The sequence below is a fragment of the Balaenoptera ricei genome, chromosome 7 (genome assembly GCF_028023285.1).
Source record: "Balaenoptera ricei isolate mBalRic1 chromosome 7, mBalRic1.hap2, whole genome shotgun sequence".
In the NCBI taxonomy this organism is placed as follows: domain Eukaryota; kingdom Metazoa; phylum Chordata; class Mammalia; order Artiodactyla; family Balaenopteridae; genus Balaenoptera; species Balaenoptera ricei.
This window is the reverse complement of record NC_082645.1, coordinates 59,544,031-59,614,298: the sequence shown is the minus strand read 5'-3', so window position 1 is coordinate 59,614,298 and position 70,268 is coordinate 59,544,031. Positions and strand designations below refer to the sequence as shown.

General features: G+C 40.2%; 1 protein-coding gene across 1 annotated transcript; it reads right to left on the bottom strand.

Moving 5' to 3' along the window:
- Nucleotides 1-35,696: 35,696 nt before the first annotated feature.
- GORASP2 (golgi reassembly stacking protein 2) lies at nucleotides 35,697-64,742 on the bottom strand. Its single transcript, XM_059928080.1, has 10 exons — nucleotides 64,538-64,742; nucleotides 52,084-52,164; nucleotides 50,299-50,502; nucleotides 49,505-49,591; nucleotides 48,593-48,723; nucleotides 45,492-45,624; nucleotides 43,670-43,793; nucleotides 39,486-39,572; nucleotides 38,362-38,472; nucleotides 35,697-36,754 (listed from the first exon to the last, which is right to left on the bottom strand). Exons 1-10 carry the CDS (start codon nucleotides 64,598-64,600, stop codon nucleotides 36,414-36,416), a joined length of 1,362 nt encoding a protein of 453 aa, XP_059784063.1. The 5' UTR covers nucleotides 64,601-64,742; the 3' UTR covers nucleotides 35,697-36,413.
- Nucleotides 64,743-70,268: the final 5,526 nt, after the last annotated feature.

The following is a 70,268-nucleotide window of genomic DNA, read 5'->3' as shown; positions in this document are numbered from 1 at the left end:
TATCGCACCACAGCTGGCTGGGAGGGAGTCCGGGAAAAAGTCTGCAGCTGCCGAAGAGGAAAGAGACTTTTTCTTGCCTCTTTGTTTCACGGCGCGCAAGGAGAGGGGATTCAGAGCGCCGCCTAAACGAACTCCAGAGATGGCCGTGAGCCGCGGCTATCAGCGCGGACCCCAGAGACGGGCGTGAGATGCTGGGGCTGCTGCTGCCGCCTCCAAAAAGCCTGTGTGTGAGCACAGGTCACTCTCCACACCGCCCCTCCCAGGAGCCTGTGCAGCCCGCCACTGCCAGGGTCCCGTGAACCAGGGACAACTTCCCCGGGAGAACGCACTGCGCGCCTCAGGCTGGTGCAACGTCACGCTGTCCTCTGACGCCGCAGGTTCGCCCCGCCTCCTCTGTACCCCTCCCTCCTCACGGCCTGAGTGAGCCACAGCCATCGAAGCAGCTGCTCCTTTAACCCCGTCCTGCCTGGGCGGGGAATAGACGCCCTCAGGCGACCTACACGCAGAGGTGGGTCCAAATCCAAAGCTGAACCCCGGAGGCTGTGCGAACAGAGAAGAGAAAAGGAAATCTCTCCCAGCAGCCTCAGAAGCAGCAGATTAAAACTCCACAAACAACTTGATGTGCCTGCATCTGTTGAATACCTGAATAGACAACAAATCATCCCAAATTCAGGACGTGGACTTTCAGAGCAGGATATATTAATTTTTCCCCTTTTCCTTTTTTTGTGAGTGTATATGTATATGCTTCTGGGTGAGATTTTGTCTGTATAGCTTTGCTTTATAATAGCTTTATTTTACTTCACTATATTATAGCCTCTTTCTTTCTTTCTTTCTATTTTTTCTCCCTTTTACTCTGAGCCGTGTGGACGAAAGGCTCTTGGTGCTCCAGCCAGGCATCAGGGCCATGCCTCTGAGGTGGGAGAGCCAACTTCAGGACACTGGTCCACAAGAGACCTCCCAGCTCCACGTAATACCAAACAGCGAAAATCTCTCAGAGATCTCCATCTCAACATCAAGACCCAGCTTCACTCAACGACCAGCAAGCTACAGTGCTGGACACCCTATGCCAAACAACTAGCAAGACAGGAACACAGCCCCATCCATTAGCAGAGAGGCTGCCTAAAATCATAATGAGGCCACAGACACCCCAAAATACACCACCAGACGTGGACGTGCCCACCAGAAAGACAAGATCCAGCCTCATCCACCAGAGCTCAGGCACTAGTTCCCTCCACCAGGAAGCCTACACAACCCACTGAACCAACCTTAGCCACTGGGGACAGATACCAAAAACAACGGGAACTACGAACCTGCAGCCTGTGAAAAGGAGACCCCAAACACAGTAAGATAAGCAAAATGAGACGACAGAAAAACACACAGCAGATGAAGGAGCAGGGTCAAAACACACCAGACTTAACAAATGAAGAGGAAATAGGTAGTCTACCTGAAAAAGAATTCAGAATAATGATAGTAAGGATGATCCAAAATCTTGGAAATAGAATACACAAAATGCAAGAAACATTTAACAAGGATGTAGAAGAACTAAAGAGGAACCAAGCAATGATGAAAAACAAAATAAATGAAATTAAAAATACTCTAATGGGATCAATAGCAGAATAACTGAGGCAGAAGAAAGGATAAGTGACCTGGAAGATAAAATGGTGGAAATAACTACTGCAGAGCAGGATAAAGAAAAAAGAATGAAAAGAACTGAGGACAGTCTCAGAGACCTCTGGGACAACATTAAACGCACCAACATTCGAATTATAGGGGTCCCAGAAGAAGAAGAGAAAAAGAAAGGGACTGAGAAAATATTTGAGGAGATTATAGTTGAAAACTTCCCTAATATGGGAAAGGAAATAGTTAATCAAGTCCTGGAAGCACAGAGAGTCCCATACAGGATAAACCCAAGGAGAAACACGCCAAGACACATATAAATCAAACTGTCAAAAATTAAATATAAGGAAAACATATTAAAGGCAGCAAGGGAAAAACAACAAATAACACACAAGGGAATCCCCATAAGGTTAACATCTGATCTTTCAGCAGAAACTCTGCAAGCCAGAAGGGAGTGGCAAGATATACTTAAAGTGATGAAGGAGAAAAACCTACAACCAAGATTACTCTACCCAGCAAGGATCTCATTCAGATTTGATGGAGAAATTAAAACCTTTACAGACAAGCAAAAGCTGAGAGAGTTCAGCACCACCAAACCAGCTTTACAGCAAATGCTAAAGGAACTTCTCTAGGCAAGAAACACAAGAGAAGGAAAACACCTACAATAACAAACCCAAAACATTTAAGAAAATGGGAATAGGAACATACATATCGATAATTACCTTGAATGTAAATGGACTAAATGCTCCCACCAAAAGACACAGGCTGGCTGAATGGATACAAAAACAAGACCCATATATATGCTGTCTACAAGAGACCCACTTCAGACCTAGAGACACATACAGACTGAAAGTGAGGGGATGGAAAAAGATATTCCATGCAAATGGAAATCAAAAGAAAGCTGGAGTAGCAATTCTCTTATCAGACAAAATAGACTTTAAAATAAAGAATATTACAAGAAACAAAGAAGGACACTATATAATGATCAAGGGATCGATCCAAGAGGAAGGTATAACAATTGTAAATATTTATGCACCCAACATAGGAGCACCTCAATATATAAGGCAAATACTAACAGCCATAAAAGGGGAAATCGACAGCAACACAATCATAGTAGGGGACTTTAACACCCCACTTTCACCAATGGACAGATCATCCAAAATGAAAATAAATAAGGAAACACAAGCTTTAAATGATACATTAAACAAGATGGACTTAATTGATATTTATAGGACATTCCACCCAAAAACAACAGAATACACATTTTTCTCAAGTGCTCATGGAACATTCTCCAGGATAGATCATATCTTGGGTCACAAATCAAGCCTTGGTAAATTTAAGAAAATTGAAATTGTATCAAGTATCTTTTCCGACCACAACGCTATGAGACTAGATATCAATTACAGGAAAAGATCTGTAAAAAATACAAACACATGGAGGCTACACAATACACTACTTAATAACGAAGTGATCACTGCAGAAATCAAAGGGGAAATCAAAAAATACCTAGAAACAAATGACAATGGAGACACAACGACCCAAAACCTATGGGATGCAGCAAAAGCAGTGCTAAGAGGGAAGTTTATAGCAATACAAGCCTACCTCAAGAAACAGGAAACATCTCGAATAAACAACCTAACCTTGCACCTAAAGCAATTAGAGAAAGAAGAACAAAAAAACCCCAAAGCCAGCAGAAGGAAAGAAATTATAAAGATCAGGTCAGAAATAAATGAAAAAGAAATGAAGGAAACAATAGCAAAAATCAATGAAACTAAAAGCTGGTTTTTTGAGAAGATAAACAAAATTGATAAACCATTAGCCAGACTCATCAAGAGAAAAAGGGAGAAGACTCAAATCAATAGAATTAGAAATGAAAAAGGAGAAGTAACCACTGACACTGCAGAAATACAAAAGATCATGAGAGATTACTACAAGCAACTCTATGCCAATAAAATGGACAACCTGGAAGAAATGGACAGATTCTTAGAAATGCACAACCTGCCGAGACTGAACCAGGAAGAAATAGAAAATATGAACAGACCAATCACAAGCACTGAAATTGAAACTGTGATTAAAAACCTTCCAACAAACAAAAGCCCAGGACCAGATGGCTTCACAGGTGAATTCTATCAAACATTTAGAGAAGAGCTAACACCTATCCTTCTCAAACTCTTCCAAAATATTGCAGAGGGAGGAACACTCCCAAACTCATTCTACGAGGCCACCATCACCCTGATACCAAAACCAGACAAAGATGTCACAAAGAAAGAAAACTACAGGCCAATATCACTGATGAACATAGATGCAAAAATCCTCAACAAAATACTAGCAAACAGAATCCAACAGCACATTAAAAGGATCATACACCATGATCAAGTAGGGTTTATCCCAGGAATGCAAGGATTCTTCAATATACGCAAATCAATCAATGTGATACACCATATTAACAAATTGAGGGAGAAAAACCATATGAACATCTCAATAGATGCAGAGAAAGCTTTTGACAAAATTCAACACCCATTTATGATAAAAGCCCTGCAGAAAGTAGGCATAGAGGGAAATTTCCTCAACATAATAAAGGCCATATATGACAAACCCACAGCCAACATTGTCCTCAATGGTGAAAAACTGAAACCATTTCCACTAAGATCAGGAACAAGACAAGGTTGCCCACTCTCACCACTATTATTCAACATAGTTTTGGAAGTGTTAACCACAGCAATCAGAGAAGAAAAAGAAATAAAAGGAATCCAAATCGGAAACGAAGAAGTAAAGCTGTCACTGTTTGCAGATGACATGATACTATACATAGAGAATCCTAAAGATGCTACCAGAAAACTCCTAGAGCTAATCAATGAATTTGGTAAAGTAGCAGGATACAAAATTAATGCACAGAAATCTCTTGCATTTCTATACACTAATGACGAAAAATCTGAAAGTGAAATTAAGAAAACACTCCCGTTTACCATTGCAACAAAAAGAATAAAATATCTAGGAATAAACCTACCTAAGGAGACAAAAGACCTGTATGCAGAAAATTATAAGACACTGATGAAAGAAATTAAAGATGATACAAATAGATGGAGAGAGATACCATGTTCTTGGATTGGAAGAATCAACATTGTGAAAATGACTCTACTACCCAAAGCAATCTACAGATTCAATGCAATCCCTATCAAACTACCACTGGCATTTTTCACAGAACTAGAACAAAAAATTTCACAATTTGTATGGAAACACAAAAGACCCCGAATAGCCAAAGCAATCTTGAGAACGAAAAATGGAGCTGGAGGAATCAGGCTCCCTGACTTCAGACTATATTACAAAGCTACAGTAATCAAGAAAGTTTGGTACTGGCACAAAAACAGAAACATAGATCAACGGAACAGGATAGAAAGCAGCCCAGAGATAAACCCACGCACATATGGTCACCTTATCTTTGATAAAGGAGGCAAGCATATACAGTGGAGAAAAGACAGCCTCTTCAATAAGTGGTGCTGGGAAAATTGGACTGGTACATGTAAAAGTATGAAATTAGAACACTCCCTGACACCATGCACAAAAATAAACTCAAAATGGATTAAAGACCTAAGTGTAAGGGCAGACACTATCAAACTCTTAGAGGAAAGCATAGGCAGAACACTCTATGACATAAATCACAGCAAGATTCTTTTTGACCCAGCCCCCAGAGAAATGGAAATAAGAACACAAATAAACAAATGGGACCTAATGAAACTTAAAAGCTTTTGCACAGCAAAGGAAACCATAAACAAGACCAAAAGACAACCCTCAGAATGGGAGAAAATATTTGCAAATGAAGCAACTGACAAAGGATTAATCTCCAAGATTTACAAGCAGCTCAATAACAAAAAAACGAACAACCCAATCCAAAAATGGGCAGAAGACCTAAATAGACATTTCTCCACAGAAGATATACAGATGGCCTACAGACACATGAAAGAATGCTCAACATCATTAATCATTAGAGAAATGCAAATCAAAACTACAATGAGATATCATCTCACACCGGTCAGAATGGCCATCATCAAAAAATCTAGAAACAATAAATGCTGGAGAGGGTGTGGAGGAAAGGGAACACTCTTGCACTGTTGGTGGGAATGTAAATTGATACAGCCACTATGGAGAACAGTATGGAGGTTCCTTAAAAAACTACAAATAGAACTACCATACGACCCAGCAATCCCACTACTGGGCATATACCCTGAGAAAACCATAGGTCAAAAAGAGTCATGTACCAAAATGTTCATTGCAGCTCTATTTACAATAGCCAGGACATGGAAGCAACCTAAGTGTCCATCGACAGATGAATGGATAAAGAAGATGTGGCACATATATACAATGGAATATTACTCAGCCATAAAAAGAAATGAAATGGAGGTATTTGTAATGAGGTGGATGGAGTTAGAGTCTGTCATACAGAGTGAAGTAAGCCAGAAAGAGAAAAACAAATTCAGTATGCTAACACATATATACGGAATCTAAGAAAAAAAAAAATAGTCCATGAAGAACCTAGTGACAAGGCGGAAATAAAGACACAGACCTTCTAGAGAATGGACTTGAGGATATGGGGAGGAGGTGAGGTGAGATGTGACAGGGTAAGAGAGTGTCATGGACATATATACACTACCAAATGTAAAATAGATAACTAGTGGGAAGCAGCCGCATAGCACAGGGAGATCAGCTGGGTGCTTTGTGCCACCTAGAGGGGTGGGATGGGGAGGGTGGGAGGGAGGGAGATGCAAGAGGGAAGAGAAATGGGAACATATTGTATATGTATAACTGATTCACTTTGTTATAAAGCAGAAGCTAACACACCATTGTAAGGCAATTATAGTTCAATAAAGATGTTTAAAAAAAAAAAAGATGAATCATCTGTCAGTAAAATATTGCCTTATACAAAACACTGCAGATATATGTATTATTAACACTAGACATCAAAAATGAAAAAATTCATATTTATTTACAGGTATAACAATTCATGCATTCATAATGAAGAAGCAGTAATATGATTGTTTTATGGTAGTCTTCTGTAATCCACAGGAATACATCACAGTATCCTAGCCTACACACTAATGAATGAATCACTGTGAAAATTTTATGGCACAAAGTATCAGTCATATTCATAATATAGTATTGGAAACACTGTTACACATTTTTTTTTAAATTTATCTGTGATGATAGGTTGATACGCAGTTTTCTCTAATTACAAGAGAGAGGCATACTGTATGGTAATATAATTCTTTGAAAGCAAAGTTATAAAACAGTAAGAAAACTAACACATTATTAGTTTCATATTAAATATCACTCACCTTATGTCTATGTAAAGATAGACTATCCACTTCAATACAAGTCTTGTGCACAATGTTCTATACATATATTTTTGTATATTTATTGAAAAAAAATCTATGTATAAGTGCCCCCACACAACTCAAACCCATGTTGTTCAAGAGTCAACTGTATATAGAACATTCTATCCAAAAGCAGCTAAATACACATTCTTCTCAAGTTGCACATGCAACATTCTCCAGGATAGATCATATGTTAGGCCACAAAACAAGTCTTAATAAATGTAAGATTGAAATCATATCAAGCAGCTTTTCCATCCACAATGGCTTGAAACTAGAAATCAATTACAAGAAGAAAACTGGAAAATTCACAAGTATGTGGAGATTAAACAACATACTGCTGAACAACCGACTCAAAGAATAACTCAAAATAAATTTTAAAATACCTTGAGACAAACGAAAATGGAAATGCAACATAGCAAAACTTAAGAGATGCATCAAAAGCTGTTCTAAGAGAGGTTCATAGTGATAAATGCCTACCTTAAGAAACAAGAAAAATTTCAAATCACAATCTTACTTTACACTTCAAGAAAAAGAAGAACAAACAAAACCCAAAGTTAGAAGAAAGGAAATTATGAACTCAGCAGAGAGAAAACAGGGGCTTAAAAAAACAATAGAAAACATGAAACTAACCCGGTTCTTTGAAAAGATAAACAAAAATTGACAAAACTTTAGCTAGACTAACCAACAAAAAAGAGGACTCAAAATCAGAAATGAAAAAGGAGATGTTACAACTGATACCAAAGAAATACAAAGGATCATAAGAGACTGCTATGAATAATTATACACCAACAAATTTGACAACCTAGAGAAAAGGATAAATTCCTAGTAACATACAACCTACCAAGACTGAATTATGAAGAAATAGAAAATCTGAACACACCAATTACTAATAAGGAGATTCAATCGGTAATCAAAAACCTCCCAACAAACAAAAGTCCAGGAACAGATGGCTTCACTGCTGAATTCTACCAAACATTAAACAATACACACCAATTCTTCTTAAACTCATCCAAAAAAAAGACAGGAAAGGAGAGAACACTTCCAAACTCATTTTACAAGGCTAACATTACCCTGACACCAAAACCAGACAAGGATGACACAAGAAAAGATAATTACAAGCAAATATCCCTAATGTACATAAATTTGAAAATCCTCAACAAAATATTAGCCAACCTAATTCAACAATGCATTAAAAAAAATCATGCACCATGACTGAATTGGTGGGATTTACTCCAGGAATGGAAGGAGTAAATCATCTGCAATGCAATATAATATGCTGCATTAACAAAATGAATAAAAATCTTATGATCAAAGGTATTTCTAAATGGGCTTAGGAGATTAGCATGCTTCATTTCCAGAAAGTTTCTGCAGTGATTCAGGAGCTGGAGACAAGATGACAGAGTAGAAATACTTGAGCTCACCTCCTCTCACAAAAACACTAGAATCACAACTAACTGCTAAAGAACCATCAACAAAAAAGACTTGAATCTACCAAAAAAAAGACATTCTACACCCAAAGACAAAGAAGAAACCACAACAAGGTGATAGGAGGGGTGTTGTCATGATCTAATCCAATTCCACACCTGCCAGGTGGGCAACCCACAAACTGGAAAGTAATTATATTGCAGAGGATCTCCCACAGGAATGAGAGTTCTGAGCCCCATATCAGGCTCCCCAGCCTGGGGGGTCTGGCATTGGGAGGAGCCCCCAGAGCGTTGGTTTTGAAGGCCAGTTGGGCTTGAGTGCCGGAGCTCCACAAGACTGGGGAAAACAGATACTCCACTCTTGGAGAGCGCACACAAGTTTTCATGTGCACTGGGACCCAGGGCAAAGCAGTCACTCCATAGGAGCTGGGGCCACACCTCCCTGTGGGTCTTGGAGGGTCTCCCGGGGAGGCAGGGGCTGGCTGTGGCTCACTGTAGGGGCAAGGACATTGGCAGACACCCCAGGGAATACCCATCAGCATAAGCTCTCCCAGAGGTTGCCATTTTGGCACCAACACCTGACCCTACCCAACAGCCTGCAGGATCCAGTGCTGGGAGGCCTCAGGCCAAACAACCAACAGGGGGGGGAACACAGCCCCACCCATCAGCAGACAGGCTGCCTAAAGTCACCCTGAGCCAAAATCCACCTATAAACACACTCCTTGACATGGTCCTGCCCACCAGAGGGATAAGACCCAGCTTTACCCACCAGTGGGCAGGCACCAGTCCCTTCCACCAGGAAGCCTACACAAGCCCCTAGACCAACCTCACACACCTGGGGGCAGACACCAGAACCAAGAAAAATTACAATCCTGCAGGCTGAGGAATGGAGACCACAAACACAGAAAGTTAGACAGAATGAGATATGTTCCAGATGAAGGAACAAGATAAAACCCCAGAAGAATAACTAAGTGAAGTGGAGACAGGCAATCTACCTGAAAAAGAATTCAGAGTAATGACAGTAAAGATGATCCAAGATCGTCAAAAAAGAATGGAGGCACAGACCTAGAGAACCCAAGAAATGTTTAATAAAGAGCTAGAAGTTTTAAGGAACAAACAGAGATAAACAATACAATAACTGAAATGAAAAATACACTAGAATGAATCAATAGCAGAATAAAGGGGACAGAACGAATAAGTGAGCTGGAAGACAGATTGGTGGAAATCACTGCTGGGGAACAGAATAAAGAAAAAAGGATGAAAAGAAATGAGGACAGTCTAAGAGACCTCTGGGACAACATTAAATACCCCAACATTCATATTATAGGAGTCCCAGAAGGAGAAGAGAAAGGGCCTGAGAAATTATTTGAAGAGATAATAGCCCAAAACATCCCTAACATGAGAAAGGAAACACACTTGAGTCCAGGAAGTGCAGAGAGTCCCATGCAGGATAAACCCAAGAAGGAACACACCAAGACACATAACAATCAAGCTGACAAAAAATAAGACAAAGAGAAAATATTAAAAGCAAGAAGGGAAAAGCAACAAATAACCTAGAAGGGAATCCACATAAGGTTACCTGCTGATTTTTCAGCAGAAACACTGCAGGCTAGAAGGGAGTGGCATGATATATGTAAAGTGATGAAAGGGGAAAACCTACAACCAAGAACACTCTACCACCAAGGCTCTCATTCAGATTCAATGGAGAAATAAAAGGCTTTACAGACAAGCAAAAGCTAAGAGAATTCAGCACCACCAAACCAGTTTCACAACAAATGCTATAGGAACTTCTCTAGATGGAAAAGAAAAAGACACAATTAGAAACAAGAAAATTGTGAATGGGAAAGCTCACCAGTAAAGGCAAACATACAGTAAAGGTAGGAATCTTCCACAAACAAATATGATATTAAAACCAGCAATTGTGAGAAGAGGAGAGTACAAATGCAGGATATTGGAAATGCATTTGAAATTAAGAGACCAGCAACTTAAAACAAACTTGTATATATACAGACTGCTATATCAAAACCTCATAGTAACCACAAACCAAAAATCTACAATAGATAGACATGCAAAAAAGAAAAAGCAATCCAAACACAATAGTAAAGATAGTCAACAAATCACAAGAGAAGAGAACAAAAGAGGAAGGGAAGAAAAAAGACCTACAAAAACAAATCCAAAACAATTAACAAGAAGGCAATAAGAACATACATAATTACCTTAAATGTAAATGGATTAAATGCTCCAACCAAAAGTCATAGACTGGCTGAATGGATACAAAAACAAGACCCATATATATGTTGTCTACAAGAGACCCACTTCAGATCTAGGGACACATACAGACTGAAAGTGAGGGGATGGAAAAAGATATTCCATGCAAATGGAAATCAAAAGAAAGCTGGAGTAGCAACACTCATATCAGACAAGATAGACTTTAAAATAAAGACTATTATAAGAGACAAGGAAGGACATTACATAATGATCAAGGGATCAATCCAAGAAGAAGATATAACAATTGTAAATACTTATGCATCTAACACAGGAGCACCTTAATACATAAGGCAAATGCTAACATAAAAGGGGAAACAGACAGTAGCACAATAATAATGGGGGGAATTCCCTGGTGGCACAGTGGTTGGGGGTCCGCCTGCCAATGCAGGGGACAGAGGTTCAAGCCCTGGTCAGGGAGGATCCCACATGCCACGGAGCAACTAAGTCCATGCACCACAGCTGCTGAGCCTGCACTCTAGAGACCACGAACCACAACTACTGAGCCCACGTGCCACAACTGCTGAAGCCTGTGTGCCTAGAGCCCGTGCTCCACTACAAGAGAAGCCAGCACAATGAGAAGCCTGCGCACCGCAAGGAGGAGTGGCTCCCGCTAGCTGCAACTAGAGAAAGCCCACGTGCAGCAACGAAGACTCAACGCAGCCAAAAATAAATGAATAATGAAATGGAGAGATGAAGCTATGTCTTAATAAATATTAAAAAAAAATAATAGTGGGGGATTTAACACCCCACTTACACCAATGGACAGATTATCCAGACAAAAAATAAATAAAGAAACACAAGCTTTAAATGGCACAACAGACCAAATAGATTTAATTGATATTTATAGGACACTCCTCATGAAAGCGGCAGAATACAGTTTCTTCTTAAGTGCTCACAAAACATTCTCCAGGATAGATCACATCTTGGGTCACAAATAAAGCCTTGGTAAATTTAAGAAAATTAAAATCATATCAAGCATCTTTTCTGACCACAATGCTATGAGATTAGAAATCAGTTACAGGAAAAAAAAACTGTAAAAAATACAAACACATGGGGCTTCCCTGGTGGCGCAGTGGTTGAGAATCTGCCTGCCAATGCAGGGGACACGTGTTCGAGCCCTGGTCTGGGAAGATCCCACATGCCGTGGAGCGACTGGGCCCGTGAGCCACAATTACTGAGCCTGCGCGTCTGGAGCCTGTGCTCCGCAACAAGAGAGGCCGCGATGGTGAGGCCCACGCACCGCGATGAAGAATGGCCCCCACTTGCCGCAACTGGAGAAAGCTCTCGCACAGAAACGAAGACCCAACACAGCCATAAATAAATAAATAAATAAATAAAATATTTAAAAAAAAATACAAACACATGGAAGCTAAACAATAGGCTACTAAATAACCAAGAGATCACTGAGGAAATCAAAAAATACCTAGAAACAAATGGCAATGAAAACAAGACGACCCAAAACCTATAGGATGCAGCAAAAGCAATTCTAAAAGGGAAGTTTATAGCAATACAATCCTACCTCAAGAAATAAGAAAAATCTCAAATAAACAATCTAACCTTACTAGAGAAAGAACAAAAAAAAAAACCCCAAAGTTAGTAGAAGGAAATAAATCATAAAGATCAGAGCAGAAATAAATGAAATAGAAACAAAGAGAACAGTAGCAAAGATCAATAAAACTAAAAGCTGGTTCTTTGAGAAGATAAACAAAATTGATAAACCTTTAGCCAGACTCATCAAGAAAAAGAGGGAGAGGACTCAAATCAATAAAATTAGAAATGAAAAAGGAGAAGTAACAACTGACATCACAGAAATACAGAGGATCATGAGCAACTACTACAAGCAACTATATGCCACTAAAATGGACAACCTGGAAGAAATGAACAAATTCTTAGAAAAGTACAACCTTCCAAGACTGAACCAGGAAGAAATAGAAAATATGAACAGACCAATCACAAGAAATGACATTGAAACTGATTAAAAATCTTCCAACAAACAAAAGTCCAGGACCAGATAGCTTCACAGGTGAATTCTAGCAAACATTTAGAAAAGAACTAACACCTATCCTTCTCAAACTCTTCCAAAAAAATTGCAGAGGATAGAACACTCCCAAACTCATTCTATGAGGCCACCATCACCCTGATACCAAAACCAGACAAAAATATCACAAAAAAAGAAAATTACAGGCCAATATCACTGATGAACATAGACGCAAAAATCCTCAACAAAATACTAGCAAACTGAATCCAACAGCACATTAAAAGGATCATACACCATGATCAAGTGGGGTTTATCCCAGGGATGCAAGGATGTTTCAATATCCGCAAGTCAATCAGTGTGATAGGCCACATTAACAAATTGAAGAGGGGAGTTTCCTGGTGGCCTAATGGTCAGGATTCTGGGCTTTCACTGCCATGAGCTGGGTTCAATCCCTGGTTAGGGAACTAAAATCCTGCAAGCTGTGTGGTGGCGTGGCCAAAAACAAAAACAAAACAAATTGAAGAATAAAAACCATATGATCGTCTCAGTAGATGTAGAAAAAGCTTTTGACAAGATTTAACACCCATTTATGATAAAAACTCTCCAGAAAGTGGGAATAGAGAGAACCTACCTCAACATAATAAAGGCCATATATGACAAAGCCATAGCTAACATCATACTCAATGGTGAAAAGCTGAAAGCATTTCCTCCAAGATCAGGAACAAGACAATGATGTCCACTCTCATCAGTTTTATTCAACATAGTCTTGGAAGTCCTAGCCACAGCAGTCAAAGAAAAAGAAATAAAAGGAATTCAAACTGGAAAAGAAGAAGTAAAACTGTCACTATTTGCAGATGACATGATACTATATATAGAAAATCCTAAAGATGCTACCAGAAAACTACAAGAGCTCATCATGAATTTGATAAGGTTGCAGGATATAAAATTAATACACAGAAATCAGTTGCATTCCTATACGCTAACAATGAAAGATCAGAAAGAGAAATTAGGCAAACAATCCATTTACCATTGAAGCAAAAAGAATAAAATACCTAGGAATAAACCTGTCTAAGGAGGCAAAAGACTTGTACTATGAAAACTATAAGACGCTGATGAAAGAATTTGAAGATGACCCAAACAGATGGAACGATATACCATGTTCTTAGATTGAAAGAATCAATATTGTCAAATGACTATATTACCCAAGGCAATCTACATATTCAATGCAATCTCTATTAAATTACCAATGGCATTTTTCACAGAAGTAGAACAACAAATTTTAAAATTTGTATGGAAACACAAAAGACCCCGAATAGCCAAAGCAATCTTGAGAAAGAAAAATGGAGCTGGAGGAATCAGGCTCCCTGACTTCAGACTATGCTACAACTCTACAGTAGTCAAAACAGTATGGTACTGGCACAAAAACAGAAATATAGATCAATGGGACAGGATAGAAAGGCCAGAAATAAACCCACACACCTATGGTCAGTTAATCTACAACAAAGGAGGCAAGAATATACAGTGGAGAAAAGACAGTCTCTTCAACAAGTGGTGCTCGGAAAACTGGACAGCTACATGTACAAGAATGAAACTAGAACATTCTCTAACACCATACCCCAAAATAAACTCAAAATGCATGAAAGACCTAAATATAAGACTAGGTACTATAAAACTCTTAGAGGAAAACACAGGCAGAACACTCTTTGACATAAATCACAGCAATATCTTTTTGGATCCACCTCCTAGAGTAATGAAAATAAAAACAAAAACAAACAAACTGGACCTAATTAAACTTAAAAGCTTTTGCACAACAAAGGAAACCATAAACAAAAAGACAACCCACAGAATGGGAGAAAATACTTGCAAATGAAGTGACTGACAAGGGATTAATCTCCAAAATATACAAACAGTTGATGCAGCTCACTATCAAAAAAGCAAACAACCCAGGCTTCCCTGATGGCACAGTGGTTAAGAATCTGCCTGCCAATTCAGGGAGACACGGGTTCAAGCCCTGGTCCAGAAAGATCCCACATGCCACGCAAATAAGTTCGTGTGCCACAACTACTGAGCCTGCACTCTAGAGCCTGCGAGCCACAACTAGTGAGCCCCCATGCCACAACTACTGAAGCCCATGTGTCTACAGCCTGTGCTCTGCAACAAGAGGAGCCACTGCAATGAGAAGCCCACACACTGCAACAAAGAGTAGCTCCACACTCACCACAACTAGAGAAAGCCCATGCGCAGCAATGAAGTCCTAACACAGCCAATAAATAAATAAATTTTAAAAATAAAAAATAAAATCAAAAAAACAACTCAATCAAAAAATGGGCAGAAGATCTATATAGACATTTCTCCAAAGAATACATATGGATGGCCAACAAACAAATGAAAAGATGCTCAACATCTCTAATTATTAGAGAAATGCAAATCAAAACTACAATGAAGTTATCACCTCACACTGGTCAGAATGGCCATTGTTAAAAAATCTACAAACAATAAATGCTGGAGAAGGTGTGGAGAAAAGGGGATCCTCCTACACTTTTGGTGGGAATGCAAATTGGTACAACCATTACAGAGAACAGTATGGAGGTTCCTTTAAAAACTAAATACAGAACTACCATATGATCCAGCAATCCCACTCCTGGGCATATATTTGGAGAAAACCATAATTCAAAAAGATACATACACCCCAATGTTCATTGCAGCACTATTTACAGTAGCCAAGACATGGAAGCAACCTAAATGTCCCTTGACAGCAGAAAGGATAAAGAAGATGTGGTACATATATACAATGGAATATTACTCAGCCATTAAAAATGATGAAATAACGTCATTTGCAGCAACGTGGATGGACCTTGAGATTATCATACTAAGTGAAGTAAGTCAGACAGAGAAAGACAAATATCATATGGTATCACTTATATGTGTCATCTTAAAAAAGATACAAACGAACTTAGTTACAAAACAGAAACAGACTCACAGACTTCAAAAACAAACTTATGGTTACCAAAGGGGAAAGGAAGGGGAGGGATAAATCAAGAGTTTGGGATTAACATATACACACTACTTTATATAAAATAGATAATTAATAAGGACCTACTGTATAGCATAAGAAACTCTACTCGATATTCTGTAATAACTTATAGGGGAAAAGAATCTGAAAAAGAATGGATATATGGATATATATAACTGAATTACTTTGCCATACACCTGAAACTAACACAATATTGTAAACCAACTATAATATAAAATAAAAATTAAATTAAAAAATCTTATGATCATCTCAATAGATACAGAAAAAGCATTTGACAAAATTTAATTTCCATTTATGATTAAAAAATCTCAACAAAGTGGCCTTGAAGGAACATATTTCAACATAATAAAGGCCATATATGACAAGCTTACAGCTAACATCATACTCAACAGTGAAAACCTGAAAGCTCTTCCTCCAAAATCAGGAACAAGAGAAGGATGCCCACTCTCAAAACTTTTATTCAATGTAATATTGGAAGGCTTAGACAGAGCATTTAGGCAAGAAAAATAAATAAAAGGCATCTAAATTGACAAGGAAGAAGTAAAAATGCCACTATTTGCAGATGACATGATATATAGAAACCCCAAAGTCTCCAGACACACACACAAAACTGTTAGAGCTAATCACAAATTAAATAAACTTGCAGGATTCTGAAACAATACACAAAAATCTATTGTGTTTCTATTCAGTAATAACAAACTATCACAAAGAGAAATTAAGAAAACAATCCAATTTACAACTGCATCAGAAAGAATAAAATACCTAGGAATAAATTTAAGCAGAGAGATGAAAGACATGTACACTGAAAACTCTAAGACACTGATGAAAGAAACTGAAGAAGGCACAAATAAATGGAACAATATTCCATGTTCATGGATTGGAAGATTTAATAGTGTTAAAATGTCCATACTAGTCAAAACAAGCTACAGATTCAATGCAATCCCTATCAAAATTCCAATGGCATTTTTTTCACAAAAATAGAGCAAAAAATCCTAAAATTCATATGGAAACACAAAAGACCCAAATAGCCAAAGCCATCTTGAGAAAGATGAACAAAGTTTAAGTCCTCATACTCTGTGACTTCAAACTATATTTCAAAGCTATAGTAATCAAAACAGTATGGTATTGGCATAAACACAAACATAGATCAATGGAACAGAATAGAGAGCCCAGATATAAACCCATGCATATATGGTCAATTAATTTATGACAAAGGAGCCAAGAATATACAATGGGGAAAGGGAGGTCTCTTCAATAAATGGTGTTGCGAAAACTAGACAGCCACATACACGAGAATGAAACTGGACCACTATCTTATGTCATATACAAAAAGTAACTCAAACTGGATGACAGTCTTGAACTTAAGGCTTAAAATCATAAAACTCCTAGAAGAACAGGTGGTAAGCTCCTTGACAAAGCTATTGGTGAGGACATTTTTGTATTTGACAACAAAAGCAAAGGCAACAAAAGTGAAAGTAAACAAGTGGGACTACATCAAATAAAAAAGCTTCTGCACAGCAAAGGAAACCATGAACAAAATGAAAAAACCTACCAAGTGGGAAAAATATTTGCAAATGTCATATATATAAGGGGTTAATATCCAAAATATATAAAGAACTCATAAAACTCAATGGCAAAAAACTAAACAATCCAGTTTAAAAAAATGGACAAAGGATCTGAGTAGACTTTTCTCCAAGGAAGACATTCAGATGGGCAACAGGTACATGAAAAGGTGCTCAACATCACTAATCATCAGGGAAATGCAAATAAAAACTGTAATATCACCTCATACCTGTAGAGTGGCTATTATCAAAAAGACAATAAATGTGTTGCTGAGATGCAGAGAAAAGGGAACCCTCATGCACTGTTGGTGGGACTGTAAATTGGTGCAGCCATTATGGAAAACAGTATGGAGTTTCCTCCAAAAGTTAAAAATTATTCTAGGGAAGATGGCGGAAGAGTAAGACGTGGAGATCACCTTCCTTCCCACAGATACATTAGAAATACATCTACACGTGGAACTGCTCCTACAGAACACCCATGGAACGCTGGCAGAAGACGTCAGACCTCCCAAAAGGCAAGAAACTCCCCACGTACTTGGGTAGGGCAAAAGAAAAAAGAAATAACAGAGACAAAAGAATAGGGACGGGACCTGCACCAGTGGGAGGGAGCTCTGAAGGAGGAAAGGTTTCCACACACTAGGAAGGCCCTTCATGGGCGGAGACTACGGATGGCAGAGGGGGGAAGCTTCAGAGCCACGGAGGAGAGCGCAGCCACAGGGGTGCGGAGGGCAAAGCGGAGAGACTCCCGCACAGAGGATCAGTGCCGAGCAGCACTCACCAGCCCGAGAGGCTTGTCTGCTCACCCGCCAGGGTGGGTGGGGGCTGGGAGCTGAGGCTCGGGCTTCGGTCGGATTGCAGGGAGAGGACTGGGGTTGGCGGTGTGAACACAGCCTGAAGGGGTTACTGCACCACAGCTAGCCGGGAGGGAGTCCGGGAAAAAGTCTGCAGCTGCCGAAGAGGCAAGAGACTTTTTCTTGCCTCTTTGTTTCACGGCGCACAAGGAGAGGGGATTCAGAGCGCAGCCTAAACGAGCTCCAGAGACAGGCGCGAGCCGCGACTATCAGCGCGGACCCCAGAGATGGGCATGAGACACTAAGGCTGCTGCTGCCGCCACCAAGAAGCCTGTGTGCGAGCACAGGTCACTCTCCACACCGCCCCTCCCGGGAGCCGGTGCAGCCCGCCATGGCCAGGCTCCCGTGATCCAGGGACAACTTCCCCAGGAGAACGCACAGCGCGCCTCGGGCTGGTGCAATGTCACGCTGGCCTCTGCCGCCGCAGGCTCACCTCGCATCTGTACCCCTCCCTCCCCACCCACCCCCCGCCTGAGTGAGCCAGAGCCCCCGAAGCAGCTGCTCCTTTAACCCCGTTCTGTCTGGGTGGGGAACAGACGCCCTCAGGCGACCTACACGCAGAGGCGGGTCCAAATCCAAAGCTGAACCCTGGGAGCTGTGCGAACAAAGAAGAGAAAAGGAAATCTCTCCCAGCAGCCTCAGAAGCAGCAGATTAAAACTCCACAAACAACTTGATGTACCTGCATCTGTTGAATACCTGAATAGACAACTAATCATCCCAAATTCAGGAGGTGGACTTTGGGAGCAGGATATATTAATTTTTCCCCTTTTCCTTTTTTTGTGAGTGTATATGTGTATGCTTCTGGGTGAGATTTTGTCTGTATAGCTTTGCTTTCACCATTTGTCCTAGGGTTCGGTCCGTCTGTTTTTGATTTTTTTTTTTTTTTTTACTTAAAAAAATTTTTTTTTCTTAATAAGTGTTTTCTTAATAATTTTTTCCTTATTTTCTATTTTTAAAAATTCAAAAAAATTTTTTCTTAATAAGTTTTTTAACATTTTTTTATTTTAAAAAATAAAAAATTTTTTTCTTAATAAATTTTTTAATTTTTTTCTTATTTTTTATTATAAAAAATTAATAAATTTATTTAAAAAAATTTAAAAAAATTATTTTCTTAATAAATTTTTTAATAATTTTTTTTCTTATTTTTTATTATAATAGCTTTATTTTATTTTATCCTCTTTCTTTCTTTCTTTCTATTTTTTCTCCCTTTTTTTCTGAGCCGTGTGGATGAAAGGCGCTTGGTGCTCTGGCCAGGCATCAGGGCTGTGCCTCTGAGGTGGGAGAGCCAACTTCAGGACACTGGTCCACAAGAGACCTCCCAGCTCCACGTAATACAAAACGGCGAAAATCTCTCAGAGATGTCCATCTCAACATCAAGACCCAGCTTCACTCAACGACCAGCAAGCTGCAGTGCTGGACACCCTATGCCAAACAACTAGCAAGACAGGAACACAGCCCCATCTATTAGCAGAGAGGCTGCCTAAAATCATAATAAGGCCACAGACACCCCAAAACACATCACGAGACGTGGACGTGCCCACCAGAAAGACAAGATCCAGCCTCATCCACCAGAACACAGGCACTAGTCCCCTACACCAGGAAGCCTACACAACCCACTGAACCAACCTTAGCCACTGGGGACAGATACCAAAAACAACGGGAACTACGAACCTGCAGCCTGTGAAAAGGAGACCCCAAACACAGTAAGATAAGCAAAATGAGAAGACAGAAAAACACACAGCAGATGAAGGAGCAGGGTCAAAACACACCATACCTAACAAATGAAGAGGAAATAGGCAGTCTACCTGAAAAAGAATTCAGAATAATGATAATAAGGATGATCCAAAATCTTGGAAATAGAATAGACAAAATGCAAGAAACATTTAACAAGGAAGTAGAAGAACTAAAGAGGAACCAAGCAACGATGAAAAACACAATAAATGAAATTAAAAATACTCTAGACGGGATCAATAGCAGAATAACAGAGGCAGAAGAACGGATAAGTGAGCTGGAAGATAAAATAGTGGAAATAACTACTGCAGAGCAGAATAAAGAAAAAAGAATGAAAAGAACTGAGGACAGTCTCAGAGAAGTCTGGGACAACATTAAACGCACCAACATTCGAATTACAGGGGTCCCAGGAGAGGAAAAGAAAAAGAAAGGGACTGAGAAAATATTTGAAGAGATTATAGTTGAAAACTTCCCCAATATGGGAAAGGAAATAGTTAATCAAGTCCTGGAAGCACAGAGAGTCCCATACAGGATAAATCCAAGGAGAAACACACCAAGACACATATTAATCAAACTATCAAAAATTAAATATAAAGAAAACATATTAAAAGCAGCAAGGGAAAAACAACAAATAACACAAAAGGGAATCCCCATAAGGTTAACAGCTGATCTTTCAGCAGAAACTCTGCAAGCCAGAAGGGAGCGGCAGGATATACTTAAAGTGATGAAGGAGAAAAACCTACAACCAAGATTACTCTACCCAGCAAGGATCTCATTCAGATTAGATGGAGAAATTAAAACCTTTACAGACAAGCAAAAGCTGAGAGAGTTCAGCACCACCAAACCAGCTTTACAACAAATGGTAAAGGAACTTCTCTAGGCAAGAAACACAAGAGAAGGAAAACACCTACAATAACAAACCCAAAACATTTAAGAAAAAGGGAATAGGAACATACATATCGATAATTACCTTGAATGTAAATGGACTAAATGCTCCCACCAAAAGATATAGACTGGCTGAATGGACACAGAAACAAGACCCATATATATGCTGTCTGCAAGAGACCCACTTCAGACCTAGAGACACATACAGACTGAAAGTGAGGGGATGGAAAAAGATATTCCATGCAAATGGAAATCAAAAGAAAGCTGGAGTAGCAATTCTCTTATCAGACAAAATAGACTTTAAAATAAAGAATATTACAAGAGACAAAGAAGGACACTATATAATGATCAAGGGATCGATCCAAGAGGAAGGTATAACAATTGTAAATATTTATGCACCCAACATAGGAGCACCTCAATACATAAGGCAAATACTAACAGCCATAAAAGGGGAAATCGACAGTAACACAATCATAGTAGGGGACTTTAACACCCCACTTTCACCAATGGACAGATCATCCAAAATGAAAATAAATAAGGAAACACAAGCTTTAAATGATACATTAAACAAGATGGACTTAATTGATATTTATAGGACATTCCACCCAAAAACAACAGAATACACATTTTTCTCAAGTGCTCATGGAACATTCTCCAGGATAGATCATATCTTGGGTCACAAATCAAGCCTTGGTAAATTTAAGAAAACTGAAATCGTATCAAGTATCTTTTCCGACCACAACGCTATGAGACTAGATATCAATTACAGGAAAAGATCTGTAAAACATACAAACACATGGAGGCTACACAATACACTACTTAATAACGAAGTGATCACTGCAGAAATCAAAGGGGAAATCAAAAAATACCTAGAAACAAATGACAATGGAGACACGACGACCCAAAACCTATGGGACGCAGCAAAAGCAGTTCTAAGAGGGAAGTTTATAGCAATACAAGCCTACCTCAAGAAACAGGAAACATCTCGAATAAACAACCTAACCTTGCACCTAAAGCAATTAGAGAAAGAAGAACAAAAAAAACCCCAAAGCTAGCAGAAGGAAAGAAATCATAAAGATCAGATCAGAAATAAATGAAAAAGAAATGAAGGAGACAATAGCAAGGATCAATAAAACTAAAAGCTGGTTCTTTGAGAAGATAAACAAAATTGATAAACCATTAGCCAGACTCATCAAGAGAAAAAGGGAGAAGACTCAAATCAATAGAATTAGAAATGAAAAAGGAGAAGTAACCACTGACACTGCAGAAATACAAACGATCATGAGAGATTACTACAAGCAACTCTATGCCAATAAAATGGACAACCTGGAAGAAATGGACAGATTCTTAGAAATGCACAAACTGCCGAGACCCAACCAGGAAGAAATAGAAAATATGAACAGACCAATCACAAGCACTAAAATTGAAACTATGATTAGAAATCTTCCAACAAACAAAAGCCCAGGACCAGATGGCTTCACAGGCGAATTCTATCAAACATTTAGAGAAGAGCTAACACCTATCCTTCTCAAACTCTTCCAAAATATTGCAGAGGGAGGAACACTCCCAAACTCATTCTACGAGGCCACCATCACCCTGATACCAAAACCAGACAAAGATGTCACAAAGAAAGAAAACTACAGGCCAATATCACTGATGAACATAGATGCAAAAATCCTCAACAAAATACTAGCAAACAGAATCCAACAGCACATTAAAAGGATCATACACCATGATCAAGTGGGGTTTATTCCAGGCATGCAAGGATTCTTCAATATACGCAAATCAATCAACGTGATACATCATATTAACAAATTGAAGGAGAAAAACCATATGATCATCTCAATAGATGCAGAGAAAGCTTTCGACAAAATTCAACACCCATTTATGATAAAAGCCCTGCAGAAAGTAGGCATAGAGGGAACTTTCCTCAACATAATAAAGGCCATATATGACAAACCCACAGCCAACATTGTCCTCAATGGTGAAAAACTGAAACCATTTCCACTAAGATCAGGAACAAGACAAGGTTGCCCACTCTCACCACTATTATTCAACATAGTTTTGGAAGTGTTAGCCACAGCAATCAGAGAAGAAAAAGAAATAAAAGGAATCCAAATCGGAAACGAAGAAGTAAAGCTGTCACTGTTTGCAGATGACATGATACTATACATAGAGAATCCTAAAGATGCTACCAGAAAACTCCTAGAGCTAATCAATGAATTTGGTAAAGTAGCAGGATACAAAATTAATGCACAGAAATCTCTTGCATTCCTATACACTAATGATGAAAAATCTGAAAGAGAAATTAAGAAAACACTCCCGTTTACCACTGCAACAAAAAGAATAAAATATCTATGAATAAACCTACCTAAGGAGACAAAAGACCTGTATGCAGAAAATTATAAGACACTGATGAAAGAAATGAAAGATGATACAAATAGATGGAGAGATATACCATGTTCTTGGATTGGAAGAATCAACATTGTGAAAATGACTCTACTACCCAAAGCAATCTACAGATTCAATGCAATCCCTATCAAACTACCACTGGCATTTTTCACAGAACTAGAACAAAAAATTTCACAATTTGTATGGAAACACAAAAGACCCCGAATAGCCAAAGCAATCTTGAGAACGAAAAATGGAGCTGGAGGAATCAGGCTCCCTGACTTCAGACTATATTACAAAGCTACAGTAATCAAGAAAGTTTGGTACTGGCACAAAAACAGAAACATAGATCAACGGAACAGGATAGAAAGCAGCCCAGAGATAAACCCACGCACATATGGTCACCTTATCTTTGATAAAGGAGGCAAGCATATACAGTGGAGAAAAGACAGCCTCTTCAATAAGTGGTGCTGGGAAAATTGGACAGGTACATGTAAAAGTATGAAATTAGAACACTCCCTGACACCATACACAAAAATAAACTCAAAATGGATTAAAGACCTAAGTGTGGGGCTTCCCTGGTGGCGCAGTGGTTGAGAATCTGCCTGCTAATGCAGGGGACACGGGTTCGAGCCCTGGTCTGGGAGGATCCCACATGCCACGGAGCAACTAGGCCCGTGAGCCACAACTACTGAGCCTGCGCGTCTGGAGCCTGTGCTCCGCAACAAGAGAGGCCGCGATAGTGAGAGGCCCGTGCACCGTGATGAAGAGTGGCCCCTGCTTGCCACAACTGGAGAAAGCCCTAGCACAGAAATGAAGACCCAACATAGCAATCAATCAATCAATCAATAAATAAATCTTTAAAAAAAAAAAAAAAAAAGACCTAAGTGTAAGGGCAGACACTATCAAACTCTTAGAGGAAAACATAGGCAGAACACTCTATGACATAAATCACAGCAAGATCCTTTTTGACCCAGCTCCTAGAGAAATGGAAATAAAAACACAAATAAACAAATGGGACCTAATGAAACTTAAAAGCTTTTGCACAGCAAAGGAAACCATAAACAAGACCAAAAGACAACCCTCAGAATGGGAGAAAATATTTGCAAATGAAGCAACTGACAAAGGATTAATCTCCAAGATTTACAAGCAGCTCATGCAGCTCAATATCAAAAAAACAAACAACCCAATCCAAAAATGGGCAGAAGACCTAAACAGACATTTCTCCACAGAAGATATACAGATGGCCTACAGACACATGAAAGAATGCTCAACATCATTAATCATTAGAGAAATGCAAATCAAAACTACAATGAGATATCATCTCACACCGGTCAGAATGGCCATCATCAAAAAATCTAGAAACAATAAATGCTGGAGAGGGTGTGGAGGAAAGGGAACACTCTTGCACTGTTGGTGGGAATGTAAATTGATACAGCCACTATGGAGAACAGTATGGAGGTTCCTTAAAAAACTACAAATAGAACTACCATACGACCCAGCAATCCCACTACTGGGCATATACCCTGAGAAAACCATAGGTCAAAAAGAGTCATGTACCAAAATGTTCATTGCAGCTCTATTTACAATAGCCAGGACATGGAAGCAACCTAAGTGTCCATCATTGGATGAATGGATAAAGAAGATGTGGCACATATATACAATGGAATATTACTCAGCCATAAAAAGAAACGAAATGGAGGTATTTGTAGTGAGGTGGATGGAGTTAGAGTCTGTCATACAGAGTGAAGTAAGTCAGAAAGAGAAAAACAAATACAGTATGCTAACACATATATATGGAATCTAAAGAAAAAAAAAAAAAGGTCATGAAGAACCTAGTGGCAAGACGGGAATAAAGACACAGACCTACTAGAGAATGGACTTGAGGATATGGGGAGGGGGAGGGGTAAGATGTGACAGGGTGAGAGAGTGGCATGGACATATATACACTACCAAATGTAAAATAGATAGCTAGTGGGAAGCAGCTGCAAAGCACAGGGAGATAAGCTCGGTGCTTTGTGACCACCTAGAGGGGTGGGATAGGGAGGGTGGGAGAGAGGGAGATGCAAGAGGGAAGAGATATGGGAACATATGTATATGTATAACTGATTCACTTTGTTATAAAGCAGAAACTAACACACCATTGTAAAGCAATTATACTCCAATAAAGATGTTTAAAAAAAAAATTATCCTAGGACTTCCCTGGTCGTCCCGTGGCTAAGACTGCATGCTCCCAATGCAGGGGCCCCAGATTCCATCCCTGGTTTTGCAACTAGATCCCACATTCATGCCACAACTAAGAGTTCAAATGCTGCAACTAAAGATCCTGCGTGCTGCAATGAAGACCCGACGCAGCCAAATAAATAAAGAGATAAATATTTTAAAAATTATTCTACCATTATGATCCAGCAATTCTGCTTCTGGATATTTACCTGAAGAAAATAAAAACACTAACTTGAAAAGATATTTGCACTTCCATGTTTATTGCAGCATTATTTACAATACCCAAGACATGGAAGCAACCTAAGTGTCCACTGATGGAATGAAAGGATAAAGAAAATGGGATAAATATACATATAATGGAATATTATGCAGCCATTAAAAAGAATAAAATCTTGCCATTTGCAACAACATGGATGGACCTTGAGGGAATTATGGGAAGTGAAATAAGTTGGACAGAAAGAGACAAATACCATATGACTTCATTTATGTGCGGAATCTAAACAAATGAACAAAAAAACATGTTCATAGATACAGAGGATTGGTGGTTGATGGGTAAGGGGTGAATGAAATGTGTGAAGGGGGTCAAAAGGTACATATTCCAGTTATAAAATAAATAAGTCAAGGGAATGTGACGTACAGCATGATGACTACAGTTAATACTATTGTATATTTGAAAGTTGCTGAGAGTACATCTTAAAAGTTCTCATCACAAGAAAAAAATTTCTAATGCTGTATGCTGTCAGATGTTAACGAGACATAGTGGTGATCACTTTGCAATATGTACAAATATGGAATCATTATATTGTACATTTGTAACTAATATATTGTTATATGTCAATTATATCTCAAGAAATATTACTTCACCCCAATCTCTTCATCTTCAAATAAAGGTAAAGTGTCATATATTATTTTCTTCAAGGAAAAAAAGTTGCTTGGAAAATCAGACAAGTCAACATATCTAAGTGGTTTCAGTTATGAATAAATTCAAGTAAATCAAAGAAGGATTTTCAAAATGGGAGGGATTTAGCAGCTTATATCTTTTAAATGATATAAGCTGCTAAATGAGAATCCCATCCTTCACAAATGCTGTTTGAGCATTTAGAAAATAATGCACTCAGGGATGCTATAAAATGGGTTCTTATCTAGCCTAATCTAAAATTCCTCAAAGATCCTTCCAATTCATCCAACAAGAATTTACAGAGCATATATTCTATGTCAGACACTCTGGAGTCTGATGATACAGAAGAAAGCAGAAAAATGTCCTTCTGGAATATAGAATCCAATAGAGGAAACAGACAACAATTAGAGAATCACACACAAAAAAGTGAAATTATATTGTGGCAAGACAATAATGTGATAAGTGCTACTGAAAAAAATAATAAGAGGTACATAGAAAAGTCGAACGTCTATGGTACTCTAGCGTAAAATAATTAAGATCATTTCACTGTAACAACCCCTCACTTCAGAAATGAAATAACATGACACAGTCATACCCCCCAAACTATCAAAAGTGCCAAAGCATACCCTGGGCTGAAAACTGAGAATATTGGCAATAACAGCTGGCAGGACTCCGGGTATTTAGGGAATTCTAATCTGAAGCAGCTCATAGATATACTTTAATGCTATCCATTCTCCTTGACTCTTCAAAAGAGAAACTTTTGGACAAATGTTAGCTGTGAAAAATTGGAAATCACTTAAGCTAAAAATCTTTCCTTGGTAATTCTCCAAAAAGGTACTCTAATAATTTGAGTCATTTTTATTACATGTATGAACTTAAATCCCCCCATGATTATGTTATTGATACTTTTGCCAATATTTTATATAATGCAGGTCTCTCCAGACACCACTCCATTCTCTTAAGATAACAAAGAGCTGGCAGTATCTCACATGTTCAGATATTTCAAGGTTTTAACTTTTTCTCAGTTAAGAAGCTTTATGGGGACTTCCCAGGTGGCGCAGTGGTTAAGAATCCGCCTGCCAATGCAGGGAACACAGGTTTGAGCCCTGGTCCGGGAAGATCTCACATGCCGCAGAGCAACTAAGCCCGTGAGCCACAACGACTGAGCCCGGGAACCACAACTTCTGAAGCCGGCGCGCCTAGAGCCCGTGCTCCGCAACAAGAGAAGCCACCGCAATGAGAAGCCTGTGCACCGCACCGAAGAGTAGCCCCTGCTCGCCACAACTAGAGGAAGCCAGCGCGCAGCAACGAAGACCCAACGCAGCCAAAAATAAACAAATTAATTAATTAATAAGAAAAGTTTTATGGGGCTTCCCTGGTGGCGCAGTGGTTGAGAATCTGCCTGCCAATGCAGGGGACACGGGTTCGAGCCCTGGTCTGGGAAGATCCCACATGCCGCGGAGCAACTAGGCCCGTGAGCCACAACTACTGAGCCTGCGCGTCTGGAGCCTGTGCTCCGCAACAAGAGAGGCCGCGATAATGAGAAGCCCGCGCACCGCGATGAAGAGTGGCCCCCGCTTGCCACAACTAGAGAAAGCCCTCGCACAGAAACGAGGACCCAACACAGCCATAAATAAATAAATAAATAGATAAATAGATAAATAAATAAATAAATAAAATAAAAAGAAATGTGGCTTTAAAAAAAAAAAAGTTTTATGAATTCCCCCAACCTATTTATAAGTAAAAGAATAAGTCTCTGAATATCATCTTTTGAGAGCGAGAATCCCATCAGACTCTCTTTAGATTCAATTCCTTCCCACAACTTACCGTTTCCTCTTAAGCAAAGAGCTAAGCCCCCAATCCTAAAACAAAAACAAACCCACGCCTCTCCCCCACCCCAATTAGATGGGGAATGAGAGAATACAGAGCCTGTGACTTGGGTATTAGAGCAGCTGTGCGCAGCCCTCACCCTATTGTCACCCTAGGTCACATGCACAGCACACCGCCAGACCCCACTCTCGTCCCCACTGACAACTGTCACCCCGGGGGGAGGGACGATTGTGGTCCAGAGAGAGCTGCAGCCCAGACGCGTGGCTCCCCTCCAGCTGCTGACGCTCCCCCAGGAGCCCGCGGTTAAACGGCCACCGACTGACTAGGCTGCTTCAAATGGGGTTCTTATCTCAGCTAAGAACCCTGATGACTGCACTGTCTCACTGTTGACAAAATCACTGGCATTCTAAATTCTGACAAAAATGAGGGTACTGTTAGCTCTGGCGTGCGCTAAGACCATCCCCTAGGTGCGGGCACAGGACCTCGAGCTTACCTCTACCCTAGCTCTCCCGCTGCCTCCGTATCTGCGTGTTTCCCACGAGGCTGGGAGCTGCCCACCCACCCCGTCCCCCCACCGCACAGGTTGCAGCCAGGCTGAAAGAACAAATGAATGGTTCCTATTTCCACCTGGGTACCAGCCCCAGCTCGACCAGCCCTGTAGTTGTGAGCCCGAAGGAGAGTCATTTTACCTCTCTGGATTTCACTCTCTTCATCTGTAACATGAGAAATCGAGGGAGAAGATCTCCAAGGCCTCCCAAGCTCTCTCCCTGAGCCATGTACATCGGTAATTATTTTAAGCACGCAGGGCTGAGAAAGCACGGGTCCGTCGGTGGCTTTTCTGCACCCAGGTGTAAAGGGTTGCCTTGCCTGGAGAGGGGCTGCAGAAGAGGAAGGGGCCTCACCCCACTGGGTTTCTGGCTCTTCCCAGACCTCTACAGACCAGGACAAAGTGAGGGAGCTCCCCAGCCACACCGACAGCAGGGTGCTGGGGGTGGGAATGAGCTCTTCCCCACGCAGGGCAGCTCTGGGGTGACTGGGGCCAGTTCCTCAGGGATGCCTCCCACGCTTTCCCCTCCTGCTTAGAGGGAAGCTGCCGGCAGTTCCACCTTAATTTCTGGTTTTTAAGTCTATGTTCCACCTACTTCATTTTAAAAAGGCTTGCTAAAAGGGAAGATTTTCAAACCTCTGATCTTTGTAAAGGGCAAACTCTTTACTCCCTTGCAAAAACAAAACAAAAAAGCTTTTATCAACTCCCCATTAAGGTACAGTCTGAGCTCCCTGGCACCCAAGGCTCCCCTCCAACCCCCAGCTGCAACTGCTGCCACTCCAGACGTCGCCCTTCGCCTTCCAGACACCCGGAGCAATGTGCGGTTCCAGAACACACTGTGTGCCACGTACCTTCGTGTCACTGCGGACGCTGTTGCCTCTGCCGACCATGCGGTTCCACTTCGCCTGAGAGCCTCTCTCCGTCCTTCAAAGCCCTGACGTCACCTCCCCCGGAAGCCTTCTCAGACCTCCTCCCGTGGAAATCATCCCGCTCCCGGGATCCTCGTGCCTTACACTTAACACAGCGGATACTAAATTGCTCATTATCAGCAGCGTGGGGGAAGCTTGTGGATTCAGATCACCTGGGCCCAAACCCAGCTGCCCCACGAGGTGCGCCCGGGCCTGTGAGGCGGGAGTGTGTGCCCCGCGGAGCCGCGCGGAGGATGAGCGGGGCCTCGAGCCCTTCTGCCTTCGGAGGGTTGGTGGGCGGTGGGAGGTGCACCCACCACAGACAGGCCGTAACCTCAGTGGGGAGCCTGGGGCCGGGGGCCGAGGGTGAGGGAGGATGGGGGCTGGGAATGGTGGGGAGCCAGACCCCGCACCTCCCCCACCGGGTCCTCAGACTTCTGACGTTTTTCTTGAAGTATCTGAGGGGTTCACAGACACCCGTAGGGCTTTTCATTTTTATCTTAACAATCCACAGGTTGATCTATTTACTTTAAAATTATGTTGAAAGAGGACTCCTTTCGGTGAACGCACCCGTGCTTTTCTGCAACCCCACCCAGCTGAACTCATCTGCGGTGGAAGGGAAGTACGGGACTAAGTCCCCGAGCCCTTTTCCAAAGAACAAAAAAGCGCCCACACCCTTGGGGCCGCTCCCGCGACGCCCCAGCCCCGCCCAGTGGCCCTGCGAGGCCGGCCCGGAGACCCCGCGGCCTCCAACGGGGCGCGGCTTTTCCGGGCTTGCGGCGCCACCTGGTGGCCGCGGCGCGCACACTGCGGGCCGGCCTCCCGTTCCACGTGGCCTTGGAGACAACAAAAGTCCCTGGGCAGAAGTCAGTGTTGGGCCCTGCGACCGACCCGGTGTGTGGGGACAGAACTGAGACTTGGGAGCAGACAGACCTACCAGGAGTCAGCTCCTACCCCAAAGTTTCCCGCTGCGTGAACTGGAGGAGGTTTCTTCTCTGGTAAATGGAGAGAGCAGTACCACCTGCTGGGATGCCCGGGAGAATTAGTAGAAAAACGTGCCCAACTCGCCGCTTGGAACCTGTTGTCAACTCAGTGCTTCTCTTTAAATTGATTCCTTTTTCTCACTAAAGTTTATTTATAAAGGAAGCTACTTTAGCCTCATCTTAGGAAGCAGCTCTATTTTTTCAATATATGTTAAAATAAATATATAGGTAATAAAATTAGAAAACAAAAATTTCCTCCATGGACAATGGTCAACACCAGTCCGTGGGATCAAGTCTAGAACCTGTGCCTGCCCAGGGAGCCCCTCTTCTTTCTCTCTCTCTTCTGCCTCCTTCCATGGCCATAGTCACCCCTCACCTGTCTCCTCCTGGAAGTCCCCAGTGGGTGGGGTTCTCATCTCACCTGATACCATTTGCCTAGTAGAGATCTGAATTTGGAAAAATAGATTTCACTGTCTCTGACGTTTCATACCCTTTTTATTTCTGGTCATACCAGAAAAACAAAAACAAAAACTTGGCAGAGACGGAGGGTAAATGCTTTATTAAAATCACAATGAGCTCTGAGCCCCCGGACTCAGGCAATAGGAACCTGCTTCTTCTTGCTTTTATTCAGCTCCCTAACAAGACAGATGGCGTTTGCTCTCACATTTATGTTCCCCACCGCCCCAAAGCACACAGGTTTTTCAGCTGCTGATCTCAAATGAAACAGTGTTAGAACTGCGAATACTTCATATACCTGACAGCTGGCATCATTTCCGGAGACCTGAATGCCAGAACAATTCCTAGAGACAATGTGAACTCTTGCCATCATGTCTCTGTGCTCAGCAGAGCTATCTGAACCACACAGGGGCATTTCCGGCCAAACTGATTTACAAACACAACATAGTATCACAGATCATTACAGTGCAGGTCTATTAAGGCAAATGTCACTGATAATTCTAATCTAGGGCCAGTGCTAGGGATTTCTTAGTGGCGAGCTTTTAAATGCCGCTGCTGAAGGCCAGCACCTCCCCTCCAGGCTAGGCAGTCCTGGCTCTGTTAAGTCTCCCATTTCTCTCCTACGTGAAAATAACCCTATTGTTTTTGTTGACTGAAAAGTAAATTCAAATACGTCTTTAAAAATTCGGTTGATGTACAAGTGTATGAGAAGTTCCCATAACCCCACCCCAGGCACCCCAATGCGAGTGTTCCTCGGCGATGCTTTCCTCCCCCCCCCCCCAACCTCAAGCAGACTTACTAGTTCCAGTCTCAAACTGGGCCAGCCTGGCCAGAGCCAGGCAATTGTAAGCGGCTTCCCTCTCACCAGGATTCGAGGCCATAGAGCGCAGGGCAAGGAAGCCACTCGGGAATTCAGGCAGGACCTCTCATTACCTACTCCTTGGTCCCTAAAAAAGAGAACTGATGATATATTTCAAGAGATTTGGTTGTTAAGGTAAATAACTAATGGGTTTTTGGTCCCAGAAGAGGCTGGGGAGACCCAAATTCCTGTCACTGTCCCTGTCATTGTCCAGACACCCACGTCTCCCCCAGGTTTATAGTTTAAGGGACTGCTTCAAATTTTGTCAACCTTAGCGCCCATTTCACCATGAATTATGGATCCAAAATAATGTCCATGAAAGATCTTGTTTTCTGATCCTGGATCCCCTAGGCTCTGGACCTTCCAACTTTTTGAAGCCCAGGCTTCCCACTCATCCCTACCAGGATAAAACTTCAGACGCCCGTGGACCGGGCAGGTGGCAGAAACCAGTGGGCCAGGTGGCAAACTGGCGGGTGTAGGCTCAAGGGGGCGTTTGTTTCCTTGTGGGGCTGAGGAACTAGTGTTGCCAGATGTGGGGTAAGAGAAACCAGAAATCTGGATTTATGTGAAATTTTCTGATTTTTGAAATGTTAGCAATTAATTCACATTTAAAAATATACAGTGTGGCTCAAAGGAACCAGTCTGGAGGAAGCTACCTCTTGTTCACTGTGTAGACTGTCCTACAGAGGGCTTTGCACAGGGCTGGTTCAGCTCCTCACTTCAGTATTTACCCCAAGAGCCGAGGCCTGTTTCTATCTAGTGCCAGGAAATATGGTGCAACCTTAACTCTAATAACAAAGTCCCTGAGCCCACGTCCACCAGCAGATGCAGTGTGCTTTCTCATTGTTTGAACTGGCGAAGAGTGACCAGAGGGCACGGTGCTCATGTAACTCCCTGGAGAGGCTGCTTTTCCTGCACTGGTCAGTCCTCAGCTGCTCTTTGACAGACAGCGAACTCTGTCCCCAGCCCTGGAGCTTGTGGGTGCCTCTGCCACTGGCCGCATCCCTGTGAACAATGCATTCTCTCTGTCTCTGTCCCTCTCCAGCTCCCAGAGTGATGCCAGCCTGGGAGTGGTTTCACCTGCCCTTCCGCTGGCCTGTGGTTCTGGCGTTATTTCCCCATTCTTGTAGTTAATCAAACTGGCTCACGTGTAAGAAGCTGACAAAGGAACGTGTTGGTTAGCAAGACTAGAAACTGTTCTTCCTAGATCTACTACAAACAGTATCATTGATAAAAGGATCCCTTCTCTAACGTGTGCACTTTGCTAAGTGGTGAAAGTGTCAGTAGACAATGGACTTTCTGTTGCCTTATTACTTCAAGTTATAGACCAGCCTGTCTCGATTATCACCCAGGAGGCGGTGCAGGGCCTCTGCTAACTGGACCTGGGGAGGGGCAGGTATAATGAAGGAGACAAATGGGTTTAGTGTCTCTCATTCCCTGAAAAGCTTTCCAGAACTCAGGAACCCAGGAATCCATATTCTCATAGAAGTGGTTCCAATTTGACCCCCCTTGCTCGGTGGTCAGATAATTAAAGGTGAGGCCGTCACCCACAGGCCCCGGCCGAGCCATTCTTGAACATTAGTTGCTGCCTCACAAATGGGGAAAGTCTTTTTCAATTCACCTTCTTCTTCAATTTTCAGTAATTGAGCTAATGCCAGCTGTTCTAAGGTAAGCGTGTTTAGTATGGGACTAAGCATAAAACAGGAACACAAAGTGTAAAGATGAAGTTATCCTCACAGACTATTCAGCTACCAAAGTGGCCTTCAGGTGACAGCAGCCTCCCGAGTCTCCTCCGTCTGCTCTGAAGCTCCTCCCTCCTTTCCGCTCATTTCAGGGCTGACTGCCCCGCCAGCTTCCACTGCTGGACAGGCTTCCTCAAATGCAGATGAGCTTGTCCGCATGGAAATCCTCCAGTGACTCCTGTTTTTAAGACAAAGTCCCAACTCCCCAGCCCGGCACTCAGGATCTGGCCCCGTGCGCTCTACTCCTCACCATTCATTCTTCTAACCTCAAATGGTCTCTGCCCCTCCTTTGCCTAAATAATTCTTCATGTCAAATGTCATCTCTCAGAAATCTTCCTACTCCCGCCCCAGCACCCTGGCCAAACTGCCTCCTCTGGCTCCATCGAATCTTGGGCAAACGGAGGTGCTGTGCGGGGGCCACGTGAGGGCTCGGCGGGGGCTGCTCACGGGGCCTCACTAGTCACTCTTCTTCCTCCTCAGTACATGACAGCATAGGCTTCATTCCTCAGCCTCCCGTTCAGCTAGAAGTGGCCATATAACTCCACACTGGCCAGAAGAATGTAGGCCAAGGTACTGCGTGAAACTTCTCTGAAATGTCCCCCAAGAGGGGGGCTGGCCCTTCTCTCCTGGCTGGAACGAGGAGGGCATGGTGGGGGCTCTGGCTGCCATCTGGGCCCATGTGACGACCTTGGAAATGGAAACCACACCAGGCAGAACTACAAGACAGGAGCTGCGGTCTCTGACATTGCCAAGGGCTGGTCCTGCCTCAGCCAGACCACCTCCAACTCTGAACATGGGAGAGAAAATAAACTTGCTTGTTTAAACCACTGTTATATTGAGAACTGTTCTGATAACCGGGCCTATTCAAACCAGCGCCCTCCCTGTCACTGCCTTGTGCCTCTCACGTGAACGTAGGCACACTGAGCCACCCAGGGGTTCGAAGCTAATTCTGACTGCCATCCTCACTGCGGGGCACATCTCCATGGTTAGAGCGCTATCCTCGAGTGCCCTGAGCACTGACCACCCATACTGTCCCTCTACAAGGCCACAGTGAGTGGTCTACTGGTAGGGACACTATCTTTTACATCCGTGTTTCTGGCCCCTGGTACAGAATATGCTACTGTCTATAAACACCGAAACTGGTTTTTCTGAAGGAAGCAGAGAATATCTAAAATAAGTGTTTTCCACCTCAGGAAGATCCAATGAGCCAATCTGGGCCAAGTCTGTGCCCATCTTCCAAGTGAGTACTAAGAATCCCTCTCTCTCCCCAGAGCTTAGTATTTTTTATATGCTTATAGACATTCTTCTGGGAAGATGTCATCAGGGCTGCTGTCATCCTCAGATGAGAACTGTGACCTCACAAGAGTTAAGAATCACTGCACTGGAAAAACTACTGTTAAAGAAACTGTCTTTAAAGCTTAAAAATTACTTACTTGCTTTCCATTAAGTATCTCCTTAACATTTTTAAAAAATATGAACATCTTTTAGAAAGTAATAACAACTCAACTTTTCCTATCCTGGAAAGTAAAAAGTTGTAACATTTAAGTTATGCTTGTGAATATTTTCCCTACCTGTTATAAGCTCCATTTCAAAAAACAGGATTGTTAACTGAGAGAAATATTCTAGAAATATTTATAATGCAAACAGAAGGAGCTATGATTAGAGGTGGAGCCTTCTTTTATCATTTAGCTTTAACTATAAACCTGGCTCCAGAAATGGACCTATCCTAGAAACTGGCTGGCACCGGGTGGGCGCTGATAACTCTAGTTCCCAGCTAGTGATCACAGACCAGTTCCGCACGCTGCTACCCTGGCAACATTCATGCTAGTGCCAGGTCAATAACCGATCAATCTTTCATCTTATTTTAAAAACAGAGATATAATATGCATTTAATTTCATTCAATAAATCAATTCCACATAACTTACCATCTCTTAGAAAATTCAGGAGACAGCAAACGTCAGACATGAAAAATTACATGAACGCAGTGTGATGCACTGGAGAGGAACGAATGCACCATGGCAGTCAGGAGTTGTAATTTAAATGTACCACAAGAAGAAAAGCAAAACTACTGTAATTTATTGCTGTATCTATGCTTCCCAGTATAGCTATAATATTATAAGTAGCTACAAAGTGCCACCTTCTGGTTTAAAACTGTGCAACATCTTTATTTCTTTTTAAATGCCATTTTTTGATGGACGTATAACAACGGCAGCAGTTACAAAATGTTGTCTGAGTACTTTTGAGAGCTCAAAACAAAGATCTGTGTATAGGCTGAATAAAAAGTTGTTCAATTAATAGTGCACATAGTGTAACTTTAACAACATCTTTCATTGGAATTTTCGTGTAAACCTTAATAGAGATGTGACTCTCAGAGACCAAAAAGTAAAATATCTTTTCCTTTCACGGTTTACTGAGGTGGTCTGCATTCTCGCAAATGATTTACAAAATACAAGAAATGTTGCGTGTGGGTATTAGGCATAAAGTATTTCATTTTCTTACAGAAGGAGCAGCAGGAGGACAGGGGGCCTAGCAGACACCCTGTCACCACCTTTCCCAAGGACGGACGCCCCCAAGAATGGCAGTGGAAACCTGGCAGCAAGCCACCCTTACAATTCTTTTTGGTTGTTTTAAAATACAAGCACTTCCTGACATTTCCCTCCCCGGCCCATGAGCCCCACCCCCACTTGGCAGGATACAAACCCACGTCCTCTTGCTTAGTTTTCCCCTTAGAATTATTTACAGGATGCTTACAGATACGGTACAAACTAGTATGAAATTAACGATAGTTTGCATTTCCAGACACACTCCTGTGGTGAAATAAGCACACCACGCCAATTCCGAAGGCCGGTCCAAAGCTAAGGTGACTCAGAGGCATTTGCATCCGTGACCGCAGAGACAGGCTTCTTGCTGGCTGGGATGGATTCGCCGACTCTGTCCTCAACAGTGGCCGGGGCCTTGGGAGTGGGGGGCGTCACACCCACGGTGAGTGCGGACGCGGCATCTGCCCTTGCAGTGGTCGGGACAGGGTCGGAGGGTGGGCTGCCGGTGGGTGGGAGAGAGGACAGCAGCTCTGTGGAGCCTGCTGCGGAAGAGACCTCTGGAACCAAAGGGAATGACGGGAGGAACTCGGATGGCATGGGGAGAGATGCAAGGCCAGGTAAGTTTTGGGGAGGCAGGGAAGGAAGAGGTGGCAAACCTAGGACAAAAACAGCATAGATCACACATCCTCCCAGCACTAGAAGAGCAGCAGTCAGCATCACACGACTATTAATTTGCATTTCGTTAAGGAAACTGAAGCTGAGGAGAGACAATACAAATCACAACTTCTGATTATCCTCAGTTGGAGGCCAGGACAGAGTTAAATATTCACTGCAGGACCAGCTGGCCAGGAGGAAAGGTTCCCTCGTGTGACTCAGCCCAGAGCTCAGGGAGGAAATGATTCCCCCAGCCAGGATGGACAGGAGCCCACCCAGCCTGCGATGCAGCTACACGGAGTGCCCAGCAGGAGGAGCCCCTCTCCCGGGCCAGCTGCAGGTGGGTTTAAGCTGCCCTCTGGACACACAAGCGGAAGAGGAGACACAGGGGCCAGGCCTCCGGTGAACGTTTCACAAGGGAGGGGCCTGCTGCGTAGCCCCTGGCATTAGCCTCACCAGAAGTACTCAGCCTTTATATCTATTCATAGTATAACTATTCATAGTACACTTGGCAGGTTTATTGTAATGATTTTAAAATGCAGATGAAGGGAAAGAGTATTACTTCTTTAAGAAACAAAGGAAAAGCAGGTTGTAAAACAGGTTTGCGGCAACCTGGGGCCTCGTGAAACCCTTAATGCTCTTAAGAGTCTGTCAATCTGGGGAAAGGGCAGAGCCAGAAGCCAAGAATACAGGGCACAAAAGAAAAGACAAAGGGAGCACTGAGACAGTAAACATTAGTTTGAACTTACTGACTTCATTTGTTTTTTAACCCATTGCGCTGAAAAGCAAATGGGTAACGAATACGTGTAGATGATGAGTGTTACAACAGGGGCCGTTAGAAACGTGGCAATGTACACCACGGTGTAATAAGATCACTCGTTGACATCACTGATAGGCCAAATTCCTGAGATTAGCAATTAAAAGTCAGACCTGACTTGTGGCCATCTCAAAGCTAAAGATAATCTGGGCAATCATTAACCAGAAGAGCAGACTTGTGGGGACATTCTGCTGCTTCATTTTCATCAGTGCATAAAATCTGAGTGTAAACACTCTGAATATCTGTGAACTTAACTATTTGTAGCTAAAATCTCTCACAGTTTTTGTTATAAAAAATTTGTTAATAATGAAGAATATTTATCAAGCAGCAGGCCCAGCTAGCCTCAGCCACGCAAAACAGGTATCACTACTCCCCGGGTGGCAGCTGCCTAAAACATGAGGAGAATCACAGGGAGTTCATCTGCCCCCACTGAGTGAACTGCGCACACCTCCCATCCAACTCAGCCCAGCAAGGCCACGCCACTGCTCCTGACTTCTACAGCTGGCCTTTGTGGGGCTTGAGCTGTCAGGCGCAGGAGAGGAGAAAGCAGGGCGGGGGGGGGGGGGGGGGGGGCGGGGGGAAGGCAGCCAGGCAGAGGAGCATCACAAAGACACTCCTCCTCCTCTTCTTTTTCAAGCTTTTTAAATAAAAAAGATTGATTTTTATTTGAAGCAGCTGAAATTTGTTAAACTGATCTGCTCTTGCCAGAAAAAGACTGAAATAGAGGACTGCCTTTCCTGGATAAAGCTTTTTATTAGACAGAGTCCTAGGAAGGCAAGATGGGCAACATACCCGGGTTCATGAGCTCTGGTAAGCTGACACCTGGCACGACGTGCGGGGCAGGGAGGTTGAGATTGGGGAGGGCAGGGAGGTTTGGCAGTCCTGCTGGTAAAGGCATCAGACCTGAAGAGAAGGCAGAAGACAAAAGATAAACCATCCAATCCTTGCATATTGAAGAAAATACTACCCACTTCAAAGTGAGAATACCAGAAGTCCACTTACCGTGTGGCAGTTTTGTATCGTAACAACAGTAACAATAACAAAATCTCTCCCAAGTGAAGCATCCTTCTATACCTAAGTGATTAGATGGCTAAGTGGGTAAGGGTTAAAACAAACACACACTTCTGAACCCGAAAGCAAGAATGATCCTGGCCTGTGTCTTGGAGAAGGGGCTGATTTATCTCAGCAAATATGGAACTGATTTTCTTTGATGGTTGAGGTTTACAGTCTCTCAGCTTTTTTTTTTTCTTTTTCCTTTTTAATTTCAGACTTACAGTTGCTAATTTATATGAGGAATCCCCATGTATATCTTTCACTCAAACTTCTCAAATGTTAACATTTTACCACACTTCCTTTATCATTCTGTGTGTGCACACATTTGGTTAATGGCTTAATATGTCTGTGTAATGACATCTTTAGCCATACAATTAAAGGCTCTCACAATGCAAGTATATTTGATCACTGAAATAATATCTGATCGTTATCTGCTGGATAAAGGGACTTGGTCTTCACAGTAAGTGAAATAAACAAAAATCTAACCTAACATTAGAGCTACTGAAGACTCAAGTAAGGACTGCTCTCCTCCACGACACAATGTCTTATTCACTAAACAATGACCAGAAAGCCCTGTGATGAAGGACGGACAGTCTATATACTCCTTATTCCTGCCTCAGGTTGCACTGGGGGCAGGGAGGATGGTTGGCTGGGGTTAAGGAGCCCAAGGCTCAGCAGCTGACTAGCTGGTGACAGCAGTTCATTGCCACTTGGTCTCACTTATCACAAAGTTACAGCAGAGATAGAAAGAGAGTAAAAGACATAAATAGTCACCGCAAAGGTATAAATTTTTTTCACTGTTTTCTAAGATGCAAAATATCAGTAAAGCTATTGTTATTACATATATGTCTCCAGCTGCTTACCTGGTAATGTAGTAGCTGGGTTCATTGGCGGCACAGAAGTGAGGGACTGGTTTACTTGTGGTGGCAATAATGGTACTGTTGGTACACCTAAAATAAAAGCACAACCTTTTAAAAATTTCAGTTGATAAGGAATGAGCAGACTATCTCAGACAGTCTTCAGTCCCTTCCCTCCCGCCGTGGTCAGGTCTTCACTCAGTGTGACTTTAGTCAGTTGGTCTCTGGCTGCATCACTGCCACAGCTCATCCACCTGCTCTGCCCTTGGCCCTTCGCAATGGCTGTTAGCAGACCATGAGCCAAGAGGGCGGGGGGCTCTGCAAGCCCTCCGCAGCTAAGTAAAACCGGGTAAGAGTTTTACTCCTGACCTAAGCAGGGCTGGATTAGAAAACTGTTTTGGAAATTTGGAAATGGGACACAAGGATCCTAATCAGTCTCTATTGGGCTCCTGACCTAAAAGGCCACGTACACCTGGGGCTGCTGGGGGGCTATGTGCCCCATGAAACAGTGAATTCTGGTCTGTGAAAGAGAATGATGTACATGGCCTGAAAGAGACAGAAGAGCATGTGGACCTCCAGAGATGGGGAGAATGACCTGGCTTCCTGAATCTTCATTTCCTTTTGACCTTAGATTCTGGGACACTCCTTTGAAGTCTAGTACATTCCCACTTTTACTGCTGTTAGTTTGAGGAGGTCATGTTCTTTACATTCAAGTAACTCTTACGATACCACCTAATAAAGATTACCTATTAATGTTTACCACCTACTCAAGTGGGAGGTTTTGCTGATGTCCAAACAACAGTAATACTGCACATGGATTCTAGATTTTGTCTTACAGAGATCTGCTTAAATATGGTAGCAAGAATGAATTGTGCCTAAAAGTCTGAAGCAACCATTTTCAGATAGCTTTTAAAATTTATTTAGTAATGTATTCACTTTTTTGCAGAAATTGGAGCCATGCAAAAATAGAAGAGGGTTCTTTGTTTTATCAGATTCTCAAAGGGGTTGGATGGTTGGTTGGTGTGTTCAGTCTTTAAAGTTTGGGTGGGGGGCACCTACTATATGTCAGACATTGTTCTAGGCACTGAGGAACTTTACAGCATAAAGAAAATAGAAATCACTACCTTCTGGAAATCTACATTCTGATAAGGGGCAGAAAAAGAAAGGGAGACAGGAAGTGTGAGAGGGTCACATCGATTAATGTCATTTCAAAATGATATATTCATTTTCTGAAAATTTCTTAATCCAAAATTTTCAAATCTACAGAGGTTTTTTTTTAAACCACATACTTTAATGTTTCTACAGTTACTGTTTGGGCTACTTTGCAGCAATATAATTAAAGCAAAGACAGAGAAATAAATGCTTAACAAAAAGTGGTTTCTCACATGTTATAATGCTAGAACATTTGAGTGTTTTTAAATTTATTTACTCAAAGTGAAAATGCTGATTTCTTTCAGTCTCCTTTGAGCAATTTCTGCTTTATTTACGTCTCTGTCTTTTAATATTCAAGAAACCATTTCTCTACAGTGTAATAAGACCAGGGATCTCAGTGCATGTGCTTACATGACAATATAACTGTAATGTAATTAGGGAAGATTTAAAATGCCTCTCAAAAGAAACTGGAACTTGAAGAGAGATGTCAGCTATCTCCTAAAGCCAGAACACTTTGCACTGGAACACTTACTGTAAAGCCTGGTGAGAGTTATCAGACACAGATTGGATTGCTGTCTTGGAAAGTCTATTCAGGAATAAACTAAAAAACCATTCCTTACATCTGATGCGATGTAAGAAAAAAATCTTAATATCATAAAAAGAACTCAAACACTGCTTGAATGAAATAAACTTTAAAATCTCTTCCAGATGTATCCATGACTTGATACTGATGACATTAACATTTAATGTCATCTAGGAAATATTCTAAAACTGGACTGTGGTGATGATTGCACAACTCCATAAATTTACTAAAAATCATTGAATTCTATACTTGCAGTGAGTTAATTTTATGGTATGCAAATTATACCTCAATAAAGCTGGGAAAAAAACCCAGCAAAGAGCAGGGGGTAGGGAGGTAGGTTACCGTACTGATAACTGGTGATGCTGGGCGGTGGGGGCTGGTTGTACTACTTGTTACGCAAATGAATCTTTATTAATAGTCATCTACTTTTGAATATGTTTCAAGTTTTTAATTATAAAAAATAAAAAATTTAAATTTCATACATATCTTTGGGAAATAAAACAAAGACTCTGAAAAGGTCTGAGATTTGAACCTAGGGGACAAACTCCAGGGATCATACTGTTGACCTTAACTGCATCTTGATGGGCTGTTTTAAATCCATTCGAGAACAAAGTGGAATATGATCAAATTTGGAATATAAATATTAAAAAAAGAGCTCAAGAATAAAAGGCTATTAATGAAATAAAACTAAACAATGACACAGTATTTCATCCACTTAGTCAACATTGAGTATATAATATACTCTTGGTATAAAGAAAGAAAACCAGAAAACAGGAGATTTAAAAAAAGGAAAGGATAATTCAAAAAGAGTCATGTACCACAATGTTCATTGCAGCTCTATTTACAATAGCCAGGACATGGAAGCAACCTAAGTGTCCATCAACAGATGAATGGATAAAGAAGATGTGGCAAATATATACAATGGAATATTACTCAGCCATAAAAAGAAACGAAATTGAGTTATTTGTAGTGAGGTGGATGGACCTAGAGTCTGTCATACAGAGTGAAATAAGTCAGAAAGAGAAAAACAAATACCGTATGCTAACACATATATATGGAATCTAAAAAAAAAAAAAAAAAATGGTTCTGAAGAACCTGGGGGCAGGACAGGAATAAAGATGCAGACATAGAGAAGGACTTGAGGACATGGGGAGGGGGAAGGATAAGCTGGAACAAAGTGAGAGAGTGGCATGGACATATATACACTACCAAATGTAAAATAGATAGCTAGTGGGAAGCAGCCGCATAGCACTGGGAGATCAGCTCGGTGCTTTGTGACCACCTACAGGGGTGGGATAGGGAGGGTGGGAGGGAGACGCAAGATGGGGGAGATATGGGGGTGTATGTATATGTATAGCTGATTCACTTTGTTATAAAACAGAAACTAACACACCATTGTAAAGCAATTATACTCCAATAAAGATGTTAAAAATAAATAAATAAAGGAAAGGGAAAAATAAACTCTATCAACATACCAAGTTAAGAACTGTATCATGTGACCAAGCAATTCTAATTTCTGGGTATATAACCAAGAAAAATGAAAACATATGTCCATGCAAAAACTTGTACACAAATGTTCACAGCAGCATTATTCATAATAGCCAAAAAGTAGAAACAATCCAAATGTCCCTCAACCGATGAATGGATAAACAAAATGTGGCATATCCATGCAATGGAACATTATTTAGCCATAAAAAAAGATGAATTATTAATATATGCTATGACATGAATGAACCTGGATAACACTATTCTAAGGAAAAGAAGCCAGAGAGGAAGGTCACAGAAGACCACACATATTATATGAAATGTCTAGATTAGAAAGAGAAAGTAGATTAGTAATTGCCTAGGCCTGTGGGATTGGGGGAAAACAGGGAGTGACCGGGTACAGGGTGTTTTTTGGGGGTAATGAAATGTTCTAAATTGATTGAGGTGATGGTTGCAAAACCCACTAAATTGTATACTGTAAATGGGTAAATTGAATGCTATGTGAACTACATCTCCAGAAAGCTGTTGAAAAAAACCAAAACAAACAAACAAAAAAGGAGTATATTAGGTAGAACAAGGAGTACAGAAAAAGAGGAGATAGGCGTATGTCCCCTGAGCAAGACTGAGTCCCTAGGAAAGGAATGGTAAACTGCTCACTTTTGTATCCCCAGTGTCTACTACTTAGGGGATATGCAAACATTTGTTGAGTAAATAGAGCTATTAAACAGAAATTAAAGGTAGAATCCTGACTCTACAACAAGACAAGCCCAAGGTCTAAAATTGTCTGAGAAGAGGTTCAAATGCCTGTGATGATTTAGTACCAGCTTTCAGACAGGGCCTGTCAATGCAGAGCACGTTTACAGTTTTCAAAGTACACTGGCATCAACTTTTAAAATTCTACAGCTTGGGACAGATAACAATATCGTGTAAAACAAAGTAGACTGAAAACAGAATCTATTTTTCTGCACACCTGTACTGAGAACATTACTGACAGCTGGTGGAGTTGAGCTAATAGAAAGTCCAGACAGACTCTGTTCAATTTCTGTAGTTCCTGGTGATGACAAAGACGGGGGATTAACTGAGGACAGCTGGACCTTCCAAAAAAAAGAAAGAAAAAAGGAAAATTACTCAAATTTACTTAAAAGAGAATATAAACATTGGCTCTCACCGGTCCTACAGATACCTTTTTCGATCATGTACTAACTGTCAAAAGTTTTCACCTGGCACTTTGGCTTTCAGACACTCCTTCCTAATTTTGATACGTGCCAAGGACCACGCACTGTAAACATCTCCCCCTCCTGTCACTTCCAGTCTTTTAACACATGGCATCTAGCCCATCATACACACTGTTCTAGCCACTTCGACACCAGGAGGAGATTCTCTCTCCTCCTTCCTAGCCAGCCAAAAAAGATTATACTCAACCCTTAAAGCACCACTGCTTTCTTCTTCTTTGAATTCTCAGCCAGTTTCGTGTTTTCAATTTTCACTGCTCATGGAAGAAGTCAGCTGAAGTCTTAACACCATGATAGATTCCTTAAAAATTTCTTAAGATGTCTAACCTCATGAGCCCTCCTTACCTTTTCTCATCAATGAATGAATGTGGCAGCCAGATCTCTACCTTCTGGGAGCATGGGGTGGGGGTGGGAATGAATCTATATGGACTCTACAGATGGGTGGATGGGTGATTTCACCTCTGAATCCTCCAACTTATGCCAGCTCCAGTGCCCTCTGGCACATTCCAACATAACTTGTATTCGGGCCCTTCTCCCTAGCTGCCATTTCACCCTCTGGTCTTCTCAGACTGCCCATAGCGCCTCATCTGGGGCAGAGAGCACTGATTGGGGCAGCAGATATGGTAGCAGGAGTCTAAACATACAACAACACTGGTTCTGGTCATGAGCCAATGATGGATGGGGGTGAGGAGAGGTTACACTTCCCCATAGCTCCCCTTCACTTCCTCTAGAATTGTGGATGGCCCAACCATGCACCATAAAATGACAGTGGCAGCAGCCCTTTCTTTACAACTGTAGCATTTTCTTTTTGAATGTTTGGTTTTTATTTAGTCATGCAGAAGAGTTAACTGGCCTGTAAGGCCTGCACAGGAAACATTTTAAAAGCCTATAAGCCTGCACAGATACCTCTTATTCTTTAAAAAGCCTCGCTTTGATCCTGTAATACTTCCCACACCCCTAGCTCTCTTTGCTTTCCCAGTCAAGTTTCTTGAAATAGGAAGCAGCAGCTATCATCACCTTATCACTCACCACTCACCCTCTATCTCCTGTAAGTTGGTATCTGCATCTCATCAAGCCTTAAGGTGCTCTAGCCCGGGACATGTTTTTTCACTCCTTCTCTCACCTGACTTCTCTGCAGTACCTCACAGAGCTGCCTATGCCCCCTTTCCTGAAGCTCTGTTCTCTCCCTTTGGCCTTCTCCTGAGCTTCCTTTGTTGAATCCCCTTTCTCTGCCCATCCATTTAAACACTAGGGATGTTCAAGATTCTGGCCTCGGTCCTCTGACCCACCAAGGCCCAGTCCCTTGATGATTTTTATCAATGTTCATTGGATTAAATTACCCTCTCTCTGCTGATTCCCAAATCTGTATCTCTAGCCTTGCCCTCTTTCCTGAAATCTAGAACCAGAAAATATCCATTTGGATATCCTACAGGAACTTCAAATCCAACACTTCAATATTTAACTCATCATCTGCCCAGTCTCAAATAAGTGCTACCACCCCACACATCTACTCATTTGGGTGGAAAGTTATGGTATAATCAGGCAGTAAAGTTATCTTACCTCCATAAATCCATCTTTAAGAGGAGTAATAGGTGTACCAGTCATCTGTCCTGGAAGAGAAATTTTCTTTCCTTCTTCAAATGGGCGTGTAGGTATTCGATGCAAATAACCATATCCAATGCCACATCCTAGGCTATGAAGATATTTTTTTCTTAAAGTTATTGTTATCAATCACAGCTTGCATTTTTGAGGTTTTGAAACAGAAAAACAAATCTCCATTCTTTTAAATACTGTCATCTTATCAAAAGTCTCCTCTGATAACCCTTTATTAAATAGCACCCTTCTCGCCACCACAGACACTAACCGTACTCTCCTTTATTTTTCTTCAAGTATTTATCACCATCCAACACATTGCATATTTATTTGTTTATTTTGTCTCTCCCAATAAAATGGTAAGGTCCTTGAAGGCAGAGACCTTGTTATGTTTACTGCCTTAACAGTTCCTGGCACATGGCAGACACTAAGTAATTATTTGCTCAATGAATGACATATAGCCTTTCCACTGAAGAGCTCCAAGCACTTTTGTATGTTGATGTCATTTACACAACCTATAGGTCTATTTCAGAACCTGACACATATCAATCCAAATTAATCCAGATTCCTTCTAATGCATCCTCCCAATGCCACCAGAGATATCTTTCTAATAAGATACAATCACTTTACAGAGTGATCTTTCCATAGTCTGTTGTCTTCTTTCCAGAGTCTGTTGTCTTCCCAACATTCCCTTTTCCTTCTTCCCTTTGGAGAACTACTCCTCTGCCGTTCTGTGGAGCACGGGTGGGACTGTCAAGCAGGGGGCCTGTCCTGCCCAAAACAAGGAGTGGCTCATGACCAGAGCCAGGCCAATTTACCTCTCTTGCCCAGGGCTGCAAATCTTGGAAGTGACAGAAAATACCAAAATGGCTTTATCCCTTCAGTAGAAAGTGATGAAATTGCCAATTAGTTCTTCCTTTCTAAATCCCTAAAGGTGTCTGAGTCCTGTACTTTCCCATTCTGAGTCTTTGATTATATGAGTGACTCCGTAGCTATAAATTCATGTCTGCTGCAGCTGGTTTCTACTATTTGGAACCAAAGAACCCTCACTGTTACAATATTATAGAACTAACACTGCCCGAAGTATATCCAAATTCCAGACCACGGTATTTAAGGCTTTTCACAATCAGGTTCCAACTTATGTTTCCATCACAATTGCTTTTATTTTCCAAACTACTTGCACTTTCTGAGTAGGACATACACAGGTATCACTGTGCCTCTCTCCTGCCAGGGCATCTGTTATTTCCATGGGTACTACTACCACCAAAAGCTGGGAGAGCAGGCAGTGGCCAACTTCGGCTCTTCCTTATCCAAATCTGATTTCATAAGAATGCTTCATATTAAAAAATTACTTGTTCCCTCTTCTCTCACTTTTCCTCCCTTATACCATCAAGCTGCAAATTTTACTGAACTGGATCTCAGATAGATTTAGAGGAAGAAAGAAAGATTAAATAATTTATACTGATCAATACAAGCCTTTCAGAGGTAGCTACATTTAAAAACAAGGTGCTTATTAATCAAAAGAACTAAGTGGTGGTAGAGAAGGCACTTGAGGCAAGAGGGAGACCTCCATAAATTTAAAGACAGCCCAAGAATGAAGCTAAGAAAAATGTGCTGTAATGAAAGCAATGTGGTCAGCCTCTGAGGAAGGAATGAAAACCAGAGGCACACATATGCCAAACGGGGGCAGACTCAGGAAAGTGGTCTGTATGGGCCTGTCTAAAGCAACGGCTGATCAGTGGTACTAAACCATGTCAATAGGAAAAATGTCTTCCATAGAAAAGGAATAACTGCTAAAGTCTAGAAAAGAAGGGCTCCAAGAACAAGAATGTAGCAGTGTCTAGTCAACAGAATTAAAAATTAATGAACTAGTAATGTTCTTTGCTGTTGAACTTCACCATCTAGAATCTCTTCCTTAGACTTTCATTTCATGCTCACCAAGCAATCTTGTGGTAGTAATAGGATCTAAGTATTATTCTAACTGGAGAGGGGGTATTTTTCTATTGTAAACGGAAAATTTGCCAGTCTAATGAAGACAGAAGCTTCTTTGCAAATTTAGTTTATATGAGGCAGTCCCTCTGAAATGAAATCAACTTTGAATACCTTAAGAAGATCATCTTTCTGTGTGTTTACAAACCTGGACAAAGGACAATGATAACTTGGTCAAGTATGGCCCCCAGACAGGCCACATTTTCTATCTCATTTTCTCAAATTGCAACAAGTTAGCATTCTGGTGACAATATACATTTAGCTGTAGAACCTCAGGTAGTGTGGGTAAAGGTACTGTGAGCAAACAGGCTTTCTCCGTCTGCATCAACTAAGTCATCCTTTTCCCAGCAAGTGCTGGAACTTTTATAAAACACTGGTAGAAGTTTCCAAACTCCAGGCTTTCCTATAATTCTGGTTTACACTCAACAATTCCTCAAATTAAAAAAGGTTCTTAGAACTTTCAAAATAATGAAAAATTTCAATTTAAATAGTAGACAGAAGACCTAAAGATACCATGTTAAGTCATCATGCTTTGCTTTGGTCTGGCCTTTTGAAATTAGGGAACTGACTTGATGAACAGTCCCAGAAAACTGATTTTATAAAGTTTGCTTTTCTGCTTGGCTTGATCCTCTTTCTAAATTGCTTTTTATTGTTGTTGCAATTTTGTCTAACTTTTGGTTAAAATCAGCCTGTCCATTTCTAAAAGGTAACAGTTTCCACAAAGTGCTAAGAAATTTCCCCAGCAGCTAGAGAAAGTTATACTGTATTGTCCCACTGCTGAGGAGGGAATTTTGGGAAAATAAAGTAAAACTGAAAACTATTTTACTAAAATAACAAAACAAAAAAGTTTGTTAGTTCTTAGATCAGAAAAAAAAGGACTGGGTATGTGTACCATGCTCACTAAATATGTGCTTTAAAAAAATGAATTATTGGATTCAATATTCTAGGTCAGCTCTTTCCTTTTCTCAAGAGAAGTCTTACAATAAACCAATAACTTGTTTCAAAATAAAAACAATGTTTACAACATATCTGACTGGTAAATTTAAGTAGTCATAACTTAGTCTAAAAAATGACCTTACCTGCCTTCTCCACCCCATGCAGAATTTGGTGTAATAATCACTTCTCGACAGTTATCAGTGTCTGTATTATACACATAAAGTTTCAATGGTTTTGCTTCATGTGTTTCAATAAGGCTGAACAGATCTTCAGACTGCAAAAGCATTACAGGAGAAAAATGTTTTTGTTACTGAACTTTAGAATAGTGGGTCTCAAACCTGACTAATATCTAAAACAACAAAAACCTAAAACAAACAAACAAAAAACACACCTAAAACAACAAGAACGAAAAAAACTACACCCACAAAACCCAGATTCTGGGCCCTGCTGCTAGACATAAAAATCATTTCTTAAAACCAATACTCCAAACGAGGTTTAATTCAATATTTTACCTATCTACACAACGCAAGGCCTCATGTCCAGTTCTGTAAGACCTAGTCAGCAATTTTAGTATAAGTCTTCTATACCCAAATTCTACATATTCTGCTTACTATCCATTATTAAGACCTGGTTCTCTGGGCACCTTATTTTTTCTCTCATTTGTGATTTAGCAATATATACTTCCACTAGCTAACAGACAAGGAAAAGGATCCAACTAACACAGCTAAGCCAATTTTGTTACCTTAGAAAGGAAAAGAGAAAAGGAAATCAATAATCAAGACGAGGATTCGATTTAATCTTGAGGTACAAGAGATTTCTAACATATACCATACACAAAATCTGTGCAATTGCCACAGAGTGTATGTTTTTCCTCACAGCTGTACCTAGTAAGACACCTCCCAGATTTCTGTTTAACACCCTGGAGCGTAAGCTATCTTGATCAGCAAAGACCTAAATTTCAACTTTAAATGTAAAGTGTGCAAATATACTTCTGAACTTAACCATTAATGAGAAAATGTTAAATAATTGTTAGTATTAATAAAGAAACGAATTACCTCATTCATGACCATATCTGCTCCAATGATATAATCACTGTGAGGTCTAAGACCTGCCAGTGCTGCAGGAGAATTTGATTCCACTTCCTAGGATGACACAAAAACAACCCCCCCATCAAATTATTGCATATAAAATAATCTTCCAAATTGTATAGTTCAGTCCTTAATTATAGTAATTTAACCCCCCCTATATTTTTCTTGTTAGAGATGTCAGATCAGAAACTATAGGATATATATATATATATTTAATCTCCCAAGCATTAAACAACCCACAATATTTAATAAATATTTAAAACATTTCTGTAGCTATTTGCTTTATTTTATTTTTAAATATTTATTTATTTATTTGGCTGCGCCAGGTCTTAGTTGCCTCACTTGGGATTTTCGTTGCGGCATGCGGGATCTTTAGTTGTGGCATGCGGGATCTTTAGTTGCGGCACGTGGGATCTAGCTCCCTGACCAGGGATCGAACCCGGGCCCCCTGCATTGGGAGTGCAGAGTCTTAACCCCTGGACCACCAGGGAAGTTCCTGTAGCTATTTGCTTTAAAATACCTTCTTCTAATGGATAAATCATTAGAAAAATAGTTCTTAGGCATCATATTTGCTTCTCTTCCTCAAGTTCTTTTTCTTTTTTATTAATCCATATTTTAAAAGCAATCAATTCTGATTTTCAGAAACTAAAAATAGCCTAATAATACCCCTACAATCTCACCAAATTGGAAACAACCACTATTAAAACACCTTTCTACACTGTTTCTTAAACTGCAAGTAACAGTTCACAGTTGATACCTACCAACACATGCCAAACGTTTTCATTTGCCCCATCAAAGCTGCAGAAACGAATGCTCACTCCCAACAAGCCCTGGCCACCCCACATGTTACTTGGTGTGACTGAGGTCTCTCGCAGCTCCAGTGTTTTACTACTGTAGATAAGCATTTTTACAGGCTTTTCAACATTTGCTTTCAGTAGATCCTTAAGAGTATCATTGTCTTTATTCTGTAAACACATAGAAATTTTTCTTAATAAAAAACATTTACTTAACAGTAAAAATCTAATGTTAATTATCTTACCTTAAGCATCCCATGGCCCTATTGGAATAATATTATTAACATAAATAAAACATTCAATAGGTGGAAGTTTCATTAACATTCAAATACTCCTCAAAATAAAAGAATGTCAAGAAATTAAGAACTTATGTTAGTGTAACAGAGCAGGACCCTATGGGGCCTTCCTGGGACAGGCGTTTCCCCCTATCCTCTGCTGTAGTACCTCTCTGAAGTACCCAGATAATAGTATCTCATGCATATTTCCTGAGTTTTTCAAATGCTAAAAACCACCACCAAAAGGAGGAAATTAACTACCTGAAGGTCATGAGCAGGTAGCCTCCAGACCTACTGGCACCTAAGGATTGATCACCATTAACCAGAGAATTGTGCATGAGCTGATCACATACCCTGGGACACCCCTCCCCTCACCTTGCCTTTAAAAATGCTTTGTTGAAACCCTTCGGGAAGTTCGGGTTTTTCTGAACATGAGCCACCCATTCTCCTTGCTTGGCCCTGCAATAAACCTTTCTCTGCTCCAGACTCTGACATTTTGGTACTGTCTGGCCCCACTGTGCGTCAGGCACATGAACTTGTGTTCAAGTAACATTAGCAACAACTCCATAGCTGACTACGGAATTACAGAATTTGCAAGCCAACATTATTTGAGATGATCCGGGGCTTCAATGATAAAAAAACCAAAATACTCCACAAGAAGACATATTACTAACAGAGTTGGTATGACTTTGATTTTAAAAATCTAAAACATTTGCTAGAGTTGAAGTTTAATTTTGGACTCTACTCCTACATATACACTTTATTTATTACAAACTGGCAGGAAAAGAAAACGGAAACAGTATGTTAAATATTTCATTACATAAATGAATAAAGGCCATTACGTAGGTGATGTTGGTAGTAATGAACAAAAACTTAAGACTGTTGTGAAAAAAATAAACCAACCAAGCAGCCATTGTTATAAGAATTTCCTTTACTGAAATTATAGTTTCCTTCCTATTGGACTTTACTACATGTAAACTGAAAGCAACTTATAAAAGGTGGTTTTAATTGTGCACTTCTGGAACACATCTCTGTATAGTTTTGTAACATTATTTCTATTGATATATCAGGGAATTGAGCAACAAGAAAACTGACAAGTTACTTGAGAATGAGTCTTTACTAATCCATTTGTCAATAACCTACAAAAGTCTGGCATCTTTGAAAAAGCAACAAAACCACCTCTTTCTGCTTAAAAAAATTAAATATTTAACATATAAAGTAAAAGTAAAAATTAAATATTTAACATATAAAGTAAAAGTCTCTGATTTTCTTCTCCTAAGATAATCACTGGAGTGTGAGGTATAGTATTCTATATTTGACATTCTCATGTTTACTAACACAGGGTTATTTTATTGGTATCATACTCTAAATAATGTTTGTAACCAATGAATAAACATCTATCCCAGATAATCTGAAAAATTCCATTTTCAAAAGATTACAAAATACCATAGGCGTAACTACAAAAAGCTGAACTTACTAATCTCGAACCATTAATAGAAACAATAAAGTCAAAGAATGGCTCCAGTCCAGCTCTATGTCCTGGGGAATTTTCTTGTACCTGTAAAAACAAAAATGCCAAAAATGAAAAATGCACAGCTTAATTATGAATCAAAAGCTAAATTTTAATACCCATCACTTTTCAGTAAAAATAGATTAATTTCATTGATACAGGTACCCACTAGTTCTCTTATTTCTCTTCATCTCCCAGATAATGCCCCTGCAGCTCCCTAAATTCTACTCATTCTTTAAATTCATCTCGTACATGAGGTTTTTCCTCTATCGTTCTATTTCACACCACTTTCTGCTTTTTGGGGGGGTGGGGGACAATCCTCCCAGCATTTAGCACATGACATAGCAGACAGTTAATCATTACAACTGAGCGGCAAATTCAAATTAATTTATTCTACTTATTCCATGACTACTACTAGCAAGGCACTATTCAATCACAAAACTAATGTAGGAACACAGCCGCTGTTATCAAGACATTTATAATCTGTTGAGGAACAGGCAAGAAGGGGAGATGGAGGACACAGACCTCTAACAGCTGTAATACAAGACCAAAGATGTTAATGGTTATAATGGAGGTACAAAGTTCTAAGGGGAAGATTAAATCTGACTGAAGAAGTTTCACAGAAAAAAAAAATGACATTTGAATTGTGCTTTAAAAGGGGGTAGAACTTTCAAAGGTGCAGATGGATAAGGGGATGAGGAAAAACATTTGAAAGTTGAAGACATAATATGAGTAAAAACCCAGAGGGAGGGCTTCCCTGGTGGCGCGGTGGTTGGGAGTCTGCCTGCTAATGCAGGGGACACGGGTTCGAGCCCTGGTCTGGGAAGATCCCACATGCCGCGGAGCGACTGGGCCCGTGAGCCACAGCTACTGAGCCTGCGCGTCTGGAGCCTGTGCTCCGCAACAAGAGAGGCCGTGACAGTGAGAGGCCTGCGCAGCGCGATGAAGAGTGGCCCCCGCTCGCCGCAACTAGAGAAAGTCCTAGCACAGAAACGAAGACCCAACATAGCAATCAATCAATCAATCAATAAATCTTTAAAAAAAAAACCCAGAGGGAGTCTGAAAAATGAGGATCATAATATAGTATACCTAGAGACAACAGGGTGGTATGGGATAGAAATAAATTATATGCAACATTTTGTATGAATCAGCAGTTTTCAGGGTGTAAAGATCCATGGCTTTCATCAGATTCTCAAAGGGTTTCTCCTCAACCCAAATAAAGTGTTAAAATCATGGATTTTGTGCAATTCTTTTATTTTACAGGTGAAGAAACCATCTTATGACTTGCCTATGATCTTACAGCTGGGTAGTGGTAGAGGTGAAACTCAAAAGTATATAACTATTAGCCCAGTAAGAAGGCTGGAAGGAAAGAATGGAGCTAGACTTATAGAGGATTTTACATGGAAGATTAAGATTACCTAGTTTCTCAACAACTCAAATGTTCAGCACCCCCAATTTGAAATGGATTAAAATAAACTATTAAATTTCCTAAATTTGCAGTAATATAATATTAGTAGCTAGTAATGGTAGTAATATGACAAAAGAGCAAAAAGTTAATACAGAACATTTTGCATTTCCTCTAAAATATTTTCACAATGTTTTAAGGAATTTTTATCCTGCTTGATGTTACTAAATACTATCAAAACTATCCTATGAAAAGAGTTTGCATTGATATTTGTAGGCTGAACTTATATAATAGTCTAAATAGTTCTAATAGTCAATTCTGAGGCTAATGCAAATAATAGATCCACATCCATACATACATCAATCTGTAGCTATTCACACAGTAACAAATCATTTTAATGCTTTCAAAATGGAACCCAAATTGTTCCCAGAATATGTCCCTCTTATACCAGACTTCTTGGATTAATGAGACTTGATCTTGGATTAATGATACATTCATTACTATTGTTACCTTTTATTCATTTAAAGCCAAATTATACTATCATTGCCTCTGAAGAAGTAAAACTAGATTTTCTTCATTTGTCACAGTAAGGAATAGTTAGTTGTCCATTATAAAGATGGCTCAATGTTTAACTTGATAAAACTGTTTGACCTTGTTTTATGTAAAATTTCCTGCAAATGTGGGGTTAAATCATTTTTGTAAATTAAACGAGTTAAATATCAAAGGGACTTATTATTTAAAGGTGTTGGCTCTCTAACAAAAATAATCAGCACATACTGTTTATTTTCTTTATACTCAGTTTTCTTAAATGGGGGCTATTTTATATTCCAAAATGGCAGATAGATTTCTCCTCAAATGGCAACTCTGAAAGGAAAATGGTGGCTGCCTGGAGCTATTATGACAAGAAAAGAGACGTCAAGTCACAGCTAGCTGGCAAAAAAAGTCATAATACTCTAGGTGTAAGATGCCTGTCTATTAGGTTCCTATCAATTAGGTTCGAAATGCCTGAGGTGTGAAAAGAGGATAATTAGCACAGACCCTAGGAGCCCCCTCAGAAGGGAATTTCTCATTTAACTGGGTCCACATCTACATCATCTAATTCTCTGACTGGAAATGTTTCCAAATGACCATTTTATCTAGAAACCAACTAGTCCATTGATCAATTTCAGACTTCTCCACTGAGGCTGCCAACACTTTACCTTTTAGTTAAAAAGGGCTAAAGGGAATACTTTTGTAATATCATCACCAACCAAGAAAGGTGATCCCACACACTGAGTCTTATCATGCCACCCTCCAAGTATCAAGTTTTAGCACAATTTGTTTGAAATGGAAAGTTTCCAATACCATTAGAATTGTTCTTCCCCATAACTCTAAAAAGATTTAATAGCTAAATTTGGATTCTAAAATAAATAAATAAATGTAAATAATCCTTTCTCTATTTTCTATTTTCATTTGCTAGAAACATCGATATCTCTGTTTCTAATGGACCCTGAAATTAATTTCTTTCCTAAATTTATTTACATCATTAGTACCAGCACAATTCTGGCATCTAGGTATCTTAATTACTACTAGGAAGCCAGCAGAGGGAGCCCTAGAAAATGCTCTCTTTGACCCTAATTCATTTAAAGAAAATTTCCTACATTTCATAGCATGGAAAATAAATTCTACTACACCACAAATTAAACATCCACAAAGGTAAGTTCCTCTGGCAGTATTAGCCACTGACAAGAATCTCTCAGGCACCTAATCTCTCAAGCATCAGATTACCACTTCAATACTTTGTCCCCTATGAGATCTCATGATTGTTGATTCGTCTGCTTCCTTCAAACCTTCTTAATTTAAAAAAAGAAAAAAAGAAAAGAAAAAATATATATACCCGGCTCCATGGGCTATTTAATTTATTATTGGGCCAAATATCACAGCAATTTAAGATGAACAGATTAAATTTGAAAGTTTAATAATTAAGATTTTACATGATTTTGAAAAAATGTACAGATAATAGAATTTTAGAGCCAAACTGACTTGATTTTGAGTCATGGTTTGCCTAATTATTAGCTTTTTGAGCTTGGGAAAGTTTACCTTCCTGGGCCTCAATTTTCTCATCTGCAAGGAAGGGAAAATGCCATCTACTTTACAAGAATATTGTAGAGATTGAATGAATTTAAGTTCATGAAATGCCTAGTGAGGTCTCTGACATACGATAGGAGTCCTACAAATCTTAAGCTCCTCTTCCTAACTCCACAATCACCACCTGAGGGCAAATCTTTATAACCAATTAATTCCTGGACACTACATTATTTTTCTAACCATGTATTAATTATCTCTCACCTCTTAAAAAAAAAAGAGAAAAAGACATAGAACATTAGTCAGCTAGGAAGAGGAGATAAATCATTTTTTAAAATGTTGTCTCTCAAAAGTCAATTCTATATGGATGTCAGATCTAAAGGTCAAATGTAAAACAATAAAGCTTTTAGAGAAAAACATAGAATATCTTTGAGATCATCAAGTATGGACACTTTTCTTTTTATTGGCCACGCTGCATGGCATGCGGGATCTTAGTTCCCTGACGAGGGATGAAATCCGTGCCCCGTGCACTGGAAGAGTCTTAACCACTGGACACCAGGAAGTCCCAAGACTTCTTAAACTGAACACAAAAAACTAACCATAAATTTTTTAAAAACTGATAAACTTTACTAAAACTATGAACTTCTGTTCATCAAAACACACAATTAAGAGAGTGAAATGATACAACATAATATCCAACAAAGGAACTGTATTCAGAACAAATTCAGAATTACTGCAAATCATTAAGAAGGAGAGTGAAACCACAATGAGATACCACTTCACATTCACAAAACCTGCTAAAGTAAAAAAGACAACAACAAGGATTGGCAAGGATGTGGAGAAACTGGAACCCTCATACTTTGATGGTGGGAATGTAAAATGGTGCAGCCTCTGTGGAAAACAGTTTTGCAGATCCTCAAAATGTGAAACAGTTATTGTATGACCTAGCAATTCCACTCCTAGGTATATAACCAGAAGAAATGAAAACATGTCCATGTAAAAACTTATATACAAATTTCATAGCTGCTGGAAAGTGGAAACAACCCAAATGTCCTTCAACTGATGAATGGATAAACAAAATGTGGTACACTTATAGAATGGAATATTATTTGGCAATAAAAAGGAATTAAGTATTGATATATGCTATAACATGAGTGAACCTTGAAAACATTACGCTAAGTGAAAGAAGCCAGTCACAAAGACCATATATTGTATGATTCCATTTATATGAAATGTCCAGAACAGGTAAATCCATAGAAAGTAGATTAGTGGTGACCAGGGGCTGGGAGTAGGAGGAAAAGGGAGCAGCTGCTAACGGGTAGGGAGTTTGTTTCTAGGGTGATAAAAAGGTCCTGGAATTTAGATACTGATGATGGCTGCACAACTCGGTGAATATACTAAACAACCACTGAACTGTAAACTTTAAAAGACTGAATTTAATGGTATGTAAATTATATTTCAATAAAGCTGTTTAAAAAAGAAGACAGACAACTTAAAGAAATGGAGAAAAGATTTTAGCAGACACTAAATAAAAGAGGATGCTGAAGTGGTCAATAAATATGAAAATGTGGTCGACTTCAACAGTCATCAGGAAATGCAAATTAAAACCACAATGGGATACCACTACACACCTATCAGAATGGCCAAGATGAAAAAGACGGAAAATACTAAGTGTTATGAGGATATGGAACAATCAGAAACCTTAATTGCTGCTAGTGGGAATGTACGTTAGTAAGCTATTTGGCAATATCTATACTAAAATACACACACCTTTGCCAAATAGTCCACTCTTTAGTATACCCAGTAGGAATGGGAATACATATGTTCTCCAAAGGCATACACAATGTAACATTCACAGCAGCACTATCTGTAACAGCCCCAAGCTAGACTGGAGGAGTTCAAGGCTCACCTGCTAAAACATTCTCTTCACATGTTTTATCAAAATAACTCAAAGAGCATGTTCTCCTGATTCTGACCCAATGATGTAACTTGTGACATATGAAGAAATTTGAAATAAAATTCTAATGCTAATTAAATGAAATAAAAACCCATCACTACATCATAGCTTCCTAGAAAAGATCTGCATGTTAGAAAAACGATGCTGAAAGAAACTGGTCTGCTCCAAAAGAAACTAAAACTCTGACAACATGCCATCTCATTTTATACTCTTCAAATACCAACTCAGGTATTTGTTTCTTAGGGAAAGAAAACTTGCTGTGTGATCTCAGGCAATAATCTTTCTGTGCTCCTTTTCCTTAGCTGTAAAGTGAGGAGGCTGACTAGATAGTCTCTAAGATTGAATGACTCACCATGAAAGAAGTCTGTTGTTAAGCTATCTATAGATTTTACAGTGTAGATCAAACCCAACAAGATCATTTTTAATTATACAGACTGTAGGTCATTTTAGTTCAGGTGTTTAGTAGCACTGTGGCAAAGCAATGAAAAGGACACTGGCACTCACCTATCTTTTAAAATACAGATGTAAAATTTCCTCAAAAATGAGGATCTTTAAAAATTAACAGGGACATTTATAAAATTAATGGGTCAGATTTGATCCAAAACTTAAACAGCAGTGACATACAGGGTTAGGTACATGGACAAAAAGTAGCTGCTGAATGACTAATTAAACGGAAATACTAATTAAAATGTTTACAACAAGTATATTTTAAGCAGTATTGGCACTATAATAGTTGTTCTCAATAGGTGACACAATAACGTAAATGCTAATAATAAAGGCAACAGCTAACATTTATTGAGCTTTTATCATATTCCAGATGCTATGTTAAGTGCTTTACATGGAATATGCCATTTAATCCTCAGAATAACCAATGAAGTAGACAGCATTTTTTTAATAAAGAAATTTAATGTGCTCAATTGTTTTTCAAAATATTTTCATGTACACTATCTAATGTGGTTTTCAGTAAAAAAAAAAAAAAAGAGGTGGAGGAGGCACTACTCTTATCTCCACTTTTCAGATAAAAAGAATGAAGCTCAAAGAAATTCAAAGGTTTGCCCAAGGGAAGACAATGAGGTGATGGAGTGACACTAGAATCTAGTGATTCACAAGGGTGGTCTCCAGTGGTCTACTATGATAGTCTCTCAATGTATCCATGTCCACAAGATGACAAGGTTCCTTACTGCTGATAATGTGCTTACATGATCTCTCACTGATGCTTAAAAAAACAAACACACAAGCAAAAACCAAAAAACCCCAGCATTATTCTCTTCATGCTGTAGTAAATTGATATGCGATGCCAAGAGGACCTATACAGTCTCTCAAAGTAACTATTTTGTTTTTGCATATGTTGTTTGGAAAAAAGTCATCTTACTTGATAATCACAACTCCCAAGGCAATCTATAGTCAGATTCTAAGGCACATATCAAATCTTCATGGATATTTTCTAGTTTAGATTGTTAACTGCTTTTTTATTAGTAATCAATCAATATAATCCTTTTGGTAGAATATTAAAGCCAGCAAAATGAATGTACTGATATTAGTGGTTATTCTAAGTTCAATTCTTCTGAAAATTTCAGGGGAATTATTAAAAAGCCCTGTCAGTATCTGACCCAGAAAGGCACTGAAGCCAGTTCTGTGCACTCTACTACTCACTGACCAGAGACAGAAACCATAATTACCCACCAAGAGCAGGTCTCCCCAAATGAGGAGCCTGAAGATCCATACATTAAAACACACTTCATCACAAAAATATATAAGGGGATACAAACAACATGACACTATTAATTTGTTCGAGGCTTATTAATATCAGGAAAAGTTTATGTCTAATGATACTGACAATTCCTAAAAGTGTCCTAAGGTTCACAAACATTGTATTTCATGGCATTAATAAAACATTCATTCATAATAAAATGAAGTATTCTGATTCCTACATTTGAAAGCAATATCAAAGAATGTGTATTAAACAATTTCACAGCCTTTTATTAGAAGAGATCAATTTTGGGCAGGTTAGAATCTTCAAATGGTGTTTATAAAGCTTTTTCAATTATAACTTTATATTTGGAAAACATCAAATAACCCAACTGTTTTCTTTTTATACCCACTGTTTCAGAATGAGTGAGAAGAGAAGGAATAATAGTGAGATTTTTATGTTTTTCAAATGGAGGCATGAGTTTAAAAAGTTAGAGAAACACTGGGTTAGAATTAAAAAAAATTATGACTATCAAATAATGGGATTTCACTTTCTCAGAACAAGTACCAAGTTGAAATCTTGCAGGATTTCATGTAGATTACTTAGGTTCCATTAAAAAAGAGCACATCTAGGGACTTCCCTGGTGGTGCAGTGGTTAAGAATCCCCCTGCCAATGCAGGGGACATGGGTTTGAGCCCTGGTCCGGGAAGATCCCACATGCCGCAGAGCAACTAAGCCCGTGCGCCACAACTACTGAGTCTGCGCTCTAGAGCCCGTGAGCCACAACTACTGAGCCCACGTGCCACAACTACTGAAGCCCGCAGGCCTAGAGCCCGTGCTCCACAAGAGAAGCACCGCAATGAGAAGCCCACGCACCACAACGAAGAGTAGTCCCCACTCCCCGCAACTAGAGAAAGCCTGTGCGCAGCAGCGAACACCCAAACACAGCCAAAAATAAAATTAATTAACTAATCAATTAATTTTTTAAAAAAGTATAGGCAATTATTAAAAAAAAAGAAAAAGAGCACATCTATATAATAGTAGATACGGTCTAGGTATTCTGTTTTCTATAGAAATAATTCCACTTACTCTCACTTTCTCCTCTAAGCAGAGTACCTAATGCTGCCCAGCCTGTAGCAAATGGCTCACAAGATAAAGGCCTGTTATTACACTGTAGACGCAATTCATCTCAATGGCCTTTCCTTCAAAACATCCATCATCTCAAAATCTCTCTCAGAGGAAATTATAAGAAACAGTGAACATGACATTTTCCATATCCCCATACTGGTGTGAACACTGGTTCCAGAATGTCCTCAGATACCCTCCGTTTCAAAGAATATTAAGTGTAGAGTGGAATTAATTTGAATATTTTAATTTAGAAACATCTTATAATGGGCATCCATGTGGCAACTCCAAAAACGTAATTTTGAAAATGGTCTTGTTGGGTTTACTTGATAATTAATAGAAAATCTAGACAAGAATTCTGTATTCAACATACTGCAACTGTAGTAACTTATAACAAAACTGAGAAGTCCTGGCTAACATTTCTCCTGCCTTATGTTAGGATAAGAGAATGGGAATAAAAGTGGTATGCATGGTGAACGCGGAACGGGACCCAATGCATAAAGGAATCAGAAATACAGTGTTCTTTTTCTTTTTTTTTTTTTTGGCCATGCCCTGAAGCTTGTGGAATCCTAGTTCCCCAACCAGGGATCCAACCTGTGCCCCCTGCAGAGGAAGCAAGGGATCCCAACGACTGGACGGCCAGGGAATTCCCTATAATGTTATTTTCAAAAGAAAGCTTCTGAACAAATTTTAAAATCTTTCACTAGGAGTCCACTTTCAAAAAATAATTTTTATAACTATATTTTTATAAATATACAAATATTTCATAATCACTGAAAATTTGGGGTAATATATTAAAATTTAAAAGGAATAAAAATGTCACCATCCACCAATAATCCTTTTAATATCTTGGCTTATTACCTTTCCATTTTATTTCCCTAGGCACTCAAATGTACATGCACACACACGGAGGCACACCTATGACCACAGAGTGTTTTGAAACATAATTTTCACTGAATGCACAGAATTCCAATCTGTAGTTAGGCCTTGATTTATTTAACAGTTACTCATTTGTTGGATATTTAGGTTGTAAAGCCAACATCCTATGATAACTTTTGGCCATATTGTACTTGATTATATCATATTACTCAAAATCTTTGTGAAACATGGCTAAAGGGCAATGGTAAGCACAGGGAAAAAAAAGACGAGGAAAAATACTTCAACAGTATTTACCTTTAGATGGTAGGATTACAGGTAATTTAGGTTTTTTGTTGTACTTTCTGAACTTATCCAAATGCTCTCTAATGAACACGTGCCGATAATCAGAAAACAATATAGTAATTTACTAAAATGAAGACCAATGTTTATATAAAGACATTACAATTCAATAATATGGAAAAATACATTTTAAGTGAAAACGAAAGGTAGGATTTAAGGTTGTAGACATGTATTTGTAACAGCAAAAGACTAGAAAAACTAAATGTCTAACACCAGGAGGTGGTGCTTAACCAAACTATGGTATAACAGACTTACTATGGAGCTAGGTGAAGGCAAGAGGCAAATCTCTGTGCGCTGCTATGGAAAGATAGACAAGACACTGCCAAAAAAGACGACCGGGGTGTTTAATGGTATGTAGCATGTTATTCTAACAGTTACAAAAGGAAACAAAAAGAAACAGTGAAAGGTTGGGAGGGGAGTGGATTCTTTTACACGCATAAAACATTTTTGAAAGGATACATAAACTATGTTGGTTACTTCTAGGGTGAGTATGGGGAGTTGGGTATATAATATGATCACAAAATGAAAATGTGCATTAATACATAATAGATAAAAAGGTAAGTATACTGTTCATAGCAGAAAATCTGGAAACATTTCAAGGTTGTCCCCTAAATATTTTTTAAAGCAGAATCTAACAATGGATATGAAAAAATAACAGAGAAAACATAAAGGTCAATCTCTGAATTGTAGGAATACAGTTTAAAAATAACAGTAATAAAATAGCAGTGTATATGGGTGTCACTATAAATTGGTATTTCAAAACACAATCATACAAGTTTTTATCACTAGCAAGGAAATGGCCAGGGAATTATTAAAGAAAACTAACTTCTAATTAAATCATTCTAGAACTTGGTAAACATGGGTGATTTTATTCCATGATTATCCTGCCATATTTACCCTGGTTTACAATCTCAGTAACCCAGAGATGAAATATACAACCATAATTTAGGCAATAACAAATGAAAAGAAAATTTTTATATGTTGAGATTTAACAGAGTACTTTTCCCCTCTAAAAACAAAGATAAAGAAACCAATTACAGAATCAGGGCAGAGTGGGTTAGGAACTCAGAAACATTTTTAAAAATTCTCCTAAACTAGATGATCATTACTATTTTAAAGCTCCCTCTAATAAAATTCAAATGAAAAAAGAATTATTTCATCTTTTGCAACATTTATGCTCCAGATGCAGACTGGAAACTAAGGTTGTCCCTAGTGCTTCTAAAAATCATATTTATAGAATAACAGCATCTGCACTACTGAATATGTATGAGTGCTGATTTTCGGAGGTGCACCTATGTAAAGAAATACACTTCAACTTGTTTACCGTCGAAGGTAGTCATTAACAAAAGTCAACAGAAGTCACTGAACTGGAATCCTTTTGATGTGTACAACTTTCTTACAGACTTTCAACACTCATTAATACTGTGCTTTACCTAGCACGTTATTATAAAAATATCACGAATCTCCAATGATTCATGGCCACAATCAGCAACTGTGAGAATCAGCTAGTAATACTGGATAACATACCGCAGAGAACTCAGAATCAAACCAGAGAATAGAGAAAGTACTGCCACTAACTTTCACTTCACATGTGGGATCTGACAATTCTCCTTCCATTTCCCCTATCAGTGTGGCACTTGGGGGTTGGTTTAGCTAAAGAGAACAGGAAAGTATTATGGTTTATTTATAGATTCCCTTTATTTTCTGGGAAAATCATCCTTTCCCACCAAGCGTATGGCTTCAAGAGGGATTTTTAGCAGAGTGGAGAGACAACTAGACGTGATAATCCTGAAGATCAGAAAGGTGATTGATAACGGTCCTATCAAGCAGATGTCTGGTAATTTAGTTTAAGAATGTTGTCTCACCTAAAACATGGGACCTAAGGAAGAAGATGACTAGCACCAGGAAGTGCACTTTCCCACTTTCAGTGAAAATGCTCTTGCCTGTGAGGAGCTATCTATTTACACTATATTATGTCCTGAAATGGTGCTACAGATTGGGGCCACTTTGTTGACAGTCCATCATGTTATCACTCAACGCAGGTGTCACAGCACACAACCAACACTGCCACTTTTAAAGACTCCCAGTTCCTTGAGGAAAGGACCACACGCTCCGTACAACCCAGGCTGTTCATAACTGGGGCTTAGCTAACGCCTTTCGAGATACTATGTTTCTCTGCATCCTGGTGACCGAAGTTGCTTTCCTTTATTTACCTGGATTTTTTTTTAAAAAAACGTTCCTCTCCATTACCTCTTTTACACTGTGGATCTAAACCTTAATCTCCACCACACCCTGAGCAGCTTTAGAAAAAAGAGAACGGAAGTTCCCACCGCCAGGAAATGTGGAAGAGGAGGGTTGGTAAGGTCAGGAGCGACACAGGAGAGAAAAAACTACAGTCAAAATCAAGTAGATTTAAGTCCGTCAAACCTACTTCTAGGCCATTTCGTTTTGTTTGCTTAATTGGCCTTTTCGGACACACGGACAGCGCGGAGGAGAATCAACACCTGCCGTTGCATCCACCGCCTCTAGTCTGCGGGTTCCAGGCTTCCTTTTCTCGGAAAACTCAAATGCTACCTTCACCATCACCTCTTTTGCAGACTGCACCCGAGCCTTCCCTAACTTTGGGAGCTAAGAATGAAGGGATGGGGGCAGAGAAGGCCGTGAAGAGGAAAGGAGTCAAGGTTGCCCTTTCGCCTGGGCCGCTCCTGGCCAAGTCGCCGGCTGCCTCCTCTGGTCCCAGCCCGTCCTCCCGGAGCGGCGGACCCGGGCCCGGGGCGCTACGGGGAGGCGGGATGTGAGCGGCCTCCTGAGCCGGCCTCGGCCAACGCAGCGCCCGCGGTCGCCTCTCCTTCGCGGGGTCGGGCCTGGCTGCCCCGGGAAGAAGCCCGTCGGGGCCTCCGCCTCCCCGCGGCCGGGCCCCGCCTCCAGCCCGCCGCCCCCGGGCCGCCGTCGAAGCCCTTACCCGCAGGACGTGGTAGCCTTCCGTGCCCCCGCCTGGGATCTCGACGCTCTGCGAGGAGCCCATGGCGGCGGGCGATCAGTGTGGCCAGGCCGGGCTCCGCGCTGCTCCCCGCCCCCTCGCGCACCGCCCTCTCCGCTCCTCCGCGTAGCACTTGGGACGTGGCACTCGCAGCCTCAGGAGAGCCCGGCCGCACTGCCCGCTGGGAGATCGTCGCCGCGGCAGCCAGGGCCGCTACGACGCCGCAGACAGCGCCCCCTGCCGCGTGCCACCGGCAGGGGTCTGAGCCCGGGAGGCAGGGCTGGAGTGGAGGGCGGGGAGAGGCCTATTCGTGCTCGCGAGAGAGCAGAAATACGGTTCATCCAGTCTTTACACCTTACTACGGGTCCCTGGGCTTGACAAGATTCATCTAGACGCGTTCCCGCGCTCCCGAAAGAACGGTCGCTTGACTGTAGCTCCCCCTGGTGCCCAGAGGCCGGGAAGGGGCTCCTGCTGAAAAGAATAGGGGCGGATGCAAACACAGCGAGCTCCCTAATTTCTAGGTTTCTGAACCTCTAGGTCTTGTCCCCAGGTTGCACAGAGGATCGTGGTAGTGGCTCTCCGTGGGCGGAGTACCGTGTCCGCTCAGCTTAGCTCAGTTTTATAAAGGAAAATGTCCTAAAGAGTTATGGAGGACCCACCAAAGTTCTCTTTTTGTTTTTTGTCTTCCCTAATTGTGAGAACAAGATCAGTCTATCACAACCTGAGCGATGCCAGAGTGGGAAACACAGTTGGATGACCTTGGCGTTGCACCGCCTGATGCTGGGTTCCCCATTCCACTTCCTTTAGGTAGCCAAGTTGTATTCACACTTTTCCTACTCGGTTGCTCCTTTTGTCCCTTCCCTCCAAAATCCCCAGTTATTGCCCAGGGGTCAATTTGACCCTCACTAACGGTGGATCAACCAGATATCAGAACATGTGTATTCTGATGTGAAGCAACATGAAGTAACTATTATCACCCATGAAGTATTCCAGACCAAAATGTTTACCTTGCTCCTCTCACACCTTTATTTAGATCTTCCAGTTTACAGGAATACAAAGGAGAGAAGAACAAGTAAAATGACTTCATAAGGAAACAACCAGGCAAAAATAAAAGAAATGGGCTGTTCTTTAGAACAGCTGGCCAGTTCTTTTCATCAAGTCAGAATAATAAGAAAGGGCCTGTACTGGGTTAAAAGAGATATGAAGGACATAACCAGGAGATGAAATGAAAGGTCTTGAATTGGGGGCTGATTTGGAGAAATTAGCTGTAAAGGACATTTTGGGCTCAATTGGGAAAATGTGAATACTGTGTGTTTGAAGAAAAGCGTTTACTGTCATGGAGAAGTGGAAATTATTGGCTGAAAAAAAAAACAGGTTATAAGACAGGATATGTCTGTAAACAATATGAAAACATTTTTGTAAATAAAATATGTGTTAATACATAGTATGTATTGAAGATGTGGTAGGATGCCAGCTTAGGGTTACAGTGGTGATCCCTGGGTGGTGACAGAGATGTTTTATTTTTTGTTTTTGCTGGTTCTACATTCTAAAATGCTCATGGACTGCTTTTGTAACAATAAAAGAGTATTTAAAAATAAAAAATCATTTTTCTTTCTTTGCTGCCCATAAACCAATACAAGGTTTTTAGGAGACCTAGTACATACATAAATGAATTCTCCAGTTATTAGGCTCGTCAAGGACAGAGAAGGCAGTGGAGTCAGCTCTGTGTTTGTAATACTCAGCAGAGTGCCTGGCAGCTAATTTAATGAATTTGATGCAAATTAATGAATTAATGAATTTGACACAAAGGAATAAGTGTAAGAGCTAGGTTTGATGATAATATTCTTGTTCTGCTTGGCAATTATAATCCTCTTCGTGGTGGGGTCATAAGATGTTGCTATGTTGAGTGGTCAAAATTTTTGTTTCCCAGATGTCTAACACTAGCCATGGTTTGCAGAACCCTGGCTGTGGACCTGAAGTAGCCCATGAGCAACTCCAGCCCTTCCTTAGAGCTGTAATGTATCTCAGCCATTTACTTTCTTACCTTCTTGATTTTATTCAAGCTCATCCATACATCTTGGGATGCTCTTTCCTACATTTTCTACTTCAGAAAATTCTAACTAATCCCTTAAGGCCTATCTCAAATGTTTACTTATTTATCCTTAAATTCAGAACGACTCTCTCCTTACCCTGAGTTCCTGGAATAGTTAGTTCTTTCATTTCTGGTAGCATCATCATCATCATCACAGGCCTGTCTTCCACCATTTACAGTCCATTCATTCAGGGTGGGGACCATATTTTTAACCTTTAGATTCCCAGTTCCTCGTTGAGAGTTGGGAACATGGTAGTATTATTATTTGTTGATTTGAATTGAATGTGTGTGATTGAAGAGTTTCCAAACCTTTCCTTTTTCAGGATCAGTTAATAAGTTACCTCTGCTGTTCCTATTTGTGCCTCATCAAAACCTGTGTTACTTCTTTATCGGCAATTGGTAGAGGGTGAGGTGCAAGGCTCACCTGATCTGGGATTGAGACTATGTGATAACCATTGCTCCTGTTTTTCCTGGTGCCACTTATTTCCCTCTTTTACTTGGGAAGTATGCTCAGAGGGAAGAGAATAAAATAAATAAAAGAACAACCAACGATGTTGCCAGAGCTAATATAAATTAATATAACATGATGGAGGGGAACACATGGGAAATTATTGTCCAAGTCAGTCTCAATTGAAGTTGGAATCTGCTGCAGGCAAGTTGGTATTTTGAAACATCACAGGCAGCAGAAAAACGAAGCCCAGCAAAAGCAAATATCTACAGACTAAAAAAAGTCAAATGAGATGAAATCTATTTTTCTGGAAGGAGAAGCATCTGATACGCAATTTTGTGTGTCTATTCTGGGTTTCATTAATCCTCCAGATTCTTTTGGCTATGCAGGGTCTTTTGTGTTTCTATACAAATTTTTGAATTATTTGTTCCAATCCTGTGAAAAATGCCTTTGGTATTTTGATAGGGATTGCATTAAATCTGCAGATTGCTTAGGGTAGTATGCTTGTTTTAACAATATTAATTTTTCCAATCCATGAGCACAGTGTATTTTTCCATTTGTTTGTGTCATCTTCAGTTTCTTTCATCAATGTCTTACAGTTTTCCAAGTACAGGTCTTTCACCTTGGTTAGATTTATTCCTAGGTTTTTTTTTTTTTTGATTCAATTGTAAATGGGATTGGTTTCTTAAGTTCTCTTTCTGATAGTTTATTGTTGGTGTATAGAAATGCAACAGATTTCTGTGTTTAATTTTGTATCATGCAATTTTACTGATTTCACTTATTCGTTCTAACACTTTTTTGGTGGTGTCTTTAGGATTTTCTATATATAGTGTCATGTCATCTGCAAACAGTGACAGTTTTACTTCTTTTCAATTCAGATTCCTTTTATTTTTTTGTCTGATTGCTGTGGCTAGGATTTCCAATACTATGTGAATAAAAGTGGCAAGAATGGGCATCCTGGTCTTGTTCCTGACCTTAGAGGAAATGCTTTCAGCTTTTCACTGCTGGGTATATCGGCTGTAGGTCTGTCATATATGGCCTTTATTATGTTGAAGTATATTCCCTCAAAACCCACTTTGTGGAGAGTTTTTATCATAAATGGATGTTGAATTTTATCAAAAGCTTTTTCTGCATCTATTGAGATGATCATACGATATTTATTCTTGAATTTGTTAATGTGGTGTTATCATGTTGATTAATTTGTGGTTACTGAACCATTCTTGCACCCCTGGGATAAATCCCACTTGATTATGGTATAGGAGCCTTTTAATTTACTGTTAAATTCGGTTTGCTAATATTTTGTTGAGAATTTTTTCATCTATGTTTATCAGTGATACTGGCCTTTGATTTTCTTTATTTGTGGAGTCTTTGTCTCATTTTGGTATCAGGCTGATGCTGGCCTCACAGAATGAGTTTGAAAGCATTTCTTCCTTTTTAATTTTTTGTAATAGTTTGAGAAGGATAGATGTTAACTCTTCTTTAAATGTTTTGTAGAATTCACCCGTGAAGCCATCTGATCCTTGACTTTTGTTTTTTGGGAGTTTTTAAAATTACCAATTCAATTTCATAAGTGGTAATCGGCCTGTTCATATTTTCTATTTCTTCCTGATTCAGTCTTGGGAGATTGTATGTTTCTAAGAATTTATCCATTTCTTTTAGGTAGTCTATTTTATTGGCATATAATTATTCATAGTAATCTTTTATGAGTCTTTTTATTTCTGTGGGGTTGGTTGTAACTTCTCTTTCATTTTTGATTTTATTTATTTGGGTCTTTTTTTTTTATGAGTCTGGTTTATCAATTTTATTTATCTTTTCAGAGAACCAGCTCTTAGTTTCACTGATCTTTCCTATTGTTTTTTAGTCTCTATTTCATTTATTTCTGCTCTGATCTTTATTATTTCTTTCCTTTTACTAACTTTGAGTTTGTTTGTTCTTCTTTCTCTAGTTCCCTTAGGTGTAAGGTTAGATTGTTATTTTGAGATTTTTCTTGTTTCTTGAGACAGTCTTTTATCCCTATAAGCTTCCCTCTTAGAACTGTTTTTGCTGAGTCCCATAGATTTTGGATTGTTGTGTTTCCATTTTCATTTGTCTCTTTGATTTCTTCAGTGACCCATTGGTTGTTTAGTAGCATATTGTTTAGCCTCCATGTGTTTGTTTCTTCTGCTGTTTTTCTCTTGTAGTTGATTTCTAGTCCCCTAACATTGTGGTTGGAAAAAATGCTTGATATAACTTTATTCTCCTTAAATTTATTGAGCCTTGTTTTGTGGCCTAGCACATGATCTACCTAGCAGAATGTTGCATGTTGACTTGAAAGGAATGTGTATTCTGTTGCTTTTGGATAAAATGTTATCTGTATATATTCTAATAGCTGTACATTTTTACACTCCCCCCCCATGTTTAATGTTTTTTGAGATCACATTTTACATCTTTTTGTTTTGTGTATTCTTTAACTACTTATTGTGGATATAGATGATTTACTTCTTTTGCCTTTAACCTTCCTACTTGCTTTATAGTTGGTTGATCTACTGCCTTTACTGTATGTTTGCCTTTACCAATGAGACTTTTGCTTTTGTAATGTTCATATTTCTAGTAGTACCCTTTTCTTTTCCACTTATAGAGGTCCCTTTAACATTTCTTGTAAATCTGGTTTAGTAGTGCTGAACTCTTTCAGCTTTTGCTTGTCTGTAAAGCTCTTTATCTCTCCTAAAATCTGAATGATAGCCTTGCAGCACCAGTGTCCTCATGGTAGAATGAGTTCCCCAAATGGCTGCCACCAGCATCTCTGTTCCCAGGGGAGCCTCAGTTGCCTCCTGCCTCTCTGGAGGACCTCCAAGATCAGTAGAAGGTTCTGACCCAGGCACCTTTCAAATTAACACCTCTGTGCTCAGTGTTGGAGTGTGTGAGGTTTTGCATGTGCCCTTTAAGAGTGGAGTCTGTTTCCTACAGCCCTCTGGCTCTCCCATACTCAAGCCCCACTGGTCTTCAAAGCAAGACATTCTGGGGGCTTCTCTTCCCAATGCAGGACCCCCAGGCTGGGTAGTCTGATGTGGGGCTTGGACCCCTTGCTCTTTGTGTAGAAACTCAGCAATTGTGATTATCCTCCCGTTTGTGGGTTGCCTACCTGGGGGTGTGGGTCTCGCCTATACTGTGTCTCTGCCCTTCCTATCTGTCTC

Bases quoted from the DNA above. Each gene is read 5' to 3' on its own strand.
- GORASP2 (XM_059928080.1), bottom strand. From the start codon at position 64,600: ATGGGCTCCTCGCAGAGCGTCGAGATCCCAGGCGGGGGCACGGAAGGC. The intron at 43,794-45,491 runs GTAAGATAACTT...TTTTTTTGGAAG, and splicing joins TTAAAGATGGATTTATGGAG to GTCCAGCTGTCCTCAGTTAA. The intron at 36,755-38,361 runs GTATGTTGCCCA...TTTTTGTCCTAG, and splicing joins ACCAGAGCTCATGAACCCGG to GTTTGCCACCTCTTCCTTCC.